Source organism: Eschrichtius robustus, chromosome 3 (genome assembly GCF_028021215.1).
Source record: "Eschrichtius robustus isolate mEscRob2 chromosome 3, mEscRob2.pri, whole genome shotgun sequence".
In the NCBI taxonomy this organism is placed as follows: Eukaryota; Metazoa; Chordata; class Mammalia; order Artiodactyla; family Eschrichtiidae; genus Eschrichtius; species Eschrichtius robustus.
Window position 1 is genome coordinate 17,269,717 of NC_090826.1, and position 58,551 is coordinate 17,328,267.

At 39.8% G+C, this 58,551-nt stretch overlaps 1 protein-coding gene across 2 annotated transcripts; it reads left to right on the forward strand.

The window, feature by feature from the left end:
- Positions 1 to 885: 885 nt before the first annotated feature.
- CDC42 (cell division cycle 42) lies at positions 886 to 45,441 on the forward strand. Of its 2 annotated transcripts, none has more exons than XM_068539111.1 (6): positions 886 to 981; positions 25,882 to 26,036; positions 28,489 to 28,561; positions 38,851 to 38,960; positions 39,080 to 39,277; positions 43,924 to 45,441. In XM_068539111.1, exons 2-6 carry the CDS (start codon positions 25,932 to 25,934, stop codon positions 44,011 to 44,013), a joined length of 576 nt encoding a protein of 191 aa, XP_068395212.1. In that variant the 5' UTR covers positions 886 to 981; positions 25,882 to 25,931; the 3' UTR covers positions 44,014 to 45,441. The 2 variants fall into 2 exon arrangements, with proteins under 2 accessions (XP_068395212.1, XP_068395213.1); XM_068539112.1 differs by lacking the exon at positions 886 to 981 and adding an exon at positions 1,262 to 1,952.
- Positions 45,442 to 58,551: the final 13,110 nt, after the last annotated feature.

Here is a 58,551-nt window from a genome sequence, read left to right on the forward strand (position 1 = left end):
GAATTTTATATTACCTACTATTACATGCAAACCTGTTAGCACCCTACCTATAGTGAACACTCAAAAAATGTAGTCATTCTTCTTGTGTAATTAAAAAGTCCAAAAGAAAATACGACTATTAACTATATTGGAAATAGGTGTTTTTCTTGGCCAAATAACTGTGGTAGTCATCAATAAACGAACTATTATTAAGATAAGCTATTTCCCTCTAACACTGGGAAACATCTGAGAAAAGACAGAGAAGGTTCCTATTCTCCCGAAGTTTGCACACTAGCCGGAAAGACACATGATAAACAGGTGCTGTGTGGATAGGATGATCAGGAAGGCAGTGACATTTGAAGGCTGAAAGCCAACGGAAGGGCTGAAGAGGAGGAAGCCAGGAGAAACGGTGAGTGCGAGGCCTTTCGGTGGGGAGGAAGTCTCTAAACCAAAAGACGACCGATGTGGTTGGAGCGAGGGACAGTGGGTTGTTGGCAGAGATGAGAAGCGAGGCCTCAGCTCTCACGCCAAGGCGGAGTGAATACAGGCCTGGGGAGTCAGGAGGCTGTCCACTTGTAGTGTGATCTCGGGCAAGTCACTGCCCCTGTTTGAGTAGCCACTGTCTTCTCTGCAAAATCGGGATGATAAAACTTTGTAACGTTGCAAAGATCAAAAGACATGTTAGTGGAAGCGCTTCGCAAACGACCGTTTATAGCATTATTACAAATTCAGCGGAACCACTGGAGAAAGAGTTACGGATACCAGACACCAACTAGCAAGCGGCGCTGGCTGGCGCGTGCGCGTTAGGCGGCCAGAGCCCGAGCAGGGGATGAGTTCAGGCCCCGCCCGGAACCGCTCTGCCTCTTTTCGCCTCCCGGTCCCTCCCTTTTCCGCGGGCACCCAACCGTGCGTGTCCTGCGTGCTGACGTCAGGCGCGTGCCCCTGTCCGGCAGCCGAGGAGACCCCGCGCACTGCTGCCAACGCCCCGGCGGAGGAGCTGAGGTGAGTGCGGGGCCCGAGGCTCCCCGCGGGAGCGGCCTGCCTACAGTCCGGTCCCCGCCGCGCCGCCCCCGGCCTCTTCCCGTCCGGGGGCACACCCCATCTCTGGGATCCCTGGAAGCCTCGGATCGTGGGGCGCGCGCGGTGGAGGGGGGGGTGCCGGGCTCGCGCGGCGCCGTCCGGGCTCGCGCGGGTCCGGGTTCTGTCGGGGGACGGAGCGGAGGGGGTCTCGGAGGGCAAGGCTGGGGGGCACAGGTCAGCCAAGAGGTGTGCGGCCGGGACGCCGGGGCCGGGCCGAGGGCGCGGCCGGGGCCGGGCTGTCACCTGGCAGCGGCGGAAGGAAAGGGTCACACCCATCCCGACCGCCCTGCTCCCCTCCCCCCGGCGCCGCGGACCCCTAGGGCGGGCGGCGGTCCGGGGCGCCATGGACCGCGGAGCCGCTGGCGGGCGCCTGGGGTGCGCAGGGTGGCGGTGACTCGGGCTCCCAGGCTGGGTCTGCCCCCCGCGCCCCGGCTTCGACTTCCTGCTTCGCGGGCGCCGCCGCGGACATTTTGCGGCGGGCGGGGGGAGGGGAGCGGACTGCGAGCGCGGCGGGGAAGTGGCGGCCGGGCAGCGCGCGGCTCGCTGACGGCCCGGGGCTTTGCTTGCCGTGCGCCTCCCTCAGCGGTCCCGCAGCCCGACGCCTTGTCCCGCGGGGTGGGCCTGGTCACCGCTTCTCCGGTCTCCTTTATTCCTGCCTTAGGTCGAGTTCCTAATACCATTTACATTTCCTTCTCCAACTCTCTCTGCTTATTCAGCTGAAGCTTCTCTTTCAGGGAGTTACCTAACCACCTCCCGAAACTGTCGTTCTGCCGTTTGCCTAATTCCTCTCTTTAGGGGGAAATTTTCTTTGTTCGTTTTTTTTTTTTTTTGGTCCTCCCCTTTAAGTCCAAGAGAAATGCAGTGGGGAAGATTACGTCATCGCAATATAAGGGGTGAGAGTTTTTAACTCCTACAAGTCAGGGACTCACTAAATTAAGACAGCATTTTGTTGGCTCGGTTGGGTCACCCAGTGGCAGATCCTGCCTGTTTCCCAACTCATCGTATTCAGAGATAACCTTTTGAAATCCTGGCCGTCTCTTATGCATCTAAAAGCCAGGAAGGTTTAAAATCTCAAGATGAGCTTGTGCCAGGAAATAAAGCGTAAGACAACACTTGCGTAGGCAGTAACTTTAAAGATCCCTTTGAGTACTGGAATGAAGTTAATTTATTTGTGGAAGCATTTCTTTGGTCCAAAATGACATTCCCAGATTGTTTAACTTCTCCCATATGATTTACTGATTCAGAGTGTGTACCTAAGTCTACACTCGTGCATTTTTTGTGGCAAGGGTGTGGTGAAAAGAGAATCAGTTCATTTTACACCTAATCTTTGCTTGCTAGTCACTTTAATTTTGTAATTAAAAACAGGTTTTGGTTTTTTAACCAAAAAACCTTAAGTGAGTAACATTTTCAGACTTTGGGGATCACAGTATTTGTTCTCCAGAATGTTAGGTACATCCAGGGTACTGTAGCACAGAAAAATGTTAGCATTGTAAAGCAAATGAGATCCAACTGTGTAATGCATTGTTATAAGGATAGTTAATGTTGAAACGAGTATTTTCATATTGTTTCTCCTTATTTGTATCGAGAGAACAGATTGCTCGTTAAGAAACACTTAAAAGAAGTGGTAGGTTTAAATCAGCTTTCTGTAGTGTGTAGGTGTTGGTAGACAAGACCCAGAAGGTGTCACAGCCTCTTAAAATGTTTGCATGTAATAACTGACACCTGTACTCAGTTGAGCTTAATTTTTTGGCAGTCTGAGGCAGGTGTTACAGCCTAGGGTAGTCAGGGGCTAAAATCAAATATTGGTGAGATTCTTTTAAAGTCCACCAAGCCCAAATCTTGACTTTTTTGTAACTTCAAGATTTGTTTTCTTTTATTCGGATACTTTTTCCACTTATAATTTTGTGGTATATTTTAGAAGCATTTCCAGTTATTTTAAAAATGGTTACACTAATAAAATGTTTTGATCCAAGAAGTGTTGCATTTGGAAAACTTAGGAGTACAACTTATTGTGCTGCCTGTCTGGGAGTAGTACTTATAGCCATTCTTGGAAGTAAAAGTCAAATTGTACTTGATTTGTAGATATATTTTAAATACATTTATCATTTTAGGGTCTTTTTTGAGAGGACAAAGAATGCTTAATGAGCAACACTTCAGGCTACAGAGTTTCCTCTGCTGGGGAAGGAGGGGTTAATATTTTGTTAACTTATGCCCCATAAATAGATCTGTATATTCTCCTATATTAAAGGGCTTCATTCTAGGCTTTCAATATTCAGTATTCTCTTCCAAGTCTGTTAGTTTCTCCCACTAGAATGTAAGTCTTTGAAGTCAGGGCTTTTGACCTGGTATGGTCACCCCTGTATCCCTGGCACCTAGAATAGTGCCAGACCCATGATGTGTCTTAAGAAATGTTTGTCAAATGAATGAATGTGATGTCTGAGGGTTAATATTTTCACTTTCTGCATATTCTGTAGGCCTGTGTACTGTTTCCTGGGACCTCTTTTGTGCTTGGTCAGCCATATTCATATTTGGGCTCATTGAAGTGATGATTACTCATCTACTTTTGTTTGACCATATCCATCTGTTTAGTCCTATATCTTCTGCAGCTGTACTGTCTGAACACTTAACCACTGCTTAGAAAATCTTTTCTGATGACCAGTTCTTATTCTCCTAAAAATTATTCGGACTTTAATGTTTGTTTCCTTCCTGTATTTCTTTGTTTGAAATAGCAGTTTAATTTTTCCACTTCTTCCCCTCAACTGAACAGTATCAAATTCCTGGTCATGTTATGCTTTGTCCCTTACGTTTCTACTTTTAGTTACTCATCCCTTCAGTCCAAAATATTTTTGCTAAAGCAATTTTCATTACTTGTCATTTCAGCTATGTCTGCCACTGCTGCTATTATAGGTCCTGGATGTCAGAACTCTTCGTTACTAGTCGCCCCTGGGACATTGGTCTCAAACTGCTTATTCCATGAAGTGAAACCCCATTTTTGCCACCGAAATGGTCTCCCATTAAAAAAAATTAAAAAAAATTTTTTTTCAACTATTTAGCTATTATGCTGAAGTCCAGAACAATTTCTAATAGAGCAAAATACTACATATTGTTAAGTCATGGTGTTCACCAAGCCTCAGTGGTCAGTCACCTGAAGAGAACCTCTGTTGCTCACTCTGTTCTTTAACACTTTACACTTCTAACACTTGCATCATTTTCTCTAAGAGTAAGCCATTTTGATTTGCTATTTTAATTCTGTTGTTGTATGTTCTTGGGAAAGACACTGTTAGTATAGTGATTAAAAGTGTAGACTCTGGAACTAGACTGCTTGAATTTAAATCCTGGCTCTGGCATTTATTAGTTACATGCAATCTGAGTAAAGTCTTTGTCACTCAGTTTCCCTTCTGTAGAATAGGGCTGGCAATAGTTTCTACCTCACAGTGTTAGGAGAATCAGTTAATCTAAGTGAAGTACTTAAGACAGTTCACTGGCACATAGTAAGTGCTCTGTAGGTGTTTGCCCTTGTTATTATTACAACCTCTCTTAATGCCCCCACCTTTCAGAAGTTATCTGCGTTTCTCTCAAACATCAACAGTTTAATAACCATCCCCCCCCCCAGATTAATCTCATGAAACCATAAAAATTAAATGAGGTGAGGATTGGTGTCTGCTTTAAATTTTTATCCATTATCTTTACCAGTGTCATGGAAGTAGGGGTGTAAGTTCTCAAGTATGCAGTATGTAGTCTGTGAACCAGGAGCCTAAGCATCAGCTTGGAGCTCCTTAGAAATATCAGGCTCCATCCCAGTCCTACTGAATCAGAATCTGAATTTTAACGAAATCCCCAAGTGATTTTTATGCACCTTGATGTTTGAAGCACCCTCTTTAAGACTGCTGGATTTCACAAAAAGTGTTGAGTGCTTTATTTTTGTTTTTCCCCCTACTTAAGTATAACCTGGTCTCTTTCAGGCAGCATATCAGAATTTATTGCAAGGATTGTAATCAGGAAGTGAATGTGAAACCTATTTGGCTTTTAAAGGATTGAGTTATAGTTTCTTGGGTGTTGTGTAGAATCGCCGCATGTCTGTGCTCATTATCAGGAACTAATGTGTTGTTTAGTTACTAAAGAGTCATTACCCACTTAATAATAAATAAATAATCTTAAATTCTAGTTTTAGAACTGCTTGAGCTTGAGTACAGTTACATGTTTGAACGCAGTGACTTTTTGTGGAAAACTAATTGTTACGAAGAGCATATGATTAGGATTGTTCACATAATTGTTGGTTATGAAAACAGGTGAAATACAAAGTTGGCATTTAGCTGATCAAATGTAAAAAATGTTTTCTGCTTTTTTTTTTTTTTTTTTTTTTTACTAAAATCATATCTCCAATCTCAAGGGAAAATGTTTGGTTTTTTTTTTTTTTAATTTATTTACTTATGTATTTATTTTTGGCTGCGTTGGGTCTTCGTTGCTGCGCGTGGGCTTTCTCTAGTTGCAGCAAGAGGGGACTACTTTTCATTGCAGTGCATGGGCTTCTCACTGTGGTCGCTTCTCTTGTGGAGCACGGGCTCTAGGCCCGTGGGCTTCAGTAGTTGCGGCACAAGGGCTCAGTAGTTGTGGCTCGTGGGCTCTAGAGTGCAGGCTCAGTAGTTGTGGTGCATGGGCATAGTTGCTCTGTGGTATGTGGGGTCTTCCCAGACCAGGGCTCGAACCCGTGTCATCTGCATTGGCAGGCGGATTCTTAACCACTGTACCACCAGGGAAGTCCCAAGGGAAAATGTTAATAACTAAAATCAAGTCTTAATATAGCTACCATCCTGAAAAAATTATTGCTATTTTTAAAGGACTTGATTGAATTTTTCTTTAATTTTTCTTTTTTTTACACTATTTGATGTAGCAGTGTATGCTCTAGAGCAATGTTTCCTAACCCTTTTCAAATCAAGGGAGACATAGAAAAATATTGTATGCTACACTGGAGTAAATGGATAAGACTATTCTTGGCTGGCTAGAGGTGCTGCAGCCCCAGGAGAGCTGGGGGATCAATGTCTCAGGCACACCTGTGTCCATTCTCTGTGTCCCAGATGGCAATATGAAGCTGTCTACTGTTGGATAGTAAGCCACAGCCATTGTTTTCAGCTAAAAAGATGATCACTTTTTGTTACTCCTTGTGTAAACAGAAGAGATTGAGAATAACAGATCAAATGAAACCAGAGGGAGAAATGGAGGTGGAATGAAAGAATACCATGTTAATTAGTGTTAAAAGTATGAGATGATAAATTTTGTAGAAGAAATCATAAGCAAGATTTCAGCTACAATCCATTTGCTTTGTTGGTAGGCAATTTAAGGATATTTGTAATTTTTTTTATTTTTTGGTTTGCTTTTAAATCTGTTTAAAAGCAGATGAAGAGGAGTAGGAAGTGAAAGAATAAAGTTTCTTAACAAAGAATCATTGTTATGTGTGGTTTCAAGGATTTTCATTCCTAATACAACTTCACTGTAGTTACTAGTATTTGTTTCACCAGCTGAATGCTATTTGAGAGGAGCTCAATTTTAGAATCTTCTGAAGAATTAAACCATCTATATCACTTATTACTTTGCCAGAAAACTATATTTTTATTGTGAAGTTTAAGATTAACAGTAAGATTTAAAAATAAACTTAGATTTTAAAATGTAAAATTTCATTTATCAGATAACTAGGAATGAATGGATAGTTCCTGTGAATATTAGAGTGCTGGGGTTTAAATCAAAATCTAATACCCTCATTTGTTTCAGAAAGTGTACAAATAGTATACATACTACAAAATATAAGCTATGAAAATGTTTGAATTATTTTAGGTCATATGATTTATTTGTTCATAAGGCCAAAGGGAATGTTAGTTCATCCTAAGAGTTTATAATAATCAGTGGAGATGGGGATAAGGGATAATTTAAATTTTAAGAGTAATGCCGGTATTGTTTCTCTGGTGTGTTTCAGAATACCTGGAAGAGATTTCCATGGGGGTAGGTATCAAATAAATTGGAAACCCTACTTATTATATCCCCATCTTGGAAATTCGTGATGTGTGTAAGTCTATTAAAGGTTCATAGAAGTTAGATCATCAGAGAATCTGTTTAATTCAGTGTTTTTTTTTTTTGTTTGTTTGGCTGCACCATGCGGCGTATGAGATCTTCTGTGACCAGGGATGGAAATCTGCACCCCCTGCATTGGGAGTGCGGAGTCTTAACCCGCTGGACTGCCAGGGAAGTCCTAATTCAGTGTTTCTTAAACTTGTTTGGTGACGGCCCTGCCTCCCCCACCCATGGAACACCCTCTAAAGCTTTGAGAAAGTGGACTGGGAGATGCTGGTGTCTCGTGGCTTGTTAATCTCTATTAGGTTCAGGGGCTGTTGGTGTGGCTTTGCTATGGGTAGAAAAATGGGAAAAATTTTCTCAAGTTACTGAGGCACGTGAAAGGTAGAGGCTTCAGCAGAGGCCATAGATTATCTATTCTTGCTGTGGCCTAAACCCCACTCAAGAGCTGTTGTACAGAAATTGCTAATATGTAGTTCCTTGGGATGAAATTTAGCATTTTATGTATAAAACCCATCTTTGGGGTGTCTGTGGGGGAGTAACTCCATCTCAACTTAAAAATGGGGCAAGGTATTGGAAGGGAAAAGCAGACCATTATTAGGGACTGGGGAAGTGATTGTCCAGTGGCTACAAAGGAAATTTCTGAAATGGAGTCACTGTCTCCAGTTTCCTTTGTTCTTGGATCAGTGATCCTAGTTTAGGTATTTATTGTTTTCCAGTATTCTGAAAAGCTTGCAGTAATTTCAAAGCCATTTTTTTAAAGCTCTGAAAGTCATATAATTTTTAACTATTTTATTTGCGACCCAAAGAATTTCTATGTTTAAAAAAAAATAATTGTTAACATACATGAGAAGTTTTTTAGGAGTTTGTGGTAGTAATCTAAGTTTTTTGTATTTTATAATTTGACATATTTCCTTTTCTTTTTCTTATCATACATACTGCCCAATCCAATTCTCCCTCACAAGAACAAAAACCCACCCCAGATCCCATCTTTTACATTAATTTTTTTTTTCTGGTTGCATGTGTTACATGGAAATGAAGATGTATTTGCCTTAAAACTTGTCCTTGATTCTAGTTAAATCAGAGCCAGGAACAGAAAAGTCATTTTACTTATTATTGGATAGTTAATCTGAGAGAGGTGGGAGAGTGGGGAAAAGACATCATTTTGTGTATCAGGATTGGGGTTAAGGACTTAGGTTGGGCTGTCTTAGTTCTTTTTAAAAAATTATTGTTTTTTGGTAATTGAGTAATTTTTCTTCAGGAGCAAGATTAATTCATGTCTTGAATGTGACACATTATGTTGAAGATACAAAAGTTTGTTTTCTGTTGGCACGAAATTCTTTACCTCTGCTACTTTCAGTTGGAGAAATTGGTATCATTTCTGCTCTTATAAAAAAATCTGTCTCTTGCACTCTGCCTCTCTTTGTTAAAATATGAAGATGAGATGATTCTTTACAAATATTAAAACACACTCTAAAAAAGGAAACCTAAGACATAGAAGGAGCTTTTAAAATAGAACTAATCAGTGGCAAAGATTTTTGAAGATGCAGATTCTGGAGATAACTTTTTGGCAATTATGTGATTCCTTAAGTTCATTATACACTATTTTAATTGATTTAAATCTGAGTGCATTGTTCCAAAATTAGAAGCATGCTTTAATTATAAAATGACAGTGTAAGATTGTTTACATTAACTATGTCACTCTGATATAGTTGAAAACACAATGTGATACACATACTTTGTGGGGATCCTGCTTCTTCTAGGAAAGTATCGTCTTCTTGCTAGTTTAAAAATTGGTAGAGGGACTTCCCTTGTGGCCAACTGGTTAAGACTCTGTGCTTCCACTGCAAGGGGCGAGGGTTCAAACCCTGGTCAGGGAAGTAAGATCCTGCGTGCCATGAGGCCAAAAAAAAAAAGTCTGTAGAATTGTGCATTACTAGAACAGAATAGAGAATAGAGTTGCTAGAGATGATACAGGGTATTTATTCCCAAAAATGATGCTGGGTGGCTATTAAACACTTGCTGTTAACTACTTTAGCTAATTCAGACTGTGGACGTGACTTAAGCTTTAGGAATAGAATCCTTCTCTCTCAGAGGGTATTAAATTTTGTTTTGTTTTGTTGTTTATCCAGATAGTAATAGATCAGGGTTTAGGAGATTAGAGGACCCACTAACGGGTATATTCTGAGTCCAAAGAACAAGTTTTTTTGACTTGCTGCATCTCTAACCCATACTATTTTATTAATTTGTGAATTCAACAACCCTTTGTGTGCAAAGTCACTGTTCTAGGTATTGGGGATATAGCAGTGAATACAGTAGACCAAACAGATCTCTGTCCCCCCATGAAATTGACATACTAGTGTGTGAGTTGGAGATAAGTGTTTGTCTAAAAATGAAGAAGGAGAGGCAGGGTACAGTGGAGTGCTTCTGGGTTTGTAGAACTTGGGTTGCAATTTAAAATAAGGTAGTCAGAGGAGTTCTCAACTCCAGAATGACATTTGAGCAAAGATCTGTCGGGGATGTGACTGAATGAGTCATCCAGGGAAGAGCGTTGTAGATAGAGGGAATTACTGTAGTCACTCTTAATCAGTGACAGGTACTGTTTTGCTTAATTTTATATGAAGTCTTTAAAAATAGACATTAAACAGATGTATTCCATGATACATCTGGAATATCATTATAGGAACTTAGCTTCTCAAAATACGGTGTATGTATATAATTTCCATAGAAACAATTGATAATCAAGGTAGAAGTTTGTGCTTTGATGGTGTTGTCTTTGGTTGCAAAGTGTCCTTTAAAAGGCAGATTTGTTGCCAACACATGTTGGTTGTTTTTCAGTCTTTGCAACTCTTTGTTGTTTTTGTTTCTCTTGATCTCTTTTAGTGAATAGAACTATACTGTTACTCACTGCTATGCAGCCTGCAGTCATGCCAGCTGTACTGCATTGACATAGAATTTAGTGCAAATGTTATAGCATCTCTTATTCTTTGTCAAATTATTTCTTCAAGCACACAGTTGAGTGCTTCTGTAGAAGTTCACCCCGTTAACAGATTTTACATCAAAATTGGTAGACTGCTTTGATTCAGAATCTTGGTAATCTGGTTTAAAAATGGCTTGTAGTTTGTAAAATAGATTGTATGAGGATCTGAATGTAGGTACCTCTGCCTCATTAGATGTAACGAAGTCTAAATGATCATGGTTAGTTTTGTAGTTGGCCTCTCATCTGGTAACCTGTTCAAAGAAAGGTTCTCAGTTTGTCACTCATTTTACTGTGTGTGTGTTCTCTAGGTAATATAGTAACTTTTTTTTTCTGCAAATGTATGCTTGTATGTGGGATTTCTGATACAGACTGGCACGTGATTTCATCCTTGATAGACTTAAGACCAAATTATTGTGTTCTGATTCTGGAAAGGCTATCCTTTTGCATGTTTTCTCACAAGAGCGCTTTAAGAACATAACAACTTGACCCTAAGATTTCTTTTTCCAACTTCTTCATTTATCTGTGGTACAAACCTATCCTGTAATTGCCCAAACTAAAAAAAAACTTCTTTCTTAATTTACTACCTCCTTAAACAAACCCACCCTCCACTCCCAAACTGGTCAACTGTTTTCTTCTCTAGTGCCATGCAATTACTATCCTAGTGCAGGTCCTTCATGTAAATCTTGGATTATTAAAGTAGTTTCTTAGCTGAGTTCCTGTACTTTATCTGGTTACCTTTGACAGTTCATCGGAATACAGGTACAAGATTGATATTCCTAAAAAAAACTTGTTCATGGATCAGAAAGAAATGGTAGCCTCCTGTCCCCACCCACGTTAAATGAAAGTTCCTCTGCTTAGCTTTCAGTCTGTATGACTTGAACTCATCCTGTGTGTGCATGTGTGTGTGTGTGTTTCTTTCACTTTGCAGGCTAGCACTACTTGTGCCCTTTCTCCTGGTATTCTATCTAACTAGAGATTTATTCTCGTTCTTCTAGACCACCCCCATATTTTATTAATTACTCTTTTGAAAATCTATGGAACTTGTAGTTTATAGTGTAATTTTGTAGCAGACTACTGCAATTGTGTTAATCTCTTCTGCTTATAGCCAGTAAAATATACAAGGTGATGTATGTCAAGCTATCTAGCATAGTGTTTGGCACAGAGTAGGCATTCAGTAAATTACTAAAATGTTTTGAAGACAGGGTTTCTGCCTTATCCAGTGTAGTGCTATAATAGGTACTTAAATATTTTGCTGACTTTTATAGTATATAGGGTTGTTTCTTGGAAGAACATAAGTCTGTTGTAACATGTTTTAGATTCTAACTTGTGTCCTGACACAGTGAAGATTGAATAAGATCCGTTACGCACTTGTTTCTTGTCCTTTAACTGATACACACACACTCCAGCACAGCTGTTAACTCTTCTTGGGTTTGTTTTTTTACATTGTTTACTATGTTGGTAGTCTTCACAACTATTTTTAATATATATAGCATTTCATCCTCTGGTGTATTGTTACTTAATCATTTTTTTCTGTTGTTATGGCATTTCATTGTTTCTTGATAAAGTATTTTCTTCATTTTGGATAGATTATCTGAAGTGGAATTATTTTTTTCAAAAATGGGAATAAAAATGTTTTAATTGTTGAAATACATTGGTAAATTGAGTGATTTACATTGCAGTACTAAGTGGATGAAATGGAATTATTGAGACAAATGACTGGATGTTTTTATGGCTCTTAGAATACAATACAATGCAGGGCATTAAAAAAAATACTTACGCTCATGAAATAGATCAGAGATTTTGGTGAGTTTAGGACTTGATAACTTTTAGACCAGGTTTGCTTGTGGTGTTTTTCTTAATTGTTGAATGTGTTTTGGAGATCTTTTCATTTTAATTGATAGTTTTGTTTTTAAAATTAAAGAAAATATTACATGCATATGGTGAGAACTTCAGTACAAAAGAGAATAGGATGAAAAATAAGTCTACCCATCCCATCCCAGACACACCCTTATCCTCTTCCCAGAAGCAGTCACTTTTGTCTAGCAGATGTGTTTTTGCACCTGTAAGTGTCTTTGTACATAGTCTCTGCACCTGTAAGTGTATGTGTATCTCCTCTCCATAAAAAAATTCACATACATAAATAGGCATGTTATACACAACTCTTCTGCACTTTGCTTTTTAAAAACTTAATATATCTTGAAGATCTTGCACATTGGCTCTGTATTGGCACTGTTTGCTAGGGCTACTCTAACAAAGTACCATAGCCTGGGTGATTTAAACAACAGAAATTTATTTCCTTACAGTTCTAAAAGCTGGAAGTTTAAAATCAAGGTGTTGGCAGGGTTAGTTTCTTCTGAGGGCCTCTGTCCTTGGTTTATAGATGGTGGACTTTTAGTGTCTTCACTTGGTCTTCCCTCTTTGTCTGTGTCCTAATCTCCTTATAAGGACACCAAGTTATATTAGATTAGGGCCCACCAATATGATCTCATTTTACCTTAATTACTTCTTTAAAAGCTCTATCTCTAACTTATATTCTGAGTTACTGGTGTTTATCACTTCAACATATCAATTTGTGGCAGCCAGGGGGTGGGGGTGGGCACAGTTTAGTCCATAACAGGCACTATAGCTTATTCTTTTTAAATAGTTGCATGATATTCCTTTGTATTATAACCTATTTTACCATTCCCCCATTGGTGGACATGTCAGTAGTCTTCTGTCTTTTGCTCCTACAAGTAAGGCTGTGGTAAATATACTTGTGTCTACCTCTTTGCATACTTGGAGAAAGTCTTAGAAGTGGAATTGCCAGATCAAAGAATGAATGTACATATTAAATTTTGGTAGGTACTGGGCTAGACATGGAAACCTTGTTTCTGATAATTTTTGAAAGCAAAAATTTGCCTTGTGTATTATGTCCTAATCTAAAACCACATTTTGTTTTCAGGGGTACATGATTGGCTTTCACTTTGCACTTGGATGGAGTATAAACACAACCCCCTACAGAAGATTGCTTAGATAATCAAATTCTGAATTGACTGTTTATCTGGATCACTTCACAATGATTAAAAGAGCTTATATTTGAGTGTTAAGTGCTGTACAGAGGAGTAACTCAGTTAATTCTTACAGCCTGTGATGGTAATACTATTTCTGCTTTACAAATGGAGAAACAAGAGTGTTGGAAAGAGGTTAAGTAGCTTGCCCCAAGTCACACAAGAATGGGGATGTGAGCTTAGGGCTACTTGAATTGAAAGATTTTGTGCTTGACTCCTACTCTATATTGTCTTCCTTTGGCATATTAGAGACTTGATAAATATTTGTTCTATGATTATTACTTTGTGTCTTCTTTAAGTGAAGGTGGGTACAACCCTTTCTGTAACATTCCAAATCCTCTTGCTACAAATGTGACATTTAGTTTAAAGTGTTCTTTGAGACCAGATCCAGGGGATTTTAGAAAGGATTGATCAAGTTAGCAAATAACCCTGTCAAGTAGAAGCAAGGATTTTTCTTAGTTTCCTCTTATTTATAGTATTTAGATGCTTTCATTTTACAATAGTGGTTCCGATCTTTATCATAGGGCCATTTTGGTTTTTGTAAATTTCAATTGGGGATAAGAGTAAGGTGCCATATTAGGTGTTTACTCTGTGCCAGGTGATAATTAATAGTTATATGTACATTGCTTAGTTTCTCTTTGTAGCAGTTTTGTGAGTTAGATGTTATTGTAGAGAAAATTAAGGTATGGAAGTGAAGTAACTTGCTGGGATCACATACATTAAAAATTTTAATTTTTTCTTGCTCAGTACTATATTAAGTGCCTTGGGAAGGAGATGATAAAGTATAAGCCTAGTTTTTTCTCTGAGAGCTTAAAATCTTTTAGAATAAACACAAACTTATGTGAATAAAAACAACATGACTAAGTGCTCAGTTGTGTTTTACATTTGTTGAGTGAGTACCTACGGTGTCCAGTATTGATCTGTGTTCTGGGAATACATCAGAGTCCCTGCCCTCACAGAGATTTCCTTATTTTTTATCTGTCTTCCTTTACTGTAATATAACATAAACAAAATAATTATAGATTATGACCATACTGTAAAGGAAATAAACAGGGTAGTATGATGGAAGTAAGGGGGAAGGGGACTGGATAGTAATCTGGATAGTGTGTTTAGGGGAGAATTTTCTGAGGAGATGATGATTTGAGCTGAGATCTGAAGGATGAGAAGTCAACAGCGTTATGAGCAGGGGAAGGCATATTTGGCACGTATAAAGACCTGCAGGCAGGACAGGGCTCGGCATGTTTGAGGAATATAATGAGACTTGCGTGGCTAGAGCATGGAGAGTGTTGGGGATAGGAGTGTGAAATATGAGATTTAAGAGCTAAGAAGGGCCTTGCCATGGAAGTTCAGAGAATTTGGGCAGTTTTGTTTTTTTAAAAAAAATATTTATTTATTTATTTGGCTGAGCTGGGTCTTAGGTGCGGCACGTGGGAGCTTTTAGTTGCGTCATGTGGGATCTGTTTCCCTGACCAGGGATGGAACGTGGGCCCCCTGCATTGGGAATGTGGAGTCTTATCCCCTGGACCACCAGGGAAATCCCCATTTGGGCAGTTTTTGATAGCTGGAATAATTAGGGAAGGTGTTTCAGTTAAGGTGGGATTTGGGGGTGGTAAGTTAGGATAGAAATAGGATGAGTTGTAAGGCTAGACATCCAAGGTTTGGAGAGACGATATGATGTGGATAAAGGCATAGACATTGAAATAAGCACCAAACATATTGGATAATTTAAATAGTGTCATACAGTTGGCAATTGATTAGGTGGGCCAAGTAAGACGCATACTTAGTGGTGCAATTTCAGTCCTATTCCCCAGGTTGTCAAGACCTCAGAGCTGTGGCAGATTCAGACTTGAGATTTGGGATGTGTGAAATGCTCTATCTTTTGTTATCTGGTCTTTTGCAGGAAACTGAGGGGAGGTTTGAGTGTGTTTTAAAATCTCCTTGCCCTTTCTTACGAGAACAGAATTACGTTGCCCTTGATTAAGAGACCAGAATGGGAAAATTGCATATAAGTGTGTCAGTATTAGTAATACTATTAAGTAAGAATATGGGGGGGGGGGTAATGCTTATTTGGTTATTGTCTGTATATGCCACTTTGGATTGTTGCCCCAAGAGGACATGAACTTTGTTCCAGGCAGAGGGGGATATGGCTATGTATAGGACAATGCTTGGCACTTATTAGGTGCCTAATAAAGGTTTGTTGACTGAATGAATAAATCTACGAGTCTTGAATATTTTGAGGGAAAATCTTATTGTAATATCCATTCTCTTCTAATCAGATACTGAGTACTCTTATACATTATTGCATACTCTTCAATTTTTCCAAATTGTTTTGAAATATTACATTCAAAAGTTATATAGCTTATGTAGATATTTACTAATTGGACTAAAAGTTTTTTTGGTCACAAAGACAATATAAAATGATTACTTTGGCTAGCATACCTTAGTTTTTGCCAATTTGAAGAAGGAAAACTCAGCATGGTAGTAAAAATAAGGACTCACGTTCTTATTGGATCAGACATTTCGGAATGAAGTCATTTTCAGAAATGAAGCTGACACAGCAAACTTCTAGCCCTGCTGAAAACATCTTTTACCACATAGAATCATAATCTTTCATTTTATGAGTGCTACTGTCAGCACTTTTTTCCCTGACAGTTGCTTCATTTTTGTCATCTCAAGGACCCATGGAACCTAATTTGACACCCGCTTCTCTACTCTTTCATGTAGGTTGTGGTTTCACAGTATTTATCAGTTTCTTTCACAAGTGGCAGAAAATGGAAGAATTGAATAATTGCTTTAATGAGTGCCTAATGTTTGCCTTTCATCACTTTGCATATGTTAATGCATTTAATTGGCAGCTGGAGATATTAGGAATTTTGCAACCATTTTGTGGGAGAGAGATACATGAAGAATTTGAGATGTTTTTGCCCAAAGATACTTTTGTTTTATGAAACATCTGGAAAGTACATTTAGGGGAGGGGAGAAAAACCCAGTATCTTTCCCAAAAAGCAAAGGCTGCAGTAGTGTTATCACTTGCATTCTGCCCAAGTTTACTTCCCTGATTTCTTTGACTATATTTTGGTGAAATATCTACCAATTTTGCATATATTTGACAGTCTCACGTTAAAAAATCAACAAAAAATCAACAACAGGGCTCTTGGACATGTACCATGGAGACTTTGTCCTTTAACTTTCTATAATGACAATTCTAGAGGTGAGTAAGTGGAATTTTGGGGGAAAATAAGCTTACAGCTATTTAAGGATAGGAGAGAACAAAATAAGGTTTGGTTTTTGAAAAGTTAAAAATTTTATTAGGCTTATTTAAAGCAAAACCAGTGAATACTTAATTTCTTATTTTACCACCTTTTTTAAAAAATTAATTTTTTTGGCTGCGTTGGGTCTTCGTTGCTGTGCGCAGGCTTTCTCTAGTTGTGGTGAGCGGGGGCTACTCTTTGTTGTGGTGTGCGGGCTTCTCACTGCGGTGGCTTCTCTTGTTGCGGAGCACGGGCCCTAGGTGCCCAGGCTTCAGTAGTTGTGGCACATGGGCTCAGTAGCTGTGGCGCACGGGCTTAGTTGCTCCTCGACATGTGGGATCTTCCCGGACCAGGGATCAAACCCGTGTCTCCTTCACTGGCAGGAGGATTCCTAACCACTGTGCCACCAGGGAAGTCCCTACCACCTTTCTTGATGATAGGATTCTGGCCTTCACTAATTTCTTCCTGTTAGAACAGACACCTAGGAGATGGAACATAAACAACTGAAACAGCCAGTCAGCTCCTAGGGAACATGTGCTGGCTTGAGTGAGGAGGACAAGGCGCAAAAAAATGTTAATTATTTCAGGAGGATTTTCTATAAAGAAAACCCCTGGGTAATGAATGAAATATTTGAGACCTGGTGTTCTTACCTAGCCTCTACTCTAATAATTATTCTAAGAAACCATCTAATTGCTCTATTATTTACTTACACAACTTAAATTCACAGCAAAATCATTATGTCTCACAAAGCTCAGTCAATTAAGTAAACAGGGTTGGGGATTTTATTTACTCTCCTTACAAGCTAATATGTTAGCCTGATACTGTTTTGTGGCTGCTGGCAGAAGACATGAGACTCTAGGGTCAGAGACAAAGAATTTAATTAAGCCACAGCCAGCAGCAGGGGATCAGTGTGTTGTGTGCTGCTTCCCCTTATCCCTAAGACTTGTGTGGGAGATGCATTGGGTTTGTGTCATAGCTGAGGAACACCGAGCTTGGGGAACCTACTATTTAATAGCACGCAGAAGGCAACCCTGCTCTTTGTCCCAGAGGGAGACATTACTGTATCCTTCAAGGTTGTTTGCTGCAGACACAACCCTATGACATGGCCTGGGTAGAGTGGTCAGGGCCTTGCATTCTTAGCATACCTAGCAAGATGGGTAGGACCACAGGAGACCTATGGGGGACTGTCTCTTCCAACACAGGGTTGTCTACTTTTTAATAATTGAAAGTTATTTTATAAAATTCCAATTTTAACTTATTTTTCAAATTGGAATGCATACATTTATTATTCAAAATGGAGGCAAACTACTTGATCATATTAAGCTTCTTTTGGAATTTTAATAGGGCAAATAAGTTTGAGCAGTAGTTGAATTGCTTTGACTTTCTTTTTTTTTAAAATAAATTTATTTATTTATTTATTTATTTATTTATTTATTTATTTTTGGCTCCGTTTGGTCTTCATTGCTGCGTGCGGGCTTTCTCTAGTTGTGGTGCGCGGGCTTCTCATTGTGGTGGCTTCTCTTGTTGGGGAGCACGGGCTCTAGGTGTGCGGGCTTCAGTAGTTGTGGCTCGCGGACTCTAGAGCACAGGTTCAGTAGTCGTGGTGCACGGGCTTTGTTGCTCCGCGGCATGTGGGATCTTCCCGGACCAGGGAGCGAACCCTTGTCCCCTGCATTGGCAGGCGGAATGAGTGCCAAAGTTTTCTAAGGTTATTTCCTATTTACTGAGGACTCTGAAAACAAATCATGAAGTTCAAAAAGAACTGTCTTTAAGTGGCTTGTTCTGTACTTGCCTGAGTTCTGAAGAGTTGGGAAAGAATGTCAGGGTACATGAGTATTAACTCTCTGGCATAGGGGCAAGTCCTTTGCATTTAAGCCAGAATATCTGCAAAATGATGGGATTTAGTTAGTTCATTAAGGAATATTCCAATTCTGAAAAAAAAATCTTATTCTTTATTTTGTTTTTTTAAGTAATATTGGGTGAACTCTTAAATTTTGGTTCTCATAAATTTTTTTGAAGCTAAATGTTTATTTCAAGGTTTAAAGACATTTTTCTTACAGTGTATTGCTTCTTTTGGGGGAGAAAGGTAACTATGGTGGAGGTGTAATAGAATTTTTGGGTAGGACAGCAAAAGGTTATATAAACCATATTCTCTAAAGTGACTGGATTTGATAGGAGAGACACGTGGTGCCGATTTTATTTATTCTGTTTAATCCTTTAACCAGACGAGCTGTTTCATTGGATAGGTAAGGAAGGCTTGTTATTCAGGGTTGTTACTCTCTTGATTCTCCATGTCTCTTTCCTGTATCCTCAGTATGAAAATGGGTTACTTCAGGGGGGAATGTGTTTCAAATGAAAAGAGCATTACTTTGAGTGTATTTTGTGTTAGTGTGAATGTAGTGTCTTTTTCCGACATCACTTCTGTCAATTCCATTGTAACACTAACTCTCAGAGTTAGTGTAGACCCCACAGCTTAAGGGCTCAGCCCCACAAAACTGCCTCCACTTCAGGCACCAGCTGCAGATGGGGTGGGGTACCCAGGCTATCCACCCTTCTGCCTGGCTGATGGCAGATTTGGGGTATGGGGTACGTGTCCTCCCCAGGCAGCCACTCTCCAGCACGATGTGTTGACTAACTTGGAAGCTCTCTAAATCTTCTTGTTCACCAGTTTTCACAGAGCTCAATCTCCAGTGCTCCTCTCCCCATCCCCTCTTCCTGAGGTTGGCAGGTAGGGCTGAAAGTTCTAATCCTCTCATCACTTGGTCTTTCTGGTGAGCAGTCCCATCCCAAGGCTAATCAGAGGCCCAATCCTAAGTCATTATTAGGAAGGGGCTCATTATGAATGACAAAAGGTTCTGCTACCATTTAGGGGAATTCCAAGGGTTTTAGGAGCTCTGTGACAGGAATCCTGGACAAAGACCAAACAGTTATTTCCACCACAGTGAATACTAAGAATTGGATGGGGCTTTTATTCACACTTTTTACTGTTAATATTTGACATCTTTTTATAAGGGATATAATAGTCTGATTGAGAATATACATTTTTTGCAAAACAAGCTTATTAGCAAATACCTAACCCCCAAATCTTTTCATATGCTCTTTGTGCCTTGTGCCTAGAATGAACTATGGGGCATGGGAAGATAGGGCATCTGTAGCTGGGAGCGTTTTCCCTTCCCCACATACAAATCCTTTTCTTCAGGGATTGCATCGTTTGGTGGAGTTTAGTTGGCATCTAGCCAATAATAATAATGATACTAAAGAGAGAGTTCCATAGCTTCTTTAAATCCAGAGCTCAAGAACCCCAGAAAACTAAAGGGGCTTTAGTTTTGAGATTCTCAAAGGGTAATTTGGACCTCCAAAGCATTTAAGAATGTAGGAGATAACGGTTTTGGTGTGACTGTCAGGAGGAGTGATAGGTATTGGGAGGGAATGTAGAAGATCCACCTTATTTCACAATTTATCTTCCTTATGATTGGCAGAATCATTTTTTATGCCTTAAGTTGCTCAACACCAACCAATTCCAAGTTCTGGTACAAATGAACTTCATTATTAAAGAGAAATAATGCTTAGTTATTGGTGCAGAATAACTTTTCTAGCCACTCTGGATAGCAGAATGGTACATTGGTACTACATAGACTCTTTGCTGTTATAGTGATTTGACGTTGTTTAAATAGGAAGTTAACATAAGGATTTACAAACATGTCTGGCTTAGTTTCCTCCATGTTGTTGAAGCTGTCATTGTATATATTGCAAGAACAAAGTCTCTCCCCTGGCCCCCTACTCCCTCCCCATCTGTGGGTCATCTGGTGACATTTCAGTACATGAAATTATTAATAATACATGTCAAATGCTTTGCAGAATAATTTAATTAAATTGGAACTTGACTCTGAAATGACCACCTTTGTAGTGATAGCTCTAAATTTGACTACATTTGTAGTAAAGACAATGAGTACTATAAAAGTGCCTTTACTCATTTAAGAGTAGGTGCAAACATTTACTAAGCGTTTACCAGAGGCCAGGCACTGTTTTGAATTCCTTACATATATTATCTTATTCAATCAACTTACCCTATGAGAAAAGTATTACTATTTTCATTTTTGAGATAAGGGAAAACTGAGCAGTTATATAGCTTGCCTAAGGTCACATAGCTAGAGTGGTAGAGCCAGTCTGACTCCTGAACCAGTGCTCTTAACTGGGGATCCACAACCAGTTTCTGATAGATTGCTGAACTGTCAGGTGAGGAAGCATAAGAAATGGAAGATTTGTGGGTATATAGATAGAAAGGGGAAGAGTGAACTCTATCTTACAAATTCTCTCTTCTCACTTCCCTTCTCCCCAATAAGATTGAGTGGTTGTCTGCAGGGTGAAGAAATAGGAAATGAACTTAACCCCTGTTTCTTGCTTCTTCCTCTGCCTTCCTCTTCCCAGTCTGGCAACTGTCATAGGTATATACTTGCCACTCCATTTGTAGTGATCATATTTGTTTTGATGAATGTCACTTCTTAGGAGAAAGTAGTATAGTATAGAATTTTGGAGCAGAGCCTTGACAGACTGTTTGGGTTTAAATTCCAGTTCTGCCATTTACGGGCTCAGTAATCTTGGTCTAGTTGCTTAACTTCGCTGAGCCCTACTTTTCTTACCTGTGAAATGGGGACGGTATAGTACATATCTCAGAGTTGAGAGGACAAAATGTATGAATATGTGTAATATGTTTAGAACAGTATGTGGCATATAGTAAATGCTATATAAGTATTGCCACTGGCCCTATTATTTGAGAACGCTTGGGTTGAACCAGTTTTAAAGCACCTCTGAAGTATCTTGGTTCGTGATCTCTCAGTATACAACATGAGTTTTTCATTACTAAATATGTAAAGTGCCTGGTTGATACAGATAATTCACAGTGATAATTTGGATTCTACTTTTAAGAAACTCACTTCTAGGTGATCTAAATGCCAGTAGTGTTTATCTTAGTTTAGATTCTTTTGTTACTGGTATTTTTAGTCTTGTTATCATATACGGCAGTGGTTCTCAAACTTCACTGTGCATTAGAATTTCATAGGAAGTGTTGCGCTCTGATCTATTAGATTTGGGGTGAGGGCCCAGGAATCTGAATTGTTAACAAACTCATTTCAGGTAATTCTGACTCTGGTTGTCTGAAGTGATAGTTTTGGAATTGTTGATCTAGAGGCTGAATTCAAGCCTAACAGGAAAAAGAGATTATAAAAGATATTATCAATAACAATGTGGACATTAATAAACAGAAACCTCATTTAAGATGGAGTCAGGTGACCAGAAGGGGGAGCTCTGACACCCTACCACTAGACTTTAGTTGTAGATCCGAGAAGTACTTTTGTATCTCCAATAGGGAGAAGGTAAAATAACTGGCTGTTTTATTGTTTTAGGTTAACAACTGTCAGATTTTCATTAGTTTGCATGTAGGCAGTGATAATTAATAAACTAAAAAAGCATTTAATTTGGTGTTTAAAGATAGTGATAGGGTCTATTCCAATACCTAAATTATATTGTTAACACCTGTTAAGTGGCTTGGTTTTAGGGACTGCTCTGTAAATACAGGGAAATGCAGGAAATACAGGAAAAAATAATACGGGAGTCTTCAAGTGAAGAAGAAATATTTGAGTGGATTTCTTGTTTTTTTGTGTCATTAGCTAAATAGCAAATATATTCAGTTCATTTTAGCCTATGTTTTTGGTGCACCTGCTTTGTGCAAAGTGTGAGAAGTTTTGATTAGGTAATAGTCCACCAAAGAGAGAAGAAAGTGCAGTGCAAGTTTTGATCCTCTGGACGAAAATAGGTATGGTGGGATTGACTTAACTGGCACAGTTGGTAGAGGAATTCATGTATGTTGAGTATGTGCTAGGAGCCAGGTCCTTTTATATTACTTAATCTTTATAACTTTGCAAGGTGTTGATGTAAATTATAATTAGTTCTGTTTTACAGATGAGAAAATTGAGGCAAAAAGAGATTAAGAAACTTGACTAGGTCGCTAGTAAGTGCTGAGCAGAGGTTAAAACCCAGGGTTTTCCTGACTTCAGAGTTAGGAAAATTATTATTGTTATGTATTTAGTTTATGTAGTTTGGAAATTCTTCCCAGCTTTACTAAGCAGGACATGCAAGAAGGGCCTGATTGGCTTGGGGGCTGTTTCTCCTGCTCAGAAAAGATCCAGACTTCTAAAAGTTCTCAAAGTAGTAATGTTAGTGATCTTGCCGAACTGTTTGTGGACCACATTTCTCTCACAAGAGTTCTAGTCACCCATTATCTTTCATTGGAAAAGCTTAAAGATCTTCCTCAGAAAGTTCGGCATTTAGTCGTAGTGTTTTTGCTCTTAAGAATGCAGAGGTATTTTGGGACTTCCTTGGCGGTCCAGTGGTTAAGAGTTCGCCTTCCAATGCAAGGGGTGCAGGTTCGATCCCTGGTCGTGGAGCTAAGATCCCACATGCCTCACGGCCAAAAAACCAAAACATAAAACAGAACAATATTGTAACAAATTCAGTACAGCTTGTGGTAGTTTGTGACTTAACCATGTGGCAGTCATATTCATGTCTTTAATCATGGAAACTTTTTGTTTTCAATTTCTTCTTCCTTATTTCCTAGAGAATTTTAATGAAACTTTCAGGAAATGGTAGCTCTTCCTTCACTAGAAGTTTCAAGTTTATAAATGGCCTGATGATTTTGTATTTGCTATGTAGTATGGGTTACAAGTCTTAAAAGTGAATACCATAGGTAGACTGAAGATAGGATCTTCATATTTAGGGATGACAATTGATTTTAACCACAGTTAAAATTTAATAATAGCATTTATCTTAGGTGTTTTTAAGACAAAGTCTCAAAAGTGGTCAAGTTTACTGTAAAGTTACTTGATAAATCCAAATATTATTATAATTTTATTGATTCTAAGACTTTTTCTCTTACATTTAACACCTCTAAATTTAGGATGTATTTTAAAAATTGTTGTCTTCTTAGCATCCGTGAAATATAGTAATTAGGATTCAGTTCTGCTGCTGTAACAGGGAAGTCCAAAATAATAGGGGCTTAATGAAAGAGAAGTTTCTTACTCATGTAAAAGTCTTGGAAGGCAATACAGGGCTGGCCCTTCCTATTGTGTTACTCATCCTTAGCATGTAATTTCTGTCTTCTGGTTCAGTGTGACTGCTTCAGCTTCCATTATCATGTCTGCATTCCAGCCTAAAGGCCGGGATAGGAGAAACTATTACCCTTGTTTTTAAGGCTAGTCTTGAAAATTGCATCCATCGCTTCCATTCACATTTGCCAGAACTTGGTCACATCTAGCTGCAAAAGAATTTAGGAAATGTAGTCTTTACTAAGAGCCATATGCTTCAGTAAAATTCTGTTACTAAAGAAGAGAGGAAGAATTGGCAGACTGCTAGCAGTGTCTGCCACAGTGATCAAACCTTACTTTCTGTCCAGTGTTGATGATTAAACTATGTAAAAAAAATTGCCCCATAATAATGGTCATGAGAAATAGAAGATACAGGAACTGAACTTGAAACTGATTTTTAGGCACCTGGAAAATATTATGTAGGATGATCAGAACTCTCTCTGCTTACCTTTCTTTTCTTCACTCTGAATTGGAAAGAAATTTTACAGAAGACCTTGTTTTTTAGCAGAATGTTATCCTGTTTTTCAGAGGTGGACTGAGGAACCATGAGAAGACAGCTATTCCTATTTTCTCTTCTTTTATTATTAAGTAAAAGACATTCTTCTAGAATAATTCTCTAGAATTAATTTAGTACTTGGTTTAGTGTGATTATTTTGATAGGTAATTTGATTTAGTTTAGGGATCAAGATCCTTAACCTAGTATGAGTGCTCCTCTAGTGCATTACAGGGAAAATGTAGTCAAGATGGTTTTGATGAGGAACAGGAGAATGTATATTTCCTGTAGGTTACTCACTTGTATATACAGAGCTTTTTTTTCTTTTCTTTTTTTTTTGAAATTAATTAATTTATTTTTGGCTGCATTGGGTCTTTGTTGCTGCGCGTGGGCTTTCTCTAGTTGTGGCGAGCGGGGGCTACTCTTCGTTGCGGTGCGCAGGCTTCTTATTGTGGTGGCTTCTCTTGTTGCGGAGCACGGGCTCTAGGCGCGCAGGGCTTCAGTAGTTGTGGCACACGGGCTCAGTAGTTGTGGCTCGTGGGCTCTAGAGCGCAGGCTCAGTAGTTGTGGCGCACAGCCTTAGTTGCTCCGCTGCATGTAGGATCTTCCCGGGCCAGGGCTCGAACCCGTGTCCCCTGCATTGGCAGGCGGATTCTTAACCACTGTTCCACCAGGGAAGCCCCAATACAGAGATGTTAACAGACTTTTATAAGTCATGATTAAGAGTTGTGAAGGTTACTGTACGAGCATATAGACCTGGCATCCAATCCACAGTTAGGTGGTTCTGTGACATTTTTATGTTTAATAAGGTGGCAGCTTTAGCTAACAAGAGATTGTAATCCCTTCAGAATTATAATTGAAAAAAGGATTTTATCTTAAAATATAGGTATAGAGGGTGTGGTGTTTCTTCTTTATTCTTCCAGAAAAACTGTTATAATTTTTCATTGACTCTGAGATGTCATATATCCCACTTTCGTAGATGTCAAAATGTGGGGGGAAACACATGGCTGGTAACAAGGGTAAGGAACCTTCGGTAAAGATATGTTCTGATTTTAGAAATGTTTAAGTGTAAAAACAAGCATTCAGAATGGATGAAATGTAATAAATCCTTGGTGCATTTGTAATCAATAGCTTCTTAGAATGGAGGACTACAGTAAGAGAAGCTAAAGTAATTATATCTGTTTGTAAGTTAGGATGCTTTAGAGTGATCTGACTTTTTCATTATAAAAATCTAGGTTTTGACCTCTTCATGCCATGAATATTGAATTAGTAACTAGGCAACTTGGTGCTGAAAGAGCTGCTGAGACCAGGGATCACCCTGATCTTCGTCCAGTCCCTCACGTTGCTCATCTATTACAGACGGGAGGTGGTGGTGCTCTGCTGCTTATTGGTTATAGCCTGAGTAACTGTAGCTCTAAGGTTGGGTAAATGGACCATTCTTTGAAGCAGTGGTCTTTGTATTGTAGTCTAGTACACATATACCTGTACACACACATGTGTGGGCACGTACAACTGAAGGAAATGTTGCACAAAGTAACACTTGACACACTATGTGGGATTCATTTTGAAATAGCCTCTTCTCTTTCATTATAAAAAGAAACATGCTGCTCTTTATGCTACTTTTGATTTTTTAAAAAATACTTAAGTCGAAAACAACTAAGGATCAGAAACTTAGAAAATTGACTCTTATTTGCAAGTCACTATTTCTCTTTTTAGGTTCTTTTAGCCCTAGTAGTTGGGTTGCTGGTTCTGTTATTGCTCTGAATGAGAGAGCCTGTTGCTAATTGAAGGAAAAAAACACATGTATAAGTACAAATAATTATCAGAAATATCTTTAATCCTTTTGTAGGTCATCATCAAATTTGAAATATTTAAAGTGGATACAAAACTGTTTCAGCAATGCAGACAATTAAGTGCGTTGTTGTGGGCGATGGTGCCGTTGGTAAAACATGTCTCCTGATATCGTACACAACAAACAAATTTCCATCTGAGTATGTACCGACTGTAAGTACAAAGCTTCCATCTATTAGTGAAATATATTATAATTTGATATCCTTTTGAAAACCTTCTCTGTGTACTGAAATTTTTCTGTTGTCTGCCTTTGTTTCCTGTTTTTAAAGATCTTGACTTCTCATGGGTAAATTATATACACTTTAAAATTAAACAGCTGAAAAATCAGTGGAAAGTCAGAAGGGGTGATACAAGGGTTTGCAAGAAGTGCTGGGAGGCAAAACTCCAATAGACAAGATTCTAAAGAGTGGTGGTCTCAGTTTGGAGAAGTATGCCCTACATTTTGGAATGAGGTGATTTTTTTTGATATCTTGGCCAATGATTAATCAGTGCTTGGAGGTCTTCTGGGATGATTTTGGGGGTCTTGTAACTTCAGGGAAAGTAGTATGTCTCCACTTATTCTCCTTAGGGAATAGAAGGAAAGCTTATGGAGCTGTTGTCCTAGCAGTAATGGAGCTCCAGACTGGTTTTTAGAGGCGCAGAAGACCTGTTTTTCTTATGAGAACATCAACAGAAGAAGCCTTTGGGGATTCTCTCCCACAAATGCTTTTTATCAGCTCCTTGGAAGAGTAGAGGGAAAATGGGAATAACAAAGATACTGAAGTGAGAGAGAGAGAGAGAGAGAGAGAGAGAGAGAGAGACAGTTATTTAGAGTAACACTCATTGTGAATGTGTTTGGGGATCCAGTGTTTGTCCCAGGTTGGTTGACCAATCCAGTGGTGTAATTATATTAGACATAGTTGTCTATTCTGTGGTGAGAGAGGAGCTAGGGTTGGCCTGGCCTGGCAATAACCACCTCTGTGAAGTGAGCTCTTTTAGGGGTGGGTTATGAAGCACCTATGTATGATTAATATGGGACTAGTATTGTTTGGAAGTAAAAAGGAAGAAAATGTATTATTACTTTAGGTTAGTCTTCAGAGATGAGAGCATTTTTAAGAGGGTGACAGGTTAAAGGCTTGGTAATTATGTTTAATTGTAATTGAAAGTCTATAATGTCCCAGGGCAGATAAAGTGATTGAGGTAGGCCCAGGCTATTGGAAGAAAAATTAGGTTTCTTTGAGGGGGAGAAATCATATTTTTAAATACGAAATCGTATTTTCGAGTTGGCCCATTTGGGGACACTCTTAAGTGAAAGAAGTTCTGAGGTTGAAAGGGACTTTTAGGGGACTTTTAGAGATACATCGATTTTGTGGATCTTGAGTGAGGGCAACTGTCAGATTGTTTGTGTTTCAGTCTCCATTTAAAGTTGTTCTCTTGTAAACATGGTTTCTGAGTCTAGGCGTTCTATTTAAGGAGGGCTTATGGGTGTTTTATGTATGTGTTTGTATGTGGATCTCTGGAAAAGGGTTAGGTATGACTTAAGAAAATAACCTGAATGGTTTGAGAGCTTAACCACATTCTTTACACTTCCTTGTTCTTGTTATCGAGAACTGACTTTCCTTGAACTGCAACCTCCCCCAAAGCCCTTGCTTCCAGTCCACTCTTGCTTACGTTTAAACAAGCTCCCAACAACCCACTAAAACATGAACCAGAAAAATCAGTGTTAAACAGAGCTGATCTTAAAATCTAACATCCTTCTCCTGGTTGCAAAGCCTTGCTTTTCAATTGTAAATGAATTCAGAGGAGTCCATGAATTAGTGTTGGGTCTTTTTTCATTTAGCACTGTTAGCTCCCATTTTCACAAATAACTTAGTACAACCAATATTAGTATACACCGAGTTTGTTAATGGGTTTTACAGTCTATTTACAAATAGTATACCCTTTTCACTATCCTTAAGTGTACATAAACACACACACACCCCTACCTATATACTATCCTTAAGTATACCCAATTCAAAGAAGATATCTTAGGTCATGTGGTTTGTACCCAATAACATGAGTTTTATTCATGAAGTCCCAACAAATAATCTGCCAGCTATTTCTTAGACAGTTTCCTTGAGTACCTTGAGGGAACCTACATTTCTCTCTAACGGGAATGTTTGCAACAAGGCTGCTCCTGTCTTCAACCCTGAAAGGAAAAAGATTATCATGGATCTAGGAGATTTTAATACTAGATTAAAAGGAAATGGTATATGAAGAAATAATTTCTTAGAAATCAGGTTGAAAATTGAGGTGAACTTTAAACTACTGTCTCAAAAGTTTCAAACTTGAATAGGATCATTTTGTATAGCCAGGGGACTCTGCTCCTGTGACACCTCTGAGCCTTCTGTGGGTTTTTATCCAAGCTGCTGGGGTAGAGCAGACATCCCAGAATACATCTCCTGCCACTTTTTCCAAGAACTATTAGGTCATGCAAGGGCTTAGTTGGCAAGGTTGGTCATATAAGAAAGATGGACTAAGAGATGGTTGAGTCTTGGGAAGGAAACATTGTCTTAGCTTAAGAGTTGTCCTGTCCTGTTTTGACCATCCCCTTGCACACTAACAATGTCATATTTTTATGTTTTAGGTTTTTGACAACTATGCAGTCACAGTTATGATTGGTGGAGAGCCTTATACTCTTGGACTTTTTGATACTGCAGGTGAAAACTTGATGTCTTTTATAATGTTTTGGTCTGTAACTGTAACACTTGGTGGTTGTATTTTTTTGGACATTTGGGAAACTAGAAGATTAGCATACCATTTGCTTTTTGTTAATAGCAGGATTGAATATTATGATGGTCGATGCTTGACCGAGAAGCAATCCCAGACCTGGAATAGCAAATAGGCATTTGGGGTACCCTGGATGGATGGTGTGGAAGGAGATAAAATAGGATGAGAGCAGAGTACCTTAGACAGGCTGTACTATCACTCTGATATTTGAAGACTTATTTAATATATGTGTCTGCATATTATATGTACAGATAGCTTCTTACATTATCATACTATAGCTTTTTATTTTATACTACATTTGAAAATATTTTGAGGGCAAACCAATATCTAGCTCACAGTATTGACATTTGTGGTCAACTTTTCAGATTTAAGGAACAGATTTCTTTCTTCCTTAAGTATTCCCAATTTCTCAGTGTTTTTTCCTTGTTTTAACAGTAGCTGCACATCTTCATTTCTGACTTTTCTCTGTTGTTTCTGTTGTCATCAGATCAGTTAGGCAAAGGGAAAATTCAGAAAGGTATCCTTTTGGTACGTAGGAATCCTAACTTTTTCGCTTTTTATGAGTTACCCTCTCGCTGTCTGCCAGCTGACATACTGCTCTTATGGAGTGTATCATACTGCCCACTTTAAGGAACTGTCTAGATTCAATTGGGAAGGTGAAATGGAGAGACAATAGTAAACAGTTAAGTTTAGAGACCAGTGGCTTTCTTTTTTTTTTTTTTTTAACAAAGTTATTTATTTTTTATTTATTTTTATTTTGGGCTGCGTTGGATCTTCATTGCTGCGCGTGGGCTTTCTCTAGTCGCGGCGAGCGAAGGCTACTCTTCGTTGTAGTGCACAGGCTTCTCATTGCGGTGGCTTCTCTTGTTGCGGAGCATGGGATCTAGGCATGCGGGCTCAGTAGTTGTGGCGCACGGGCTTAGTTGCTCCGCGGCATGTGGGACCTTCCCGGACCAGGGCTCGAACCAGTGTCCCCTGCATTGGCAGGCAGATTCTCAACCACTGCGCCACCAAGGAAGCCCCGGCAGGCGGATTCTTAACCACTACGCCACCAGGGAAGCCCCAGAGATCAGTGGCTTTCTAATGGTGTTTTAGGCGTTTAAAGTTTTTATGAATTAAAAATTATGAGTGGGGCTTCCCTGGTGGTGCAGTGGTTGAGAATCTGCCTGCCAATGCAGGGGACATGGGTTCGAGCCCTGGTCTGGGAAGATCCCACATGCCGCGGAGCAACTGGGCCCGTGAGCCACAATTACTGAGCCTGCGTGTCTGGAGCCTGTGCTCCGCAACAAGAGAGGCCGCAACACTGAGAGGCCCGCGCACCGCAATGAAGAGTGGCCCCCACTTGCCACAACTAGAGAAAGCCCTCGCACAAAAACAAAGACCCAACACAGCCATAAATTAAAAAAAAAAAAAAAAAAAAAATTATGAGTAATGGTATATTAGAGGAAACTTGGAAGATAGACAAAATGAGATAATGACCTACATTTCATGGTAGGTGAGGGATTTTTTTGTGTTTCTGTGTGCCCTTGGAGGCAATCTATATACAGAGAGAAGACAATTTATGGCTACTTGGGGTTGAAAATTAATTTTAAATTTTATTTTCAAATTTCAAAGCTTATTTTTATAAACCTTTACGTTTTAATCAGTGTTTAATTTTTTAGCTTTATTGAAGTATAATACAGTAGAATTCACTCATTTTAAGTGTTCAGTTTGATTATTTTTGCTGACCGTATAGTTGTGTAACCTCCACCATAATCAAGATACATCATCCTAAAGAGTTTCCTTTTGCCCTTTATAGTCAGTCCCTTCCCTTGACCTGGCCCTAGGCAACCACAGATCTGCTTTCTGTCACTATGGATTTGCTTTTCTAGAATTTCATATCAGTGGAACCATACAGTCTGTAGCCTTTTGTGTTTTACTTCTTTCACTTAGCATATTGTTTGAGATTCATCTATGTTATGTGTATCAGTAGTTTGTTTCTTTTTATTGTTGAGTAGTATTCCAGTCTATGAATATAGCACAGTTTGTTTTATCCATTTACGAGTTGCTGGTTGTTTGGGTTCTAATTTTAAGCTATGATGGATAATGGTGCTATGAACATTTGTATACAGGTCTTTGTATAGTCTTAGTTTGGGAGTGGGTAAGCCTTTAAATTTAGTTGCACACTTATTAAATCTTTTATTAAAACAGTCAGTTTTGACAGATTGTTCTCAAGGTGGCCTGTGGTCCTTTGATTACTATTGGTTTATTTAACTTGGATTGGTCAGACTTTAATCCCAGTCAGCCTCATTTACAACTGTTAAATTTCTTCTAGCACTTTAGATTGCATTTATAAACCTAATGTATTTACTTTTGTGTTTTAAGCAATTCAGTTTGCTTGACCTGACAAGTGAAACATTTCCAAGTTTTTACATATGTAACTTTAATAAACCTGATAATTCACGATTTTCTGTATTTGTTTTAATTTATCTTAAACAGTATTATTTACAACTTTCATAAAATTCTTAACATTTTCAACAAAAAAACTCAAGATCAGTTACTCAGTTACACAGTTTAAATTGGAATCAGAAAACTAATCTATCATGTTCTCTAACATGGTGATAGTTTTTTAAAAAATATATTTATTTATTTTTGGCTTCGTTGGGTCTTCGTTGCTGCATGCAGGCTCTCTCTAGTTGGTGGCGAGTGGCGGCTACTCTTCGTTGCGGTGCGCGGGCTTCTCATTGCAGTGGCTTCTCTTATTGCGGAGCGTGGGCTCTAGGCACGCAGGCTTCAGTAGTTGTGGCACGCGGGCTTAGTAGTTGTGGCTCATGGGCTCTAGAGCGCAGGCTCAGTAGTTGTGGCGCATGGCCTTAGTTGCTCCGCAACATGTGGAATCTTCCTGGACCAGGGCTCAAACCCATGTCCCTTTATTTGGCAGGCGGATTCTTAACCATTGTGCCACCAGCAAACTCCCATGGTGATTGTTTTAAATATTATAGACACTGAGTATTAAATAAGAATAGGTTATTCCTAAATGTAACTGAAAATTAACAATAATAATGTTGATTTATTTCATCTCTATATTAGATTCTGAATCTTTCTAGGGGTTAAAGGACATTCACTAAGGAAATTATTTTACTATACCAGGCAAACTGGGGAGTTTTCACCTCAACTGGTTAAGGTCGCTATGAGCCAGAGATCTTTTTTGACAGGCACTGGAGACCTGGGACTGTAGGCATCCAGATTGAGTCTCCTATCTTTGATGTACCTAGAAGGAGACTCTGTGTCCTTCTCCAAAGGCCTTAATCTCAGAGTCCTGGTTCAAGTCATGCCATTAACTCAATTTTCTTTCTGCTAAAGCTTTCATCCCCACTGAGATAGCCTCTGACTTCCTTTAACTGTTTGGTTACTTTTAACCTGTTGATTGTGTTATTTTATTTTGAATTCTTCAATTTATTTATTCTTTTTAAAAACCTTTTTAAAATTGAAGTATAATTAATTTACAATGTTGTGTTAATATCAGGTGTACTGCAAAGTGATTCAGTTTTTTATATATATATGTATTTTTTTCTTTTTCAGATTCTTTTCCATTATAGGTTATTACAAGATATTGAATATAGTCGTTTTGAATTCTTTTTATACTATTCCTGTCTTTGGCTGAAACTCATAGATATACTAAAATAATATTGTTTAAGACCAGAGATAGGACTCTCCCTCTGTTTCATAGCTTTATTTCTGCCCCTGTGGTCACAACACCAAATTCTTTTTTTTTTTTTTTTTTTAAATATTTTTTTATTTATTTGGCTGCGCTGGGTCTTAGTTGTGACTCGCAGGATCTTTTTAGTTGAGGCATGCGAACTCTTAGTTGCAGCACGTGGGATCTAGTTCCCTGACCAGGGATCAAACCCGGGCCCCCTGCATTGGGAGCGCAGAGTCTTAGCCTCTGGACCACCAGGGAAGTCCCCCAAATTCTTGTTTAATGAGTTTCCACAGTTATTTATTTATTTTTTTGCACATGTTTTACTATTGTGTATATAGTTCTATACTTAGCTTTTTTCACAATATGTTTATCATAAGCTCTTTTTCATATTGAATAATTCCAATTCCACCAGCAATTCCTTTCTATGTCAAAATTTAAAATGTTATTCTTTATTATAGAGATACAGGTTTTGCTTATTACAGGAAAATCAAAATATAGATAAGCAAAAGGAGAAAATGAAAAAGCATCTATATCCAGAGACAATCACATCTTAGTGTATGTCCTAAACAGAGCTCTTCCTATACATTCATTGTATTTATACATAGGAAAAAAAAGGATATTCTGCTCTCTGTACCTGACTTTATCTCTTAAAAGAAAAGCATGGTGATACCTCTCAGTGTTGTACTTGTGTGTCATAGTCTTCATGGTTACACAGTAGTCTGTTGTGTGGCAGTTCACACCACAATTTGTTTAACTTCTTTTGTTAATTTAGAGGTCTGTTTGCAGTTTTCTTTCATATTATGATCTTTACTACAGAAACATTTTAGTATTTGGACACACATTCTTTTTTGTCACTTTTTGTCTTGATTTAACTTCAGGCTTACAGAAAAGTTGCTAATACAAAGAACTCCTTACCAGGTTCACCAGTTCTTAACCTTGTGTGACATTCTCCAGCTCTATATGCATATTGCTTTTATTTCTACGCCATTTGAGAGTAGGTTGCGTACATCATGCCCTTTTGTTTCTTAATGCTTCACTGTATATTTCTTAAGAGCAAGGATATTCTCTTACAGTGCACTTATCAAATTTAGGAAATTTGACATTATATGTAACATTTTAAACTTTAACCTGTAGTCAACTCTCTAATTTTGTCAGTTGTCCTAATATTGTCCCTTAGAGCAATTTTTCTTGTATAGGTTCTGACCTAGGATCACACATTGCATGTAGTTGTCACTCTCTTTGGTTAGTATCCTTTAGTATGGAACCTCAGCCTTTTATGGTATTGGCATTTTTTTAAGGAAACAGGCCACTTATTTTACAGAATGTTTCTCAGTTTGAGGTTGTCCATTTCCTCATGAGTAGATTCAGGATATTACATATTTGGTTAGAATACCAGATCAGTAATGTTACGTCCATCTCAGGGTATCACCTTTTGGTAAAAGTAATTTTGATCACTTGATTAAGGTGTTGTCCAGTTTTCCTACTATATGTTTAGAATTTTTCCTTTTATAATTAATAATTAATTTGTGAGGAGATACATTAAAATGGTATAAATATTCTTTACACCATTGTCATTAAATAGCACCCCCTCTAGATTTAATAACCATTGACAATTCTTGCCTGAATTAATTTTTCCTACAGTTGTTGCAAAATGGGAATCTAGGTGCTAGATATGCTCATTGCTACAGAGGTCTGGACAGAGATAAGACAGCAAAACAGCTATAGCATGCTAGTGACTTGTTCTGCACCACAGTGACTTGTCCTGAATATCATTCATTCAACTAGGGAAGAAAATATTAACATGTTTATTCTGGATAATGAGTTTTTGTTGATACCTCCAATTTAGTCCAACTCAGGCAGTCTTCTTTGCCTTCACCAATTCCATATTTTCATCTCCATTTCTTCTATAGTTAGAAGCTAGGTTCCCCAAAAGATGTACCCGTTTTCAGTCCTGCAATACACACAAAACAGTTTCAGAATTGCTATACTATACCACTGTGAAAAACAAATATGTAAGAAGAGTTCAAGATTTGTTTGCAGTAATTTTTTTCTTTGGTCTAATAGCATACAAAGTTCCTTGTTCAAAAGTTACTTGGATTTGTTATCCCCCCCGCACCCCCCCCAAAGTGTGACTATGTTATTTGGAATACAGTTGGGTTCATTTATGTTTACATTAAAATTGTTTTTCCCCATTCTCATTTATTTTATTTATATATAGTCTTAATTGTTTTCTTAGGTTCAATTTTCAAAAGATAGCTTCATTTTAAAATTTTAATCATTGTAATCACAGTCAATCATTCCGGGCATTACCATGGTAATAAACAAGAGAAAGGTTGGACTTTGATGCTAGATAGAGCAGTTAGCTAGATAGTTGACAAGTTGCTTAACTGTGTGGGGCTTAATTACCTCGATATGTAAAATGTTTAAAATATTTTCCTTTTAGAGGTGTTGCGAAGATTCAGTGATAGTTTAATAAAGTGTATACATATGTAAAAACTCAGGAGCTGTGTATTTATGATTCACACACTTTACTATTAAAAAAAACCCAGCACAGGGACTGGAATGTGTTTGGTGTACAGCTAATATTATTCTCTTCCTTAGCAGAAGAATAATATTCAGAACAAGTCATAGTGGTGTACTTTGACCTGGTTTAGCTGATTCTGTTTTTTGTTTGTTTTGTTTTTTAAAAATAACTCCTTTCATTGAGGTGTTTTCTAGTATCTGGCAACCTTCTGCAGTTACTGATCAATTACATTATCAGGAATGACAACGCTCTCCATAGAGATATTTATAGCTGCTTTGGTCTGTAGTTTAGTGCTACTGTGGAACCTTCCAAAGGCGTTACGACTAAGATTTGAATCTTGAGTAAATTCTGCATTAACATGCAATAGTATAGAGTTTTACAGATGTTATACATAAAATAGTAGGAATCTCAGGTTCCAGAGTGTCCCCATTTATTTTTGGATTTTTTTTCTTTTTCTTTTTCTTTTATAATATAAAAGGTATGGAATTATTTAGGAGTAAGCTCCATAGCACAGAGGAAGCAGGGATCACTAAGTGCCATTAAATTTTGAGTACTTGGTTGTAGAAAAAATGTTTAGGTTTTAATTTGTGGTGGTAAATTCTGTGAAATGTTTAATTTGTCTTCTTGGGTTTATAATGTCCTACTGGAATTCTCTGAAAGTGTTGTTTTTTAGCAGTATTTATCTTATTTAAATACAGTATCTTATTTTTCTTACCATGAGATCATTTCAGATTTTTCATATGGACCAGAGTCCTCAGTTTAAACTGACTTAGTTCCTCTTGAATTCAAATTCTGAATATGAGATTGTGAGGAAGGAAAAAAACCAGCAACTCATGAGATGTATCCGTGCTTTTTGTCAAGTATTAGAAATTAAGTGATGAGCTGGTGTACTGTTAGAGTAGATATAGTTTAGGACTTGTAGTCAAAACCTGTCTCACACAGTAGAGTGAAATTTTCTTGATCATGTTGTGTACCTTAAAGGATGTTAAATGATAGTGCTGCCTCACACTTAGAGGATAGATTTTAGCTGGATAAATTATGCTTGGATATTGAAGAATCTTGCTCATCTAAGGGATCGTACTCGTTGTTTCCTTAAATGTAGCACTTGTAGCAAATGTAGATGTAAGGTAGCCTACTTTTTGTTTATCGAACAATTTTAATTTTTTTCTCCTTGGGAAAGGAAAAGATTTATAGCTTTGAGGGCTTGTTCATTGCAAGTAAATGGACAGACCAGTACTGCTTTGGATCTAGTGGTAAAAAAGAATGGCTGTATTTGTTTTCTGTCACCAGTCCATCAGAATAGAAGGTTGGTTGCATGTAAAACATTGGGCATTTATTTAGATGCCCTTAGTGGTGCTCAGGAATACAGACTTGGATCTGTTTTTGATGCAGGGGCTGAATGACTAAAAATGGAGCCTTCTCTAGTATGCCAGACTTAATTTTTGTGAAATATATTCCATTTGAATAAGGTCTAGGGCTAAGAAAAGGTGTGTGAACGTCTGTACTTTTTACACAGCTTGGTTAACTGTTTTGTTGTCTTATTTTCTACATTTATTTTTTGTTTTGTTGTTTTATTGGAGCTTTGGTTGTGATGCCTCAAAGCTCCAGCTAGTGTTAGAGCTCAGGCAGTTTGAGAGAATTGTTAAAGAGTTTGGCTGATTTTGTTTTCCCCTTTCTTTCCTTTCCAAATCCCTTCTATGTCTACAGTTGTACATTATATTAATAATTTAAGAAGTGAGAGTTACACATCTTAGTGCATACCTTTGAATTCCTTTGATTCTAACCTTAGCATATTGCTATAGTAAGTATTCAATAAATGCTAGAGGTACTAATGGTGGTTTTATTGTTTTGTAATATCTGCTATTTTGACTTCTCCTTCAACCTTTATTCACTTTGCATAGAGTATTATCCTGACAATACCTTTATTGTCTACTATGATGTATTATTTAAGTGGCAATAAGAATGACATCTTTAATTATCATGTTTTGATAGCTACCCTAAATTCTTGTATTCTCTCAATGCTGGCAAAAACAAAACAAAACAAAAAATCACTGGCATACAAAATATTTAACTTTCCTTTTTTCCCCTTAAAGTTTTTTTTTTTTGTGGTAAAATAATATAACATAAAATTTACCATTTTAACCATTTTTAGCATACGGTTCAGTGTCATTAAGTACTTACCTGTTCTTTTATTTGTTTGTTTTTTGGTTTGTTTTTGGCTGCGCGGCATGCGGGATCCTAGTTTCCTTACCAGGGATTGAACCTGTGCCCTCTGCAGTGAAAGCGCAGAGTCCCAACCACTGGACCACCAGGGAATTCCCTTTTTGTTTTTTTCTGTTTGTTTGTTTGTTTTTTAGGGCTATTCTTTTAATACATAGGATTGTTGTAGCTCAGTTTTGAAATTGGACTGTTAAATCCTTCCTCTGTGACTCTTCCCTTCCCTTTACAGTTTTGGAAATGTGTATGGATATTTTAAAACACTTTTTATCTGGAAATAATTTCAAACCTATAGAACGGTTGCAAAAATAGTATCAGGAGCCCACATACATCCTTTAACCAAATTTACCAGTTGTTAATGTTTTACCCTATTTGCTGCATTTTTCTCTTTCAACATATTTATACATAATTTTTTCCCCCTGAACTATTTGAGAGTAAGTTGACATTTAGCCTTGAATAGGTATGTATTTCCTAAGAACAGAGACATTTTTGTATAATGGTAATCAACTTAAGGTAATTTAGCATTGATACCATACTCTGATCTAACATCTATATTCCAGTTTTGTCAGTTGATCCAAGTCCAGTTTTTTCTGCTTTTAGTATAGGACCATGTATTGCATTTAATTGTCATGTCTCTTTAGTTTCTTGTAATTTGGATCAGTTCTTCAGCCCTCCTGCCCCCCCCCCCCCCTTTTTTTTGGTCTTTCGTGATGTTTTTATTGAATACAGGCCCAGGAAATCCTCTCTCCCTCCTCCCCTTATAAAAATGTTCTTCATTTTGGGTTTGGTCTGTTTCCTCATGATTAGATACAAGTTAGGCTGTTTTGGTTGGAATACTACCTTAGTGATGTCTTTCTCAGGATATAAATGTAGAGGCATATGATACTCATCTGCCACTCATTGGTGATGGCAATCTTGATCACTCAGTCAAGGTGATGTTGTTTCTTCACAAGGTAGTTACGTTCTTCCCCTTGTGGTTTATTAATAATCTTTAAGACCATACAGATATTCTCCTTTTCACCAGAGTTTCCTCCATATTGATTTAGTATCCATTGATTCTTGTTGAATTTTTTTCTATGTGTTTTCAGTTTCAGGTACTGGTCTTACATGTACACATTAACTAAACATGTGAACCTGCTTTGGTAGTCATGGGCAGTGGATTTTGTCAGCTGGGTTTCATTGAGATTTTTCTTCCCTTAGATAGTTTCACTGTGATTGTTTCTTAATCAGATCTGAGTAGATTTGATTTTTAATTATTTCTGTAGCAACGGTTTATTTTTGTTACATTATTGTTTGGTTGCTAGTAGACACAAAGATTGAAAACTACAAATCAGTAACAAAGCAAATAATTAATACATAACGAATTCATTGCTGTTCTAAGGACGTGAAATTTTTTTTTGGTTTCTGGTTTTGTTTTTCTTTATTGATGTGTAGTTGACTTACAATATTATATTAGTTCCAGGTGTATAACATAGTTATTTGATATTTTTATATATTACACATCATACAAAGTTATTATAATATTATTGACTGTATTCCCTGTGCTGTACATTACATCCCTGTGATTTATTTATTTTATAACTGATAGTTTGTACCTCTTAACTAGAATTAGCTGAGTGAGAATATTGCTCAAATATTCTATTACAAAGCCATATATTTTGTTAAATAAGTTGCCTTCTTATTAATGATAAGTGTGCTGTTAGCTGCATGCTTAATCTGTTGACTGATTTGTGATTTTAATGCTATGAGGGCACCAAGATTCAGTTGCTGATTTCTCCAGTTTTTTTCCCCCTTAGGGCAAGAGGATTATGACAGATTACGACCGCTGAGTTATCCACAAACAGATGTATTTCTAGTCTGTTTTTCAGTGGTCTCTCCATCCTCATTCGAAAATGTGAAAGAAAAGGTGAGTTAATCAGATATTCTTGCCCTGAAAAAAAGGTTGTCATAGAACTGTTGATTGTAAATAGCTTTGGAGGCTTGTGGATTAATGCAGGTGTATTTTTTAAAATATCTTTTCTCTAGTGGGTGCCTGAGATAACTCACCACTGTCCAAAGACTCCTTTCTTGCTTGTTGGGACCCAGATTGATCTCAGAGATGACCCCTCTACTATTGAGAAGCTTGCCAAGAATAAACAGAAGCCGATCACCCCAGAGACTGCGGAAAAACTGGCCCGCGACCTGAAGGCTGTCAAGTACGTGGAGTGTTCTGCACTTACACAGGTGAGGACTGTGTGGAGCCCACGTTTATCTACAGTTGAGTGGTTTAGAGCAGCATTAGGATTCAGGGGTTATTTCCGACAGCGGTCTGCAGTGCTCAAGAAAGCTGCCCAGGAAGACTATGACCAGCTTCACAGTGTATGTTCTTTTGTTAGAGGTCTCTGTTTTTATGGAGAAAATTATTAGTCTCTAAATAAAGCTCTTGTGTTGGTGAGCTCCCACGTTTTACTGAATCATTTATAGTGGTCAGGGATTGTGTGAAAAACAAAAATTAACGGAAAGGTCCAGATTAGCACAAATTTACAAGAGTCTGTGAATGATTCCCCTCCCTCCCCCCCAACTTAAAATTTCATCTAAATAAATCTGATTTTTTATCAGTACTGGCAATTGATGCTATACTGTTTCTGGGGTAATTCAACTGGGATAGGGAATTGGTTGTAATCATTGAGACTTTCATGTCAGAGAAAGCTACCTAGGCCATTTCTCAAGCATGCCTTTATATAGTGTCTCCATTCTTATGTTTTTGGAGGCGTTCCTTCTTTATGCAGTCCTCTCTTCTTTCTGAACGATTTAATTGGAACTCTTCTCATAGTTTGATGGGAAACTTCAGATTCTGAGGACAGGGAGCAGTGTTAGGGTATTTAGAGTGAGAGTTATAACTGACCTGTGTGTTTCATTTTCTCTACCTTCATGGTATCACCAACCAGTTCTCTCCTCGGAGTACTGTTCTGGGGACCAAAGGAAAGAATTATGTAAATAATTAGCACAGAACTCTTTTATTCTACTTTGACATTTGAACAATGAGCAAACATGCCTAATTGAAATAAGGCAAGACTGAAGGGTGGAGATTTCTTATAATTACATGAAATTTACTTATATTTCTCATGCTACTTTTTCAGGTAATTTTTCTTTTTTATTAAGTTTAAAAAAAACACTTGGATTCTTGATGATATGTATACTAAGGTAAATAGCATATATAGTTACATATTATACATGTACTAGGTATTTAATATGTAGCGTGTAGACATAATTTAATAATCTCCAATTTAGCCCTGGGTTGGATGTGTAAAGATAAAATTTTTGTTCTTAGCTGGATATTTCACAGGATGACTTCAAGGCCTAATTTCTTCTCCCAAACCCAGTTTTCCTTGGCAGTTTAGTTCTGTTGTATTGCTATTGCAGATATTTAAAAGTTGAGAAGATTTTACATCTTCTCACATGTAGCACTGAGATTTTTTAAAATGCCTGATGCTTCTGTGTTTTGATACCATCCCCAGAAAAGTGTGTGTGTATGTGTGTTTGTGTGTGTATTGAAGAAGGATGTGCGTGGAACATTTGAGTCAGATAACTGTTGCATATCCCCATTCTCTAAATATGGGTTGCTTTTGGGGGAAATGGAGGCAAGTAGGCCATGTGGACCCAATTTTAGGTCACTAGTGAAGCTTATTTTAGAGAATTAGATGCTTCCATATAAAGTTTTTTACAGTATGAACAGGTTTATATAGTAAGTCACTTTCCAGAGAACAGAAATTTGAAAAGGTCTTAGCAACTACATTTTTCTTACCAGATTTTGAAGTTTGGAGAAATCAAAAGAGAAGATAGAAAATGGGGTCCCTGGGTACTGTTTGGGAGCTAGAATTTTTTAGGATTCCAGACTCTGTTTGTTGGTTCCTTTAAAACTGAGCTCTTAATATAATCGGATAGTGTGATTAAAGCAGGGGTTAGTTTTGTCTTGTAGGGGATTAATTGATCTTTGTCAATAAGCAAGAAAGTATTTGCTTCTTGTTAAGGGATGCCCTAGTTTCTGATTGTCGTCCTCCTCTTTTTTCCCTTATAAAATTTATTTCTCTTTCTATCTTCCCTCCTTCCTTTTATGTTTGACAACCAGAGTTTGCTCCTAGATGTGTAGAAAGAATTTCAGAGGAACTTTAACTTTCATCATTTCTACTTTGTAAAAGACACAGAAGGAAGGAAACTTTTTAACCTCTTTGCCTCTTTCCAAGTGCTTACTGTTATTTCTCATTTATTTTGTCCCTAGTGGAATGTGTGAGTGCCAGTTCTCGAGACTTCTGTGGTGGGGGGAGGGCAAGGTGGGGGCGGCTGGGGTAGTCTGGGCCTGGCGCTCGTTATTGGAGCCGTGCTCTGGGGCTTTGGGGGAAGGTTTTACTTGGGATCCAACTGACCTAAAGAACATGTGGAACTTCTTTGGGAGGTAAACCTGTGGCTTCAGATTTAGGTGAGTTTAGGTGAGTCTGTAGACCTGGTACCAGTACTACTGAGTCGCACTGTCACGCTGGAGTTCTGGCTGAGGTGTAAGTGTATTTCTGCATCTTAATCCCTGTAGATCTGAGAATATTCTTTGTTTTTCACTCCATGCTTTATGCTCTGATACCCATGCGGACATCTAAAAGCATTGGACTGCTTGCTAAAACTCATTCTAGGACCCCGTTCTTTGTTTTCCTATTGGGTGGTGGTTACTTGCTCTAATAACATTACTGAATAACTGAGGTGTATGCTGTTTCTAGAGTCTGTTGTTTAAACTTCTCCCAGTTGGTACTGCTGAACATTTAACACTTATCTAAGTGTCTGAACCTTTTGTTCTGGGAGACTGGTTTACTCTGAAATCCTGATTAATCCCATCCAGATATGTCATTGAATCTAGAAACATGTAGCATGCCTGTTAGCCTGCTATTTGTGTCCTTCAGTTATTCAGGGGATGAATTCACAGAAGCCTGAAATTGTAATAGGTGTGGTTCCAAAATGTGTGTGCCATTCTTATCATTAGAAGTACTAGGGAATTCTGCAAGGCCTAATTATTCACTGCATGTATCTCATGCTTACATGTCCATTCCTCTCCTCTGGCATTATTTTCATTAAAATGTTGTAATTTAGATTTCAAAGTGTGATTGTTATAGAAGTCAACATATGGCATTTTCACAAAAATTGCTGTCTTGCTCAGTTAACCTTTTTTGAGGTAAGAAGTTTGTTCTCTTATTTACTGTCTTGATAATGGGCTTAAGATCTAGCTTTCTGGCAGTTATTTTTCTTAAGGCACATTGCTTCTGTGAATTCAGCCCGTTTAATCCAGACTGCTGTTGTATCTGCTGGTCTCTCTAATCCTCTAACCTGGCTGCTATTCTCTCTCCTCCCCTCTGTCTTGTAGAGAGGTCTGAAGAATGTGTTTGATGAGGCTATCCTAGCTGCCCTCGAGCCTCCGGAAACTCAACCCAAAAGGAAGTGCTGTATATTCTAAACTGTTTTCTCCTTCCCCTCTTTGCTGCTGCTTCCTGTCCCACTACTGTAGAAAGATCGTTTAAAAACAAAGGAATAAAACCATCCTGTTTGAAAGCCTCTGCGTCTTTTTACTCACCACCTTAGAGCAACCTCTGTATTAGTTTTTGATCAAGAATGCAATATCTTATAGAATATTTTTTGTGATCAGTAGTCAAGCTGGACTTGTTTAACTTTCTGCTGCTTGAGTTGCCTGATGCTCAGAGCTGTTTGGTTTGGATTACTATTGCAAAAGGGAACTTGGTCTAGCATTAAGAATGTCCTCTTGGAGAAAATAAGAAGAGTTTAACACTTCTAGATCTTAGTTCTAGATGGAGAAAATAACACAAACATCATTTTACTCTTACTATCAATTGTTAATTGTAATTGCATGACAACATTTATGGAAAAAGGGTGACCTGCTAGTACAGTGTAATGGGGAAGGGAGGATTCTTTTCTGGTTTTCCTTTGTGTAGTGAAACTTTGTGTTGCTATTGCTTTGGCTGTCTGTGCTGTAGTGGAGTATTTGTCAGTCTGGGTGGGAAAGATAATTGATGTACCTGCTACTGCTTTCTGAGATCATTTGTTACATTATCTTTTAAGAGTAGCATCCATTTTAACAGTTGACTTAAGGTTTGTTAATGTTGAGATGTAAAGCTGCCATCTTTATATTTTCCTGCTTCTGATTTTATTGTTGTGAGGGAAACATACAATTGTGGTTACCTTCAAATTTTGAAATTAAAACTATACAATTGTTTGTATAAATGGCTGATGAAACTTTATTCCTGTTGCACTGACTGGCTCTAGTTTTACCTATGTATCAGGTACCCACATTTTTGCTTCCTTGAATCCCCTTGGCTCTAATTGGTGGGATAAAGGGAGTTTAGAGTGACTATCTTTGATGCAGCTACTGTAATCGCTCTCTCCATCTTTGTCTGCGCCTTCCATATAAGGATGCCACTGCCCGGTGCCCAACCTCTCAGTCCTGTTCCATATCCAGCTGTTTCATTTGAATGCAGAGCTGCTTACTTGTTTTTATGTAAAATGTTTCAGCAGCATATTACAAAACTCATATTGAATGAGCAAATGACATGTGCTTCTTTGCTTCTTGTGACATACATTGGTCTGCAAAAAGATTTCTCAAAGGACCACTGTCTCACTCATGAATATCTGCTCCTCTTCTCCTGAATTGCTGGATCCTTCCAGTGCCCTGCCTGGACAAAACTTGGTGAAGTGAGATGATTGTGTTGAGATTCAGGGTTGTTTTTAATGTTTCGTTATTTGCCAACTCCTGGGGGTTTGAATGTTTTAAATTTGATCTTCAACTTTATTATACTGAATATCAGACTGCCCATTTTTTTCTTTCTACCCCTTTTCAGAAAGGCCTAAAGAATGTATTTGACGAAGCAATATTGGCTGCCCTGGAGCCTCCAGAACCGAAGAAGAGCCGCAGGTGTGTGCTGCTATGAACGTCTCTCCAGAGCCCTTTCTGCACAGCTGGTGTCGGCATCATACTAAAAGCAATGTTTAAATCAAACTAAAGATTAAAGATTAAAATTCGTTTTTGCAATAATGACAAATGCCCTGCACCTACCCACATGCACTCGTGTGAGACAAGGCCCATAGGTATGGCCCCCTTCCCCCTCTCAGTACTAGTTAATTTTGAGTAATTGTGTATTGTCAGAAAAGTGATCAGTACTAGTTTTTGTTTTGTCGTTTCAAAAAGTTATTATTATTTTTTTTTTGTTTAAAAGCAAGGCATGCTTGTGATGACTCTGTAACAGACTAATTTGGTTGTTGAAGCTGTTTCCGGGTTCCACTCTGGCGAGTAATCTGGGATATCTAGTTTTTTTTTTCTTTTCTTTTTTTTGGGGGGCGGGGGAGTGTGTGTGGGATTTGTTTTTATTTAGTCATGTTTTTTTTAATTCATTAACCATTGGACAGCCCTTAAGGGGAGGAGGATAGATTGATTCCACATTCCACTTCCTAGATCTAGTTTAGAAAACGTGTTCCCCACCTGGTGCTCTTAGGAAGGAGTATAGTAAACGCCTCATTTAATAATATACTCCTTTTTGAAAGTTGCCTTTTCTCTCCACCCTTGAGTAGGTCCAGCATTTGATGAAACTCATGAAAGTGGGTGGAACCTGTCTTGCCCCTCCTCTTTTCTAGGATGCACTATATATGTGACTGTGACTCTCAAGGAAATCTGTTTGCCATTTGCTGATTTTTTTTGAAGTTAATTTCTAACTACTTTCACTGATAAATGAAGAAAAGTATTGCACCTTTTGAAATACACCAAATGGATTGAGTACGTAATTAAAAAACAATTTTTTTTCCCTGTCAGTCATTGTCTTTATATGCTTAGCATAGTAGATGTGCAGCTTAATAGTGTATGATACAGCGTTCCTAGAACACAGCTGAAGACCTGGTATATAGAGGAAATCCGAGGGGTGGTGCTAGAAGACAGATGTCTATGGGATGATTCACATCCTCTTTCAAGTTATGAGGATGGAGACCTGCTTCATTAAGAAGCTGGGGGTGGGGTGGGGTAGGGTGGGGTTGGGGAGAACATTTAACAACATGGGGACCAGTCAGGGGAATCCCCTTATTTCTGTTTTGCATATGAGGAACCCTAGAGCAGCCAGGTGAGGCTCTCTAGTTTAATAAAAATCCTGGGGAGAGTCTTATGAAGACTCTTCATAAGTGTTAATAGGGATTTTATCAGCTTATTTTGGTTGCAGTTTCCAAGTCTTAAAAATGTTAGGTAATCTTCCCCACCTTCCCCAAATCCTACTTCTTGTAGATTTCATTAGTGTTGAACCAATGCTTTCTCATGTCTGAATTCTTTGTATATGCATTCTTTTCAGATGTATTAAACAAACAAACAAAAAAACCCATTACAAGTCAGCCTGGGGGTTGTTATTTTCCCTCCGCCTCTTAATTTTTAGATATTTAGGAATGGGAACTTGACTCTTACTGACATCAATTTCTAACAGATTTCAAGATAAAGATTTAAGGCATAAAGATTTAATGTACTTTGTTTTGTGGAATTCAGTTTGAGATTTTTTTTTCCCCTCACATTCAGGTTTGTGCCTTCTCCCCTGAGTTTGGCAGGTAGCCTACAGACTCCTTCTCTTTAATACCAAGTGGGTTCATAACAGTTCTTAGTGAAGAAATGTTCTGGAAGCTCACTGCTCATGTTTTTGGAAGGAAATGGCAGCATACTTCCAAATCCATCCATCAGTTGGAAAGCAGCCATTTTTCTCCAAGTTTTCTTTATCAGTGGTTTTCAAACTTTGCTGCTTTAGTAGAGTGGAGCTTGAGCAGTGGGTTATTTAAAAGCTTTCCAGGTATTTACATTATGCAGCCAAGTTTGAGAACCACTGCTCCTAGGTTGTTAACCTCAAACTGCTTCTATAAGATTCCAGATTCTGTGCTTTGAATCTGAATATGGGACACATTTTCTGTAGGTGACAAGAATGATTCATTTCCCTTAAGGGCATTATACTGATCTGTATGAGAATCTTAGAAACTAAGGACTGTTAATTCAGTTAATAAGGTTGATACAGTGTATAGCCTCATTTTGATAGTTTTCTATATGGAGTCATATTTGACTTGATTCCATACTGTGCTAGAACTAAGCTGGGCTGGTTGGGAGTGGGTTAGGAAGAGGCAAATCTAAGCTTTGCTGTTTTAACCAATGTATCTTATTCCTTGTTGACCATACCAGGGAGCGACACCTGGATCATGTTACGAGACTGTGGGGAGCAGAAACTGTGTATGTGTATCCCTAGTTCTTAGTACAGTGGCATATAGGTCCATCCTGATTATTGCTGTAGCCCTGGCCTAGAGCAGTGTTTGACACATAAGAAATGGCTCTAAAAATAGTCATTGGATGGGTACATGTTTTCAAGAATGAATAAATGAAATAAAGCAGGTTACATGGTTGTGTTGATGAATTATCCACACGTCAGAAGAACAACAGTGACAAGAGGACTGATTGAAGCCAACATTGTTTTCTAATTAAATATTTTCAATTTGACTTACACATATCAGATGAACATGGGTGGCAAATGGATGAAGCTAACATTGTTTTCTGTTTAAGTATTGTTTTCTATTTGACTTAACAAACTTGTCTGTTATCTTTGGCTTAGTGAGTGATACTGCCCAGGGAGTGTGATCTAGAGATTGGAAAAGCGCTATTTTGAAACAGGCCTTAGCAGACTTAGCTTATGGCAAAATTTACGGTATCTAGGCTAATACAACACCAGTACATCACTGTTTTTCTAAAATACCAATGTTTTACTGAAGGTCTTAGAAATAGGCATCCTTTGAGCTGGATTTTTTTTTTTTTTCTTTTTGGCTGCGCCACGTGGCTTGCGGGATCTTAGTTCCCCGACCAGGGATCAAACCCAGGCCCCCAACAGTGAAAGAGCCGGGTTCTAACCACTGGACTGCCAGAGAATTCCCTTTCAGTTGGATTTTATGCCAGTAGAGAGAATATATTCTAAGGGGGAGAGAGGATTGATTGTGGAATCTAAGAAATGATTGCAATATTTCCTTTATTCTGAGGTGTATTTTTCCTTTTTTGGGGGGCTCATTTTCATAGTATAATCAGAATACCTCTTAAAATTTGTGTATACGTTTAATGTAGTGGTGCTTTTTTTTTTGGTTCCGAAAAGCTGTTGTTAAATCATTGGTGTCTTATTGGTATCTTCATAATACCTTCATAGAATGGATAAAATAATACTTTTTCTTCATTATTAGGTTTGGACTATTTTCTTTTTTTCCTTCTCCCATTTTGATGTTGTTAGTGGTTATTGGGGTGCTGAGTGCTAAGAAACTGGTATGCAAGGACCCTGCTTCTTGAGGTTTGGAACTTAGCCTCCGCTGGGTACAGATAACATACACTGCGAATTTGGTATATAACAGTCTGGGGAAGGGATGGTATTTCACCAAGAAGTAGCAACTCCATTATCTTTCAGAAAGGGCTGAGCTCTTCATGGTTAGTGTATCTGAATAATATGTGAGGGGAGTATCTTTAAATCACATTCCTAATTTAGCTCTCATTGTTTTCTGTAAGACTTACCCAGGTTCCCCGAACTTCAGAGCATGGTGATTTAACTACATAGCTCAACAGAAGACCTCATCTCAATATTTTCTTTCCAGGGCTGTTACAATACTTTATGTATTACTTTGAGTTTTTTCTGAAGAGCCCCTCCTCTTTTTAAAAAACCATTTTATTAGCTATTGCTACAGTAATGTCGCATTACAAACCACCCTAACACTCAAGCGGCTTACTCCAACAAGCATTTATTTTTCTCACTGAGGGGTCAGTTGGGCTTTGCCTCCAGGCTTCAGATTAGGCTCAGGTTGGCTTCGTGTTTCTCATTCTGGAGCCTGGCTCCAGAGAGCAGTGCCTTCCTGAGAGGACTTCATGTGGTGAGCCAAAGGGGGTACAAGGTCAAGCACATTTGAAATTTCTCACGTTCCATTGCCCAGAGGATTCCACATAGCCAAGCTCAAAGTCTGCCACTCATACATTCATTCCGTCATATTTAGTAAATTCAAAAATAGGTTTGAGCTCATTTTAAAAAAGGAAAATAATGGAGATAGGGTCTGGGCATCACAATTTTTTTCAAATTATTTTTTGTAGGAGCATCACTTCTTTAAAGCTCGTCAGATATTTTAATATACCCCCAGGTTTGAAAACTGTGGCACTACATGATCTCTTAAGGTTTCATTTATGTCTGACATGAATTTTAGAGTAATTTTGGGCTACAAATCTTTACAGCTTTTTTTCCTTTGAGGACGAGGTTTTCCAAACCAGCATTCAGTTCTTACCCTTAATCAGAAAGAGGGTTTACAAAATTCATAGTCATATAGTCTTATTGGACTGGCACTGAGATAGTTTGGGCAGTCACCTAAGTAATTAAATTACTTAGGCAGCAATTTGAGAAGGGGGCAGGTATTTGAGTTGTAGAGTTCAGCTAAGGTTTCCTAAGTCAAAGCTAGAATGTAGAGGAAGGCTGTATTTCCCTGATAACTTCAAGACAAGTGTACTGTACGGATTTCACTGGAGATGGATATCCTTTTCACTTGTCCCAGGAATATTCTAATTCATCTGCAGAGAGTACACAGGTCCAAATTCCAAAGTGTAAGTTAGTGCTAGAAATAAGTATGAAATTGAAGTTATTCCAACAGACTAAATTGGACTTCTGGGAGATGAAATCTCTTGCTAAGTTAAAAACAAGGTCACTTTGTTTCTCTGCTGCAGATCCCCAACCCCACACACACCCTGGTTATTTGTCAGACCTTTGGGCAGGGTGTGAACCAGTGTTACGTGGCTTTATTTCCTCCTCTTTCTCGTCAGTGAGTATAGTTCCAGGTGGATTTTTTTTTTTTTTTGAAGTCTGACTGATTAAACAGATAGTTGCTTCGTTTGTATTAGCCTCATACTGATGCATTAATATTTGATTGGATAAGGTCTTAGTTTCTGTGTCTTGGTTTGTGGTTTAGCTGTAAGTTGATGCAGTCATGTGACCAGTCTTCTCAGAGGCAGGAACTGGAGCAGAGTACCTGTGTGGTTTTGCAAATGTTCAGTGCTTTTGAGCCATAAGCTCTGAACTGAAAATTCTTTCTTAACTTCCTGAGAATGGGCTATTGGGTATTGGGGCATACCCTCACAAAAGTGGGGAAACTTGTGCCTGTATTGAGCTATCTCTTCTTTTAAACAATTTATTGAGCTACTTTTTTTTTAAAATAAATTTCTTTATTTTATTATTTGTTTTTGGCTGCGTTGGGTCTTTATTGCTGCGCACGGGCTTTCTCAAGTTGTGGCGAGCAGGGGCTACTCTTCATTGCTGTGCACGGGCTTCTCATTGCAGTGGCTTCTCTTGTTGCAGAGCACGGGCTCTAGGTGCGCGGGGTTCCGTAGTTGTGGCATGCGGGCTCAGCAGTTGTGGCTCGCGGGCTCTAGAGCGCAGTATTGAGCTAGTTTGAAATCTGGCCCCACTGTTCTCTTTCCCAATGAGCTAGCCCATGAACTTCTTGGATTGTTGAGATTACCTCCACCTAGTGGTGAATCTAAGTTAAAACTGGCAGTTGATTCCAGGGTGCTCTTTACCTAATATCTGAACACCACTCTTTATGTGGGTGTTTTGTTTGTTTTATTTATTTATTTGTTGTGTTGTGGTTTTTTTTTTGGCCGCACTGTGCGGCATGGGGGATCTTAGTTCCCTGACCAGGGATCGAACCCGTGCCCCCTGCAGTGGAAGCGTGGAGCCCTAACCACTGGACCGCCAGGGAATTCCCTATGTGGGGTCTTGATGGCAGAGGGTAGGGAGAAGGTGGTGAGGCAGAAAGGAATATTGGCTGAGCAAATTCACTTGTGGACTAGGGAGATTTCTGAATTATCTAGGAGAGGTTAAGAGTCACTCAGAGAATTTGTAGTCAGTCAAAATGTAAAAATCCAGTGTGCTGTAGGGAAATAATTGCCCCAAGTTATAACTCTGGCCTTACTAGCTGTGTGATCTTGGATAAGTCAGTGAATGTCCCTAAGCTCCATTTGCTTCATCTGTAAATAGGAATAATGATAATTTCTACGTCTCGGGGGTGAGTGTGAGGATTAAAGGATATCATATATGTGAACATGTTTTGTAAACAAAGAAGTGCAGTGCAAATATTAACAGCTACCAGATTTGCTTTGCAATGGGAAGAATTTAGGTTTGTGTGAGGAAGTATTTACTAATATCATTTACTAATGACATGCTATTGGGTGTTTTTGGAGATTTTGTGTTTTAGTAATTATAGGAGTACAGATTCACTATTTATAGAGCTAGGATGGTAGAGCTCAAGGTAGTTCAGAGCTTTCTTTAAGGAGAACCTGAGACCCAGAGATGGGGTTTCTCCCAAGCTTTTTAATTTCATAGAAGTACTTCATGTGCATAGTACGTTGTATCCAAAGAGCTTTAGATGCTTCATCTCTGAAATTGCTTTCTTTCTAGAACCCCTGGGAGGCAGGGAAACAAAACCTCTGAAGGTCAGGTCAGCTGTGCAGTTTCCCCTGTGTCCCAGAATTACCAGGACTGTTGTCTCAGGTTGGCCAAATCCCTGAAGCTAGCATGAGGATCTTGCTGGTCCGAGCCAGTTTGTGAACATCAAGGGATAAGAACTGTTCAGAAAACATTATTATGTTAAGAACTACAAATCTCTCCAGTGCTTTTGTTTTGTGTAATGTCAATTTTACATATTTATTTAGTACTAAGAGGCCCTCTGTTAGATAGCAAGGTGGATGAGAATGGTTCTAATAAGAATGAAAGTAAGGGAGGGTAAGAGAACATACCAGGAAGAAAAGTCACATTTAGCTGTGTGTGTATGTTGTCGGTGAGAGGAAGGGAGGGTGGTGAAAATAAATCAGGAAAGGCTTCTTGAAAAAGGTGAAAGGTGGGTCTGATTTAGACATGCAGAGATATATAGGGGTGGAGGTGGGGTCAGGTGGATGAGTTATGGATTTCTGGGTGGATGGAAAGTGAACAAAGATGAGAGATACCTGGCGTGTTCGGGGAGTAGTCAGGAGCCCTGTTTAGGGATAGGTGTAGTATGAAGAAAGATAGCTCTTAGGGGCCCCCATAAACAAATGAGTGAGTTAAAGAGGGAACGTTAATCACACTCAGGGAGGGCTCAGCTCTAATTATTGAGGTTCATGAAAGAAAGGAGCATATTCTTTGGTAAAAGAATGGCTATGTTGATTGAGTACTTTCTGTGTGCTTTGCACTATGTTGAACCCACAGTATTATCACATTTAGTACTCAAAACAGCCCTGTGAGATTTATGCTACAAGTAACTTTGTTTTATAGATAAGGACTCTGAGACTTTGCTTAATATCTCCAACCAGAATTGGAACTCAGGTCTGATTCTGGAACCTGTGTGCTTATTCATATGTATCTTGTTGTGAAAATAAAATGTATGTGACTAATTACAAAGAAAATTATAGTTTAAGCATGGTATAATGCCGAGGGCAAGCATAGCTGTGTAAAAGCCTTCATCTACAGTGGCAGGTTAATTAGGTAGGACCTTTTTGGGGAAGGTGACTTTAGGAACAGTTGTAGCATGAGAGAATGATACCCTTTTCCTTTGCGTAGATTTAGAGGATCTTGAGGTGCCTTTGAATCTGGATAGTCTGCCTATAGTCTCTGCTCAACTGTAGAGACTCTTTTTTTCATCCTAGCATCCCTGTGGGTTGGCACAGCAGGGTTTGTTGATGAGAAAGCTGGACCTTAGTGAGTATCCAAGGCCAGGGGGATGATGGGAGTGCCAGTTCTGAAACCTGGTACCCTTCCTCTTTTCTCTTAACCAACTCACAGAATGGCCTTTAGAATAGCACCATTGAAAGCCAGGGGGATAATCAGTGAGGTGGGGCTGTCATGTAGGAATTCTCAAGAGGGTAGAGTGTTTGAGCCAAGACTTACAGCAGAGGGTGCTCCTGATGTCTTGTACAGTGTACGTGGCTTATGGAATGATATCCTCAAGTGATATACATGCTACTTCCATAACAGTAGTGGGAGCTAATATTCAGAACCATCTGACAGAAAATTTAGGCTCAGAGTAGCTAAGTAAGTTGCCTAAGATGAAGCTTCAAAATAGTGAAACCATGATTCAGCTTCAGAGCTATCTGATCCAAAGCCAGTGTGTTTCCTACAAAACATGCTTGCCCCCTCCAAGTGTGAATGAACATTCTCAGAAAGGTTGAGCTCAAACTGGAGCCACACCTTTGGAGGACCTCTGTGAAAAGAGAAAGGACCAGAGCTTGAGGTGGGCCGCATCTACCCTGTTTTTCTTTCCTAGAGTCAGTGAGTGTGTAGATGTCTATGGTTTGGGTTCCTTAAGGTAGGAAGAGAAGGCATCCACCTTTTGGAGGCAGAGGCTGCTCAGGGCTTGGGAGGAGGGCATGAAGCAAAGTTATTGTGGTGGCCTTTGATGGGACTGGTGGTAATACCAGGTTACATTTGTTCAGGCCAAGTAATCAGTACTGGACTGACAGTGATAGATGATTCTGTCCCCTAAATGACAACTGGAAAGCCCTTTAGAGGTTATTTAGACCAGCGCTCTCGCTCTGGGCGGGGAGGGTGGTGCAACAATTGAGATATAATTCACATACTATACAATTTACTTATTTAAGGGGTACAGTTCAGTGTTTTTTTTCCTCTTCCGGTTTTGAGATATAATTGACATACAGCACTGTATAAATTTAAGGTGTACAGTGTAATGATTTGACTTACATGCAACATGAAATGATGATCACAATAGGTTTAGTGAACATCATCTCATGTAGATATAAAATTAAATAGAAAAAAATTTCTCCCTTGTGATGTACTCTCAACAAGTTTCATATATACCATACAGCAGTGTTAATTATATTTATCATGTTGTACATTACATCCCTAGTACTTATCTATCTTATAACTGGAAGTTTCAGTGGTTTTTATATATTCACTCAGTTGTGCAACTATGACCATGATACATTTTAAACTTTTTTTTTTTTTTTTTAAAGATTTATTTATTGATTGATTGATTGCTATGTTGGGTCTTCGTTTCTGTGCTAGGGCTTTCTCTAGTTGCGGCAAGCAGGGGCCACTCTTCATCGCGGTGCGCGGGCCTCTCACTATCGTGGCCTCTCTTGTTGCGGAGCACAGGCTCCAGACGCGCAGGCTCAGTAGTTGTGGCTCACGGGCCCAGTCGCTCCGCGGCATGTGGGATCTTCCCAGACCAGGGCGCGAACCCGTGTCCCCTGCATTAGCAGGCAGACTCTCAACCACTGCACCACCAGGGAAGCCCCATGATACATTTTAGAACATTTTTTTTTTTTTTTGGCCGCGCTGCATGGCATGTGGGATCTTAGTTCCCTGACCAGGGATCGAATCCATGCCGCCTGCAGTGGAAGTATGGAGTTTTAACCACTGGACTGCTGGGGGAGTCCCTAAAACATTTTCTTTACCTCAGAAAGAAACCCCGTACCCTTTAGCTATCACCTCCTAAACCCTCCTCCCCCCACCCCCAGTTCCTCCATCCCTAAGCAACCACTAATACTACTTCCTGTTCCTATAGATTTGCCTCTTCTGGACATATAAATGGAATCATACGATGTGTGGTCTTTTATGATTGGTTTCTTTCACTTAATGTTTTCAAGGTTCATCCATATTTTAGCATGTGTCAGAAATTCATTCCCTTTTATGGCTAATATTCCATTGTATGGATAACATTTTGTCTAATTAATTCATCCATCACTTGATGGACTCTTGAGTTGTTTCTGCCTTTTGGCTATTACGTGTCACGATCCTGTGAGCATTTGTGTAGATGTTTTTGTGTGGCCTCTCAGTTTGCCGCAGAGAGATTAAGTGGGGTGATTTGCTCAATTCCCAGTGCTGTGCCCAATGTATCCTGGGGCTGGAGGAGGCTGTGGTACCATCTACTTGACCAGGATGGTAACTAACTATGAGGAACTTGGAGCATGTAGGGATTTATGGAAGAACGGAGATTATTTTTAGTTCTGGGGCCTTCTGTTCCTCAAGGTGGGTTGGAGGCATGAGGACGGCCATCATATTTTCCACTGACTCTCAGTGTAACCCTGGACAAGTGACTTGACTTCTGTAAGCCTGGGTTTTCCTGTTTGAAAAGTGGAATCAGTACCCACCTTGCAGTGTTATGAAGATCAGCAGTAATGTAGATACAGCATCAGCATAATGCCTGGTTGCCTAAGTGGTACCATTATTTAGGAAGATATTGGAGGGGCTGAGGAAAATGGCCACAAGGTGGACCTGTAGTGCTCCAGAGGAGCCACTAGATGGCAGAGAAACAGCAAGAAAAGTCTGGCTGGTTGTGCACCTGAGACTTAGCAAGGTTTCTTGAGTTTCTGCCTTTCTCATTGCCCCTGGGAAGAGAGTACAAATTCTCAACCTGCTGGGAAAAGAGCCCACTGCCCACAGTGTCTTGTCACCCATACCTGCAGCCTGTACTTCAATTCTGAGACCCATTACTACCCTCCAGAGCCAACGATCTTGCTTCTCATTTCTCAAATAACTGAGTATCTTTCAATTAACCTTCAGCCAAGCATCCGTCTTCATTCTCCCTAGGTTTTTTTCTTTAAATTAGATCATGAACCAAGCCTTTGTGCAGGCTCTGTCTTTGGGGACCTTGCAGACATGTATAGACAGACATGTTCTGTATAGACACACGTGTTCTGCATAGACGGACGTGTTCTGCGTAGACAGACGTGTTCTGCGTAGACGGACGTGTTCTGCATAGACGGACGTGTTCTGCATAGACGTGTTCTGCGTAGACGGACGTGTTCTGCGTAGACGGACGTGTTCTGCGTAGACGGACGTGTTCTGCATAGACGTGTTCTGCGTAGACGGACGTGTTCTGCGTAGACGGACGTGTTCTGCGTAGACGGACGTGTTCTGCATAGACGTGTTCTGCGTAGACGGACGTGTTCTGCGTAGACGGACGTGTTCTGCATAGACGTGTTCTGCGTAGACAGACGTGTTCTGCGTAGACGGACGTGTTCTGCGTAGACGGACGTGTTCTGCATAGACGTGTTCTGCGTAGACGGACGTGTTCTGCGTAGACGGACGTGTTCTGCGTAGACGGACGTGTTCTGCATAGACGTGTTCTGCGTAGACGGACGTGTTCTGCGTAGACGGACGTGTTCTGCATAGACGTGTTCTGCGTAGACGGACGTGTTCTGCGTAGACGGACGTGTTCTGCATAGACGTGTTCTGCGTAGACGGACGTGTTCTGCGTAGACGGACGTGTTCTGCATAGACGTGTTCTGCGTAGACGGACGTGTTCTGCGTAGACGGACGTGTTCTGCATAGACGTGTTCTGCGTAGACGGACGTGTTCTGCGTAGACGGACGTGTTCTGCGTAGACGGACGTGTTCTGCATAGACGTGTTCTGCGTAGACGGACGTGTTCTGCGTAGACGGACGTGTTCTGCATAGACGTGTTCTGCGTAGACGGACGTGTTCTGCGTAGACGGACGTGTTCTGCGTAGACGGACGTGTTCTGCATAGACGTGTTCTGCGTAGACGGACGTGTTCTGCGTAGACGGACGTGTTCTGCATAGACGTGTTCTGCGTAGACGGACGTGTTCTGCGTAGACGGACGTGTTCTGCGTAGACGGACGTGTTCTGCATAGACGTGTTCTGCGTAGACGGACGTGTTCTGCGTAGACGGACGTGTTCTGCATAGACGTGTTCTGCGTAGACGGACCTGTTCTGCGTAGACGGACGTGTTCTGCGTAGACGGACGTGTTCTGCATAGACGTGTTCTGCGTAGACGGACGTGTTCTGCGTAGACGGACGTGTTCTGCATAGACGTGTTCTGCGTAGACGGACGTGTTCTGCGTAGACGGACGTGTTCTGCGTAGACGGACGTGTTCTGCATAGACGTGTTCTGCGTAGACGGACGTGTTCTGCGTAGACGGACGTGTTCTGCGTAGACGGACGTGTTCTGCATAGACGTGTTCTGCGTAGACGGACGTGTTCTGCGTAGACGGACGTGTTCTGCGTAGACGGACGTGTTCTGCATAGACGTGTTCTGCGTAGACGGACGTGTTCTGCGTAGACGGACGTGTTCTGCGTAGACGGACGTGTTCTGCATAGACGTGTTCTGCGTAGACGGACGTGTTCTGCGTAGACGGACGTGTTCTGCGTAGACGGACGTGTTCTGCATAGACGTGTTCTGCGTAGACGGACGTGTTCTGCGTAGACGGACGTGTTCTGCATAGACGTGTTCTGCGTAGACGGACGTGTTCTGCGTAGACGGACGTGTTCTGCGTAGACGGACGTGTTCTGCGTAGACGGACGTGTTCTGCATAGACGTGTTCTGCGTAGACGGACGTGTTCTGCGTAGACGGACGTGTTCTGCATAGACGTGTTCTGCGTAGACGGACGTGTTCTGCGTAGACGGACGTGTTCTGCATAGACGTGTTCTGCGTAGACGGACGTGTTCTGCGTAGACGGACGTGTTCTGCGTAGACGGACGTGTTCTGCATAGACGTGTTCTGCGTAGACGGACGTGTTCTGCGTAGACGGACGTGTTCTGCGTAGACGGACGTGTTCTGCATAGACGTGTTCTGCGTAGACGGACGTGTTCTGCGTAGACGGACGTGTTCTGCATAGACGTGTTCTGCGTAGACGGACGTGTTCTGCGTAGACGGACGTGTTCTGCGTAGACGGACGTGTTCTGCGTAGACGGACGTGTTCTGCATAGACGTGTTCTGCGTAGACGGACGTGTTCTGCGTAGACGGACGTGTTCTGCATAGACGTGTTCTGCGTAGACGGACGTGTTCTGCGTAGACGGACGTGTTCTGCATAGACGTGTTCTGCGTAGACGGACGTGTTCTGCGTAGACGGACGTGTTCTGCGTAGACGGACGTGTTCTGCATAGACGGACGTGTTCTGCATAGACGTGTTCTGCGTAGACGGACGTGTTCTGCGTAGACGGACGTGTTCTGCATAGACGTGTTCTGCGTAGACGGACGTGTTCTGCGTAGACGGACGTGTTCTGCATAGACGTGTTCTGCGTAGACGGACGTGTTCTGCGTAGACGGACGTGTTCTGCATAGACGTGTTCTGCGTAGACGGACGTGTTCTGCGTAGACGGACGTGTTCTGCATAGACGTGTTCTGCGTAGACGGACGTGTTCTGCGTAGACGGACGTGTTCTGCGTAGACGGACGTGTTCTGCATAGACGTGTTCTGCGTAGACGGACGTGTTCTGCGTAGACGGACGTGTTCTGCGTAGACGGACGTGTTCTGCATAGACGTATTCTGCGTAGACGGACGTGTTCTGCGTAGACGGACGTGTTCTGCATAGACGTGTTCTGCGTAGACGGACGTGTTCTGCGTAGACGGACGTGTTCTGCGTAGACGGACGTGTTCTGCATAGACGTGTTCTGCGTAGACGGACGTGTTCTGCGTAGACGGACGTGTTCTGCGTAGACGGACGTGTTCTGCATAGACGTGTTCTGCGTAGACAGACGTGTTCTGCATAGACGGACGTGTTCTGCATAGACGTGTTCTGCGTAGACGGACGTGTTCTGCGTAGACGGACGTGTTCTGCGTAGACGGACGTGTTCTGTCCCTACAAGCAGCAGCATCACATTTGGGCTGCCAGAGAAGAGTGAAACATCTGTGTGTGGCACGGGAGTTGGAGGGAATTGGTTTATTTCAGGGCTGTTGGGCTTGGTTGGAATGTGTGTAAGCAGAGAACTCCTTAAGGGTGTACACTGGGACCATCAGATAAGATGACCTCCATATCCTCTTAAGAGTTCTGAGCCTAGATGGCCAAAATGGGTGGGTAAGGGGGATTTTCAGCTTTTCCCTGGGGGCATTCAGAAAGATTTCCTACTGCTTGGTTTTGCCTAGTGCCCTTTTGCTCCCAAGGAGGGAAGTTTCTATCTAATAGAGTTGAGGCTCTTTAATTTGGTAAGGCCCACGAATAGAGGATGGAAAAATCAAGGACTTAGTGGCAGATTGGTGGGATCCTGGGGCTGGAAGTATCCTTGAAAGATCATGTCTGTATCCTTGCCTATGGGCAGATGAATGTCTGAATTAGGGGAAAGCTAAACTTTTAGTCCTAGGGCCCCACACCCAGGCTGAGAGGGCCTTGGGTAGGCCTGAGGCTTAACAAGACCCTGGCCATTCCTCAGCGGGCCTGGCTCTTCAGTTTGTTGGGAGCCAGTTGGCTCGGGTCTCACACTCTCTGATCTTATGTCTCTGTCATCTTTTCTTACCCTGTGTGTGAGCCTCTCCTTGTATCCAGCATGGTGTTAAGCACATAGTGAGTTCAGATGTTTGAACAGAAGAAAGGCAGCGAGAAGAGTGGGGAGCCAGGAATGCAAAAGAAACCAACAGGGGAAGAAACCACGCATGGGTCATAATACCATCTATTTGTAAAGCTGTTGATAAAATGCTTTTGTGCTCATCTTCAGAAAAGCCTGTG

Coding starts and splice junctions, on each gene's coding strand:
- CDC42 (XM_068539111.1), top strand. CDS start 25,932: ATGCAGACAATTAAGTGCGTTGTTGTGGGCGATGGTGCCGTTGGTAAA. Junction 26,037..28,488: donor CATCTGAGTATGTACCGACT/GTAAGTACAAAG, acceptor TTTATGTTTTAG/GTTTTTGACAACTATGCAGT. Junction 28,562..38,850: donor TGGACTTTTTGATACTGCAG/GTGAAAACTTGA, acceptor TTTCCCCCTTAG/GGCAAGAGGATTATGACAGA.